General features: G+C 42.6%; 5 protein-coding genes across 5 annotated transcripts; 2 read left to right on the top strand and 3 right to left on the bottom strand.

Annotated features, from left to right (window-relative positions):
• The first annotated feature begins 15,324 nt into the window (after positions 1–15,324).
• On the top strand, positions 15,325–15,691 carry LOC113833534 (spindle and kinetochore-associated protein 2-like). Its single transcript, XM_035439214.1, has one exon. It carries the CDS (start codon positions 15,326–15,328, stop codon positions 15,689–15,691), a length of 366 nt encoding a protein of 121 aa, XP_035295105.1. The 5' UTR covers position 15,325.
• Positions 15,692–19,732: 4,041 nt separating this feature from the next.
• On the top strand, positions 19,733–21,565 carry Lalba (lactalbumin alpha). Its single transcript, XM_027396019.2, has 4 exons — positions 19,733–19,865; positions 20,179–20,337; positions 20,793–20,868; positions 21,505–21,565. Exons 1-4 carry the CDS (start codon positions 19,733–19,735, stop codon positions 21,563–21,565), a joined length of 429 nt encoding a protein of 142 aa, XP_027251820.1.
• An 8,372-nt stretch (positions 21,566–29,937) lies between these two features.
• Positions 29,938–31,801, bottom strand: LOC100764437 (olfactory receptor 8S1). Its single transcript, XM_027397857.1, has 2 exons — positions 31,038–31,801; positions 29,938–30,100 (listed from the first exon to the last, which is right to left on the bottom strand). The coding sequence occupies exons 1-2, from the start codon at positions 31,799–31,801 to the stop codon at positions 29,938–29,940; spliced, it is 927 nt and encodes a 308-aa protein (XP_027253658.1).
• An 11,358-nt stretch (positions 31,802–43,159) lies between these two features.
• On the bottom strand, positions 43,160–44,095 carry LOC100763846 (olfactory receptor 8S1). The gene has a single exon (XM_027396018.1). It carries the CDS (start codon positions 44,093–44,095, stop codon positions 43,160–43,162), a length of 936 nt encoding a protein of 311 aa, XP_027251819.1.
• Positions 44,096–63,548: 19,453 nt separating this feature from the next.
• On the bottom strand, positions 63,549–64,475 carry LOC100763561 (olfactory receptor 8S1). The gene has a single exon (XM_027396017.1). It carries the CDS (start codon positions 64,473–64,475, stop codon positions 63,549–63,551), a length of 927 nt encoding a protein of 308 aa, XP_027251818.1.
• Between the last annotated feature and the right edge of the window lie 7,157 nt (positions 64,476–71,632).

Genomic DNA, 71,632 nt, shown 5'->3' with positions numbered 1-71,632 from the left:
TATTTTTCTTTACTGAGACAATGAGTAGTGAAGTAAGTAGATCAGGAGAAAGCTGTAGAAAAGGACATACTAATTTCTGTAAAACTTCATGTAAATGGAGGAGGTGTAGACTCTGTATCCTCCCCATATTTCATCAATGACTTCAGGAGATGTGATAACTGTGCACGATTCATAAATGTTCAGATAACATGCAACAAGGAGGGAACCAATATTATGGGCAACAGGATGATCACTCAAAGAACTCTTGCAATTTGAAACATAGAAGATTAAAATGAACAAGAGTGTATTTAAAAATATACATGTAGCCTTTAATTCCAGCCCTCGGGAGGCAGATGCAGGCAGATCTCTGTGAGTTCGAGGCCAGCCTGGTCTACAAGAGCTAGTTCCAGGACAGCCTCCAAAGCCACAGAGGAAACCCTGTCTCGAAAAACCAAACCAAACCAAACAAAACAAAACAAAAAAAACCCAAAAAACTACATGTAAGCCTTAGCAATGAGTTTGAACAAGTATTAGAAAGATAAGAACTGATGTGGAAACACTTGTGTAAAGTAATTAGGATTTTGGGCTGGAGAGATGGCTCTGAGTTGAAAGCATAACTGCTCTTGCAGAGTTAGGGTCAGGGTGGCTCACCAGCTGCCTGTAACTCCAGCTCCAAGGGACCCAATGCCTCTGTTGTGCATGTACACACACACACACACACACACACACACATGCATACATATACACACATACAGATATACACATGCATACATATATACATGCACACATATACACTCTCAGACACATATACACACACAGACATACAATACACACACACACACACACACACACACACACACACACACACACACAGTTAAAAATTAAAAGAAATCTTTAAAAACAGTGGTTAGGATCTGTTTGCTAATTATCACGATTGAGGATGTGATAACTGTTGAATATGAAGACTACATGAAAGTTGTAGAAATGTTTAACTAATGGAAGAATACAAAAGCTGCCCTGATCAAGGGGCTCCTATGAAGACTAGGAATAGAGTTAAGTCTACACACACTCATAGTAGAACAAGACCCAGGGTACAGTGGTACCTGCCTATGCAGGAAACAACTATTGCTGTTTACAGAATTAGTTTTGATTATGGAAATAAGGTGACTCATAGGACACAGGATCAGAGTGGAGGGAACAAAGTTTCCATCTCTGACCTACAGAAGTTTGTTGGCAAAGACATGCCTCATCCACTGGACTCTCATAGGAAAATAAAGGAAGGTGAAGGTATCTGGCATGTTCCCTTCTCCATCTGTTCAGGTTGGGTCAGAGCTCGGCTGCTCTGAACAGAGAGCATTGTTGGCCCAGATGAACTCTAGATATTCAGTGGTGGGGTGGACTGACCTGTTCTTCAGGCTGGAGTCAACAGATGCTCTTCTGGTTGTCTTTACCCTGGCACTCAACTCTTCTGCCAGCAGAAAACTCTGTGAGCTTCCTGCTTCTCTCTCATGAAGCCTCCATGTCATAGCCTCCCCCAGCCCTGGAGCACTCACAGTAGCCCAAGATCCCTGTTCTGTATGCCCTGTTGCAGACACTACTGCCCTTTATAGAGTGGGGTGGCATCCTTCTCATGTGAAGGCCAGAGATGCTCCTGCTTGGAGCTTGGTGCCAGCTGGAGCAGCTGCTTCTGTGCCTTGGTTCTAGGGGATGGTTTAGCTCTCAAGAGACTGTACTTTGGCTTCACTTGAATGCAGTAACCAGCTGTGTCTGAGCTCGGGAAAGACTGGCAAAACAGGATGGTGAGGCCAGTGAGATGGCTCAGTGGGTAAAGGCACTTGCCTCCAAGCCTGGCAACCTGAATTTATTCCTCAGAATCCACATGGTGGAAGAAGAGAATAGACTCCCACAAGCTAGTCTCTAACCTCCATACTGGTGCTATAGCATGAGTATTTACACACATGCACACACATGGGCACATGATCACACACACACACACACATACACAGACACATACCCACAGAGGCATACACACAGACACATGCCCACAGAGGCATACACACACACACAGACACACAGACACACAGATACACACACACACACACACAGAGGCATACACACACAGAGACACATACCTACAGATGCACACACGCACACACACACACACACACTGTAAATAAATTCAAAAGCTATAATCAAAGCCAGCATTTATCAAATACTTTATGCCCAGAAGAGGAAACATTAGCTTGTCTGGTGATGAATCAATTCTCAGAATCAACCTTAAGAGGAAATGTGATGTGTGCTGTGATCTGTTCTTGCAATACTGGAATGGATTAATATGCCTGTGCCCAGGAGAGCTGGGTTAACAGTCTGACATGGGTTAGAAACCTGGTCCTGCTTTAGTCTTTTATCGGGGAAGGGGTAGATGAAATGGCTATATAATCCTGAAGATAACTTGTTCTGTTTAATTTGATGGATTAGTGTAAAGCCAAGTCAGACTCCTTCAGAGTCATAGAATCAATAGCACACAGGTGAGTGACAGCTGGGAATAGAGCTGTAGAGTGAGTCCCTGCCATATGACAGCAGGTCTGTACCAGGAGGAGGGGCCAGTAGGACTGGGAGCTGGCTTCTCCTAACAATAGAATAGTTTAAAATGCTGGCTTGGTACCATACACCTGTAATCCCACTACTTAGGAGGCAGAGGCAGGAGGATCATTGGAGAGGACTCCTAAACAGTGGGGGCTCCCTTTAAGACCCCAGATTAGGCACAAACCATACCCAAACACCTGTTTTCACAGAGATCCTTTATTTTTTACTTATTTTTTTATATTTATTTTTTACTAGTTCAAATTAGGAACAAGTTTGCCTCACATGTCAATCCCTTCTCCCTCTCCCTCTCCTCTCCCCAACCTCCCAGCCCCCACTCCATTCCCCAGCCGCTCCCCAGGGAAGGTAGGGCCCTCCATGGGGGCTCCCCAAGTTCACCACATCATCCTGGGCAGGGCCTGAGCCCTCCCCCATGTGTCTGGGCTGAGAGAGCATCCCTTCATCATGTGGGATGGGCTCTCAAAGATGGGCTCTCAAAGTCCCTTCTTACACCAGGAAAAAATACTGATCCACTACCAGGGGTCTCATAGAATGCCGAGGCCTCCTCATTGACATCCATGTTCAGGGGTCTGGATCAGTCCCATGATGGTTTCCCAGACAGCAGTCTGGAGTCCATATGGTCCCCCTTGTTCAGGTTAGCTGTTTCTGTGGGTTTCACCAGCCTGGTCCTGTCCCATTTGATCTTCATTCCTCCCTCTCTGCAACTGAGTTCCAGAGTTCAATTTAGTGTATAGCTGTGGGTGTCTGCCTCTGCTTCCATCAGCCACTGGATGAGGGCTCCTCATGCTCCCAGTTAGCTCAGGAAATCCTGGCCCTTCCCATTCTCCAGGGTCCATGCATTATTCTCTTAGACTCCTTCTTGATTCCTAGTTCCTTTGGTGATGAGGTTTGTAGGCTGGTAATCCTTTGCTCTATGTCTAATATTCATATATGAGTGAGTACATACCATGTTTGTCTTTTTGTGACTGGGTTACCTCATTCAGGATGTTTTTTTCTAGTTCCATCCATTTGCCTGCGAATTTCAAGATTCCATTGCTTTTTTTCCACTGAGTAGTACTCCATTGTGTAAATGTACCACATTTTCTCTACCCATTCTTCAGTTGAGGGGCATCTAGGTTACTTCCAGGTTCTGGCTATTACAAACAATGCTGCTATGAACATGGTTGAACATATGTCCTTGTTGCATGAATGTGCATTATTTGGGTATATGCCCAAGAGTGGAATTGCTGGATCTTGAGGTAGACTGATTCCCATTTTCCTGAGCAACTGCCATACTGACTTCCAAAGTGGTCTTACAAGTTTGCACTCCCACCAGCAATGGAGGAGTGTTCCTCTTTCTCCATATTCTCTCCAGTATAGAATGTCATTGGTGTTTTTGATTTTAGCCGTTCTGACTTGTGTAAGATGGTATCTCAGAGTTGTTTTGAGTTGCATTTCCCTGATGGCTAAGGATTTTGAGCACTTTCTTAAGTGTCATTTAGCCATTTTAGATTCCTCTGTTGAGAATTCTCTATTTAGTTATGCACCACACTTTTTAATTTCCTTGTTTGGTGTTTTGGTGGCTAGCTTCTTGAGTTCATTGTATATTTGGAAATCAGCCCTGTGTCAGATGTGGGGTTGGTGAAGATCTTTTCCCATTCCGTGGACTGTTGTTTTGTCTTACTGACTGTGTCCTTGGTCTTACAGAAGCTTCTTGGTTTCAGGACATCCCATTTACTAATTGCAGATCTCAATGTCTGTGCTACTGGTGTTATGGTCAGGAAGTGGTCTCTTGTATCAATTTGCTCAAGGGTATCTCCGACTTTCTCTACTAGAAGGTTCAGTGTGGTTGGATTTATGTTGAGATCTTTGATCCATTTGGACTTAAGTTTTGTGCGTGGTGATAGATATGGATCTATCTGCAATCTTCTGCATGTCCAAATCCAGTTGTGCCAGCACCATTTTTTGAAGGTGCTACCTTTTTTCCATTGTATAAATTTAGCATCTTCGTCAAAAATAAGGTGTTCGTAGGTATGTGGGATAATATCAGGGTTTTCAATTTGATTCCATTGGTCTGTCTATTTTTGTGCCAATACCAAGCTGTTTTCAGGACTATGGCTCTATAATAGAGCTTGAAGTCAGGGATGGTGATGCCTCCAGAAGTTCCTTTATTGTACAGGGGTGTTTTGGCTATCCTGGGTTTTTCGTTTTTCCATATAAAGTTGAGTATTGTTCTTTAAAGGTCTGTGAAGAACTGTGTTGGGATTTTGATGGGGATTGCATTGAATCTGTAGATTGCTTTTGGCAAGGTTGCCATTTTTACTATGTTGATCCTACCTATCCAAGAGCATGGGAGGTCTTTCCATTTTCTGGTATCTTCTTTTATTTCTTTCTTTAAAGACTCAAAGTTCTTACTGTACAGGTCTTTCATTTTTTTTTGGTTAGGGTTACCCCAATATATTTTATGGTGTTTGTGGATATTGAGAAGGGTGATGTTTCTCTGATTTCTTTCTCATTGCATTTGTCATCTATATATAGTAGGGCTACTGATTTTTTTGAGTTAATATTGTATCCTGTCACTTTGCTGAAGGTGTTTATCAGCTGTAGGAGTTCCCTGGTAGAGTTTTACCTGGGTCACTTATGTAAACTATCATATCATCTGCAAATAGTGAAAGTTTGACGTCTTCCTTTCCAATTTGTATCCCCTTGATCTCCTTTTATTGTCTTATTGCTCTAGCGAGGACTTCAAGTACAATATTGAAGAGATATGGAGAGAGTGGACAGCCTTGTCTTGTTCCTGCTTTTAGAGAAATTGCATTGAGTTTCTCACCATTTAATTTGATGTTAACTCTTGGTTTGGAGTATATTGCTTCTATCATGTTTAGATATGTTCCTGTTATTCCTGTTCTCTCCAAGATCTTTATCATGAAGGGATGTTGGATTTTGTCAAAGGCTTTTTCAGCATCTAGTGAGATGATCATGTGGTTTTACTTTCTCAGTCTGTTTATATGGTGGATTACATTGATGGGTTTTTGTATGTTGAACCATCCTTGCATCCCTGGGATGAAGCCTACTTGATTATGGTGGATGATTTTTGTGATGTGTTCATGGATTCAATTCGCCAGTGTTTTGTTGAGTATTTTGCATTGATGTTCATGAGGGATGTTGGTCTGTAGTTCTCTTTTTTAGTTGTATCTTTGTGTGGCTTGGGTATCAAATTAATTGTAGCCTCATAAAAAGAGTTTGGCAATGTCCCTTCTGCTTCTATTGTGTGGAACAATTTGAAGAGTACTGGTATTAGCTCTCGTTTGAATTTCTGGTAGAATTCTGCAGTGAAGCCATTCTTACCCTGGGCTTTTTTTGGTTGGGAGGCTTTTGATGACTGCTTCTATGTCATTAGGGGTTATAGGTCTGTTTAAACCGCTTATCTGTTCTTGATTTAATTTTGGTAAGTGATATGTATCCAGAAAATTGTTCATTTCCTTTAGATTTTTGAATTTTGTGGAGTACAGGTTTTCAAAGTATGACCTGATGATTCTCTGGATTTCCTCAGTGTCTGTTGTTATATCCCCCTTTCATTTCTGATTTTGTTAATTAGCATGCCCTCTCTCTGCCTTTTGGTTAGTTTGGATAGAGGTTGATTCTTTGTAATGTTTTCCTAGTTTATACTTTATTGATTTCAGTCCTCAGTTTGATTATTTCCTGTGTCTAGTCGTCCGTGGTGAGTTTGCTTCTTTTTGCTCTAAAGCTTTCAGTTGTTCTGTCAATTCTCTAGTGTGACTTTTCTCCAGTTTCTTCATGTGGGTAATGAGTGCTATGAACTTTCCTCTTAGCACTGCTCTTAGAGTGTCCCATAGGTTTGGGTATGTTGTGTCTCTATTCTCATTAAATTCTAGGAAGTCTTTAATTTCTTCCTCAACCCAGGAATGTTGCAATCGGGTGTTATTCAATTTATATGGGTTTGTAGGTTTTCTGCAATTTGTATTGCTGTTGAATTCTAACTTTAAAGCGTGGTGGTCTGATAAGATACAGGGGGTTATTTCAATTTTTGTTTTAAATCTGTGGAGTTTTGTTTTGTTGCCAACTATGTGGTCAATTTTAGAGAAGGTTCCATGTGGCGCTGAGAAGAAGGTATATTCTTTTGTGTTTAGATGGAATGTTCTATACATATCTGTTAAACCCAGTTGGATTAGTTGGGGGTTGTGGTGGTAGGGGAGGAAGGGTGCAAGAAGGGAACTGGAATTGTCATGTAAATCAATCCTGTCTCTAATTCAAATAAAAAAAAGTTGAAAAAAAAAAACCCAGTTGGGTCATAACTTCTGTTAGATCTTTTGTTTCTTTGTTAAATTCCTGTCTGGTGATCCTGTCTAGTGTTGTTGAAGTCTCCTATTATAAGTGTGTGAGGTTTTATGTGCAATTTGATCTTTAGTGATGTTTCTTTTACGAATGTGGGTGCCTTTGTATTTGGGGCATAGATGTTCAGGATTGAGACTTCATCTTGATGGACTTTTCCTGTGATGAGTATGAAATGCCCTTCTTCATCTCTTTTGAATTCTAATTTGTTAGATATTAGGATTGCTACACCAGCTTGTTTCTTGGGTCCATTTGATTGGAAAATCTTTTTCCAACCCTTTGGGTAATTCCTGTTTTTGAAGTTGATGTGTGTTTCTTGTATACAGCAGAAGGGTGGATTCTGTCTTCGTATACATTCTGTTAACCTGTATCTTTTTATAGACAGGTTAAGACCATTGACATTGAGGGGTATTAATGTCCATTGATTATTGGTTCTTGTTTGTTTTGTATTTATTGTTGGTGGTGTCATTGTGTGTGGATTTTGCCCTCCTGTTTCTTTTCGTGTTTGGTAAGGTTGGATTATCTATTGCCTATGTTTTTGTGAGTGTAGTTATCTTCGTTGGGTTGGAGTTTTCCTTCCAGAACTTTCTGTAGGGCTGGATTTGTGTATATGTATTGTTTAAATCTGTTTTTGCCATGGAATATCTTGTTTTCTCCATATATAGTGATTGAAAGCTATGTTGGGTACAGTAGTCTGGGTTGGCATCCATGTTCCCTTAGTGTTTGTAGGATATCTATTCTGGCTTTCAAAGTTTTCATTGAGAAGTCAGGTATAACTCTGATAGGTCTGCCTTTATATGTTACTTGGCCTTTTTCCTTTGCTGCTCTTAATATTTTCTCTTTATTCTGTATGTTTGGTGTTTTGATTATTATGTGGTGAGGAGACATCTTTTTATGGTCCAGTCTATTTGGTGTTATGTAGGCTTCTTGTACTTTCATATGCATATCCTTCTGTAGGTTGGGGAAGTTTTCATCCATGATTTTGTTGAATATGTTTTCTGTTCCTTTGAGCTGTATTTCTTCACCTTCTTCTATACCTATTATTCTTAGGTTTGGCCCTTTCACAGTGTCCCATATTTTCTGGATATTTTGTGTTAGGGTTTTGTTGAACTTAAGATTTTCTTTGGTCGATGACTGTATATCCTCTAGCGAATCTTCAACAACTGAGATTCTCTCTTCCATCTCTTGTATTCTATTGGTTATTCTGACATCCTTAGTTCCTGAACATTTATCCAGCCTTTCTATTTTTAGCATCCCCTCATTCTGTGCTTTCTTTATTGTTTCTATTTCAGCTTTCAAGCCTTGAACTTTTTTGAGTGCTTCCTATACTTGTTTGGTTGTTGTTGTGTTTTTTTTTTCATGGCTTTCTTTAGATTCTTTAAGAGAATTATTTATTTCTTGAATTTTTGTTTGTTTTTCTTCTATTTCTTTAAGAGATTTTCTTGTTTCCTCTTTAAGGATTTCAAACATCTTTATAAAGTATATTTTTAGGTCTGTCTCTTCTTCTTCCTCTGTGTTGTGCTTTTCAGATCATGCTGGTGTGGAGTCCCTAGATTCTGGTGGTGTCATATTGGTCTTTGTGTTGTTGAGTGTGTTCTTATTCTGTCTTCTTTCCATCTCTTCTTCCAGTGGGTGCAGGTGGGGTCTCTATCTCCTCTTGTCACTCTGTGGTGTGTGTGGGCCAAGACTTCAATGTCTTCAGCTCTGGATGGTCTTGCCTCTCCTGGTAGTCTCCTCACTAAGCAGCGGTTGGGATGATGGAGATGGAAGGAAGAGTGAGATGTTTCTGGACTCAGGGAGATCCTCCCTGTCTGGGTGGGTCCACTCTATGGCAGGCTCAGGCCCAGAGAGATCCGAGAGTGATGGGTGTGTTGGGCAGGCGTTGGGCAGGGGTAGAGGGTACATTCACCTCAGGAGAGGTCAGGCCGGCGGAGGGGGAAGGAAGGAGAGATGCTTTATTAAGTGGGAGGGAAAAGTTAAAGTGACTGCTTTCTGACTCAGGCAGAAAAACAGCAGCAAATGACCTTGAGGTGTCATTCTTTGTTTTTTTTTTAATAATTTATTTTTATTTCATTTGCATTTGTATTTTGCGTGCATGTGTATCTCTGTGAGGGTTTCACATCTTGGGGTTACAGACAGTTGTGAGCTGCCATGTGGGTGCTGGGAATTGAACCCAGGTCCTCAGGAAGAATAACTAGTGCTCTTAACTGCTGAGCCATCTCTCCAGCCCCACACGTATCATTCTTAAGAGAAAAAGGGGAGGTCTGTGTTAGAATGGCTAGGATGCAGTGGTAAAGGAGATAGAGAATGAGGAAGAAGGGGAAGGGAACGAGGGAAAATGGGCAGGGCCATTTGTCCTGTAGGGGACAAAGGACTGCCTCTAGATAGAAAAGATAGATAGTCGTGACACAGAGGCAAATGGCAGTTTATAAAGGAAGGGAAACCCCGAGTTAGGATTGGGCATGTTAATTAAGAGAGCCAAAGGGGATTTGATTGCTGGATTTCAATACTTTGATAGCTGGACCTTGGTAGTCAGCCTCAGGAGGAGGAAGTGGCCAAATAAAGGAATGGACCTTGGGTGCAAGCTTTAGGAATGTGAGCTAATGGTTTTTACCAAGGAAGATGGAATGGGGGAGAAGGGCAAGGCCTGCCAGAGCCATGTTCACCACGTTCAAGCTGGTCAGAGTTCCTTCAATCATGAGTTCAAGGATAGCCTGAGCTACATATAGAATTACAGGGTAACCTTGGCTATATGAGACCCTGTCTTCAAAACCAAACCAAACTAAGCTAAAATAAACAGTTAACAAAAGCCCTAGGGGTCAAGTCCAAGATTTTGTCTCATTCTTTACCTGGCATAATTTTCCTGAACTATGAAATGAAGTAAACAAAACGGGATTATTAACTGTAAGAAGCAATGATGATTTTACTCTGGTCTTCAGGTGTTCACTCCAAATGACAACCCTGGCCTCTCAATCCAGTACCATTTACTTTTAAACCACTGTGTCAGTTAGCAAAGTATGACTTCTGGTTTTAGAAACACCAACTTTTTCTGATAGAATGAGCAGGTATTTCTAGGTTATCTTTGAAGAAATCCAGAAAAGTGTGTGGTAAATTCACCATTTGATTCAGACCTCAGACTCTGGGCAGGATCATCACTCAACCCCAGAACCTGTGGCCATAGATTGTTTATGATCCAAGAAAGCTTACCTGGGGATCAGGATGCGAAGCCAGCCATACTACTTAGCCCTAGAAGCTGGGCAGAGGTGGTACACACCTTTAATCCTGGAACTCAGGAGACAGAGGCAGATGGATCTCTGGGAGTTCAAGACCACCCAGGGCTACAGGAGAGTGAATCAGTTTAAAAGAGTAACAGGGTCCTGCTTGGAGCCTCCTGAGGCCTGGGGACTGCTTACAGGGGAACCCATCCTGGTGGTCCAGGCCATCCAGAGTCTGCTGATGTCACAGTGCTAGTCCTACCTCCATCCATGGGAAGAGGAGAGTCATCAGAGTATTGGACCTGCTTATACAGACCAGAAGAGAACCTTGAACCTGTACCCATCAGGAGAGCCCACAGGCACCCACTGGAAGAAGGGATAGGAAGACGACAGTATAAGAACACATTCAACAACAGAAAGACCAATATGATGCCATCAGGGTCTAGGGACTCCACACCAGCAAGGCCTGAATACCCCAACACAGCTGAAGAAGAGGAGAATGACCCTGAAAACAACTTTATGAAGATGGTAGAGATCCTCAAAGAGGAAATGAGAAAATCCCTTAAAGAAATGGAAGAAAAAACAAACAAAAAATTCAAGAAATGGAGGAAAAGACAAACCAGAAATTGCAAGAAATAAACAAATAAACAAATCTCTTAAAGAAAACAAGGAAAGCCAAGAAAAAAAAAACAACCAAAAACAAGTGAAGGAAACAATTCAAACAGTGAAAGGCTTGAAAACTGAAATAGAGACAATAAAAAAACACAGTCTGAGGGAATGCTGGAAATAGAAAAGCTGGGTAAATGATCAGGAATTACGGATGCAAACATAAACAACAGAATACAAGAGATGGAAGAGAGAATCTCAGGCATTGAAGATACGCTAGGAGAAATTGATTGATTGACCAAAGAAAATCTTAAGTCCAACAAATCCCTAACACAAAATATCCAGGAAATATGGGACACCATGAAAAGGCCAAACCTAAGATTAATGGGTATAGAAGAAGGTGAAGAAATCCACCTCAAAGGTGCAGAAAACATATTCAACAAAATCATGGAAAAAAAATTTCCCAACCTAAAGAAAGACATGCCAATGAAAGTGTGAAAGTGTGAGAAGCTGGGGCTGGAGAGATAGCTCAGTGGTTAAGAGAACTGACTGTTCTTTCAGAGGTCCTGAGTTCAATTCCCACTTTGAATGAGATCTGGTGCCCTCTGCTGGCAGCAGGCAGAAGACTGTATACATAATAAATAAATAAAATCTTAAAAAAAGAAAGTACCAGAAGCTTACAGAATACCAAATAGAGTGAACCACAAAAGTCCCCTCACCACATAATAGTTAAAACACAAAACATACAGAATAAAGAACAAAAATATTAAGAGCAGCAAAGGAAAAAGGCCAAGTAACATATAAAGGCAAACCTACCAGAATTACACCTGACTTCTCCATAGAAACTCTGAAAGCCAGAAGGTCCTGGATAGATGTCCTAACAACATTAAGAGACCACAGATGCCAGCCCAGACTACTATCTGCAGCAAATCTTTCAATCACTATAGATGGAGAAAACAAGATATTCCACGACAAAAACAGATTTAAACAATACACATCCACTAATTCATCCCTTCGGAAAGTTCTGGAAGGAAAACTCCAACCCAACAAAGTTAACTACGCTCACAAAAACATAGGCAATAGATAATCCCACTATACCAACATCGAAAAGAAAAAAAAAGGAGAGGGCATCCATACACAATGCCACTACCACCACCAAATCCAAAGCAAACAAGAATTAAGAATCAATGGTCATTAATATCCCTCAATATTGATGGTCTTAACTCACCTATAAAAAGACATAGGCTAACAAAATGGATATGAAGACAAAATCTATCCTTCTGCTGCATACAAGAAACATACCTCAACTTCAAAGACAGATGTTACCTCAGAATTAAGGGTTGGGAAAAGATTTTCCAATCAAATAAACCCAAGAAACAAGCTGGTGTAGCAATAATAATATCTAACAAATTATACTTCAAACTAAAATCAATCAAAAGAGATGAAGAAGGTCATTTCATATTCATCACAGGAAAAGTCCATCAAGATGAAGTCTCAATTCTGAACATCTATGCTTCAAATACAAAGGCATCCACATTCATAAAAAATTACTAAAACTCAAATCACACATGAAACCTCATACACTTATAGTGGGAGACTTCAACACCCCGCTCTCACCACTAGACAAAACCACCAGACAGGAACTTAACAAAGAAACAAAGGTACTAACAGAAATTATGACCCAATCAGGTTTAACAGACATCTATAGAACATTCCATCCAAACACAAAAGAATACACCTTCTCAGCGCCAAATGGAACCTTCTCTAAAATTGACCACATACCTATCAGGCAACATAGCAAACTTCAACAGATACAAAAAATTGGAATAACCCCCTGTATCTTATCAGACCACCATGCTTTAAAGTTAGAATTCAACAACAACACAAATTGCAGGAACCCTACATACTCATGGAAATTGAATAATGCACAATTGCGCCATTCCTGGGTCAAGGAAGAAATAAAAAAAGAAATTAAAGACTTCCTAGAATCTAATGAGAATGAAGACACAACATACCCAAACCTATGGGACATTTTGAAAGCAGTGCTAAGAGAAAAGTTCATAGCACTAAGTGCCCACATGAAGAAACTGAAGAATAGTCACATTAGAGAATTAACAGTGCAACTGAACGCTCTAGAAGAAAAGGAAGCAAATTCTCCCCAGAGGAGTAGACGCCAGGAAATAATCAAACTGAGGGCTGAAATCAATAAAGTAGATACTAGGAAAACACTACAAAGACTCAATGAAACAAAGAGTTAGTTCTTGGAGAAAATTAACAAGATAGACAAACCTTTATCCAAACTAACCAAAAGGCAGAGAGAGAACAACGGACACTGAGGAAATCCAGAGAATCAACAGGTCATACTTTGAAAACCTGTACTCCACAAAATTTGAAAATTTAAAGGAAATGGACAATTTTCTGGACAGATATCACTTACCAAAATTAAATCAAGAACAGATAAGCAATTTAAATAGACCTATAACCCCTATTGAAATAGAAGCAGTCACCAAAAGTCTCCCAACCCTGCCCCCCCCAAAAAAGCCCAGGACCAGATGGTTTCATTACAGAATTCTACCAGAAATTAAAAAAAACAGCTAATATTAATTAAAGTGTTCCACAAAATAGAAGCAGAAGGGTCATTGCCAAACTCTTTTTTTTTTAAAGATTTTATTTATTATGTATACAACATTCTGCTTCCATGTATATCTGCACACCAGAAGAGGGGACCAGATCTCATAACGGATGGTTGTGAGCCACCATGTGGTTTCTGGGAATTGAACTCAGGACCTTCGGAAGAGCAGTCAGTGCTCTTTGATCCATCTCTCCAGCCCCTGCCAAACTCTTTTTAATAGGCTACAATTACCTTGGTACCCAAACCACACAAAGACAACTAAGAAAGAGAACTACCAACCAATGTCCCTCTTGAACATTGATGCAAAAATACTCAGTAAAATACTGGCAAATCGAATCCAAGAACACATCAGTAAAATCATCCACCACAATCAAGTAGGTTTCATCCTAGGAATGCAGGGATGTTTCAACATACAAAAATCTGAGGGATGGTTCACCATATGAAAATCCATCAATGTAATCCACCATATAAACAAACTGCAAAAGAAAAACTACATGAACACCTCACTAGAAGCTGAAAAAGCCTTTGACAAAGTCCAGCACCCCTTCATGATAAAGGTCTTAGAAAGATTGGGGATAACAGGAACATACCTAAACATAATAAAAACAATATACAGCAAACCAACAGCCAACATCAAACTAAATGGAGAGAAACTCAAGGTGATTCTTCTAAAATCAGGAACAAGACAAGGCTGTCCACTCTCTCCATACCTCTTCAATATTGTACTTGAAGTTCTAGCTAGAGCAATAAGATATCAAAAGGAGATCAAGGGGATATAATTTGGAAAGAAAGAAGTCAAACTTTCACTATTTGCAGGTGATATGATAGTTTACATAAGTGACCTGAAGAATTCTACCAGGGAACTCCTACAGCTGATAAACACCTTCAGCAAAGTGGCAGGATACAAGATTAACTAAAAAAAAAATAAACAAGCCAGTAGTCCTACTATATACAGACAATAAATGGGCTGAGAAAGAAATCATAAAAACATCACCCTTTACAATAGCCACAAACTACATAAAATATCTTGGTGTACTGTTAACCAAACAAGTGAAAGACCTGTATAACAAGGACTTTGAGTCTTTAAAGAAAGAAATAAAAGAAGATACCAGAAAATGAAAAGATCTCCCATGCTCTTGGATAGGTAGGATCAACATAGTAAAAATGGCAATCTTGTCAAAAGCAGTGTACAGATTCAATGCAATCCCCATCAAAATCCCAGCACAATTCTTCACAGACCATGAAAGAACAATATTCAACTTTATATGGAGAAACAAAAGACCTAGGATAGCCAAAACAACCCTGTAAAATAAAGGAACTTCCGGAGGCATCACCATCCCTGATTTCAAGCTCTCTTATAGAGCTATAGTCCTGAAAACAGCTTGGTATTGGCACAAAAATAGACAGGTAGACCAATGGAATCGAACTGAAGATCCAGATATTAACTCACACACCTATGAACACCTGATTTTTGACAAAGAAGCTAAAATTATACAATGGAAAAAAGAAAACATCTTCAACAAATGGTGCGGGCATAACTGGATGCTGATATGTAGAAGACTGCAGATAGATCCTTATCTATCAGCACACACAAAACTTAAGTTCAAATGGATCAAAGACCTCAACATAAATCCAGCCACACTGATCCTCTTAGAAGAGAAAGTGGGAGGTACCCTGGAATGAATTGGTACAGGAGACCGCTTCCTGAACAAAACACCATTAGCACAGACACTGAGATTGACAATTAATAAATGGGACCTCCTGAAACTGAGAAGCTTCTGTAAGGCAAAGGACACAGCCAAGAAGACCAAACAGTAGCCCACAGAATGGGAAAAGATCTTCACCAACTCCACATATGACAGAAGGCTGGTTTCCAAAATATATAAAGAACTCAAAAAACTAGTCACCCAAACACCAAACAATCCAACTAAGAAATGGGGTTCAGGTACAATTCAACATGGAGGTGGAGGTCGATAAGCTGAAGCTGATGTTCCAGAAAGCTGATTCTGATTTGGATTACATTCAATATAGGCTGGAATATGAAATCAAGACTAATCACCCAGATTCATCAGGAGAGAAAAACGCAGTTGCAATTTTAAAGGAATTATCAGCAATAAAGTCTCCCTATCAAGCTTTGTGTGCACGCTTTACGCCACTTTCTATTGAGCAAAAAGAGAACAAGAGCCACGTTTGGGCTACTCTGAGCAAGACAATGACCACGATGCAAGAACTACAAAAACGGACAGAACTGGAGCTAACTCTACTGACTGAAGAAGAGAACGTTGTGACAGAGCAGTTAAAATCTCACATGACAGACTTATAAAGATATGGAATTTTAAAAAGGAACTCTAATGGAGGAAAGATCAATTCCAAAGAGATTCAGCATGATGTATTGATGTCATTTATCCATCAAGAGCTTGGAGGCTGATAAGAAGATTGAGATTTTCCTTGATCATGATGCTTTTAATATGAGAGGAAATTGTAAGAAGGGTAGATGTCATGTGACTAAAAGCCAAGAAGGGTGAAATGGGAATAAAGAAATTTAAATACAAAAAATGGGGTTCAGAACTAAATAGAGAATTCTCAATAGAGGAATCTAAAATGGCTGAAAGACACTTGAGAAAGTGCTCAACATCCTTAGCCATCAGGAAATGCAAATCAAAACAACTCTGAGATACAGTCTTTCACTGGCCAGAATGGCTAAAATAAAAAAACACCAATGACAGTTTATGCTGGAGAGGATGTGGAGAAAGAGGAACACTCCTCCACTGCTGGTGGGAGTGCAAACTTGTAAGACCACTTTGGAAATCAGTATGTCAGTTTCTTAGGAAAATGGGAATCAGTCTACCTCAAAATCCAGCAATTCCACTCTTGGGCATATACCCAAAGAATGCACATTCATACAACAAGGACATCTGTTCAACCATGTTCTAGCAGCATTGTTTGTAATAGCCAGAACCTGGAAGCAACCTAGATGCTCCTCAACTGAAGGATGGATGGAGAAAATGTGTTACATTTACACATTTTGGAGTACTACTCAGTGGAAAAAAAACAACAAAATCTTGAAATTCACGGGCAAATGGATGGAACTGGAAGAAACGATCCTGAGTGAGGTAACCCAGCCACAGAAAGATAAGCATGGTGTGTACTCACTCATATATGGATATTAGAATAGAGCAAAGGATTACAAGCCTACAATCCACACTACCAGAGAAAATAGTAAACAAGGAGGACCCCAAGAGAGAAATACATGGTCCTCAGAAGAAGAGGAAAGAACTCCTGAGAAAATTGGGAGCACGGGGTGGGGGGGGGAGGGAAGGGAGGTAGGAAAAAGAGAAGGGAAGAAGAGGAGGGGGAGGAGAACAAGAAGAATCAGGAAGACTGAGTCAGGGAAGGAATAGAGGAGAGCAAGAAAAGAGATACCTTAACAGAAGGAGCCAGAATAGGTTTAAAGAGAAATCTGGCACTAGGGAAATGTTCAGAGATCCACAAAGATGACCACAACTAAGAATCTAGACAGTAGTGGAGAGGTCGCCTTTAATGCCCTTCCCCTATAATGAGACTGATGACTATCTTAATTGCCATCCTAGAGCCTTCATCCAGTAGCGGATGGAAGCAGAAACAGGCACCCACAGCTAAACACTGAGCCATACCCCTGGAAACCAGTTGTAGAGAGGGAGAAGGGATGAGTAAAGGAGTCAAGACCATGCTGGAGAAACCTGCAGAAACAATTCATCTGACCTACTGAGAGCACAGGTACCTCAGTCATAAAGCTGGGGAACCAGCATTGGACCGAACCAAACCCTCTGAGTGTGTGTGCCAGTTAGGAGGCCAGGGCGGTCTATGGGACCTCCAGCAGTGAAACCGGTGTTTATCCCTAGTGCACAAATGGACTTTGGGAGCTCATTCCCTATGGAGGATACTATTTCAGCCTAGGCCCTCCTCCATGTATCTGACAGACTTTGATGATCCCCCCCCCATAGAAGGCCTCACTATCCTTGGGGAGTGGGTAGGGGGTGGGTTGGTGGGGGGCATGAGAGAATGCAGGACTGATATGTAAAATAAGATTGTTTCTAAATTAAAAAATGTTTAAAAAAAGAGTAACAGAGCTCACACCTTTAATCCCAGCACTAGAGAGGTATATAAGGAAGAAGCAAAAGGTTCTCATGTGAGATTTAGTTAGTTTCCAGTCACAGGGAGGACAGGATCTCCATTTCGGCCTTGATAGAGGTAAGAGCTAGTGGCTGGCCGCTTTGCTTCTCTGATCTGCAGCTTAAACCCCAATATCTGTCTCTGGGTTTTTGTTATTTGAGCTATACCCACCCCCACTGAAAGATTTGGGCCAGAGCCTTCCTGTTGGTAGTGCTTATGTCTTTCCATCTCTTCCTCTTTCAGTGCTGTGATCATTGTCTGTTTTCCACTTCCAGGAACTGACATCTTCCTCTAAATGCTTGCAATTGTTCCCGTGAGCTATCTATCCTCAGGTAGCCCCACTTTAACAAACATTTCTAGGGAAATGATGCTTCCTCTTGCCCGGGGCATGCTTGATTTTTCTCTTCTGGGCTTAGCTGTGATTCCTGGACCTTACATTGCTTTTGATTGCTTACCAGGAAGGGCAGAGAGATGCAATCATGTAACAGGCAGGTGGAAGTGCCTGGAAGTGTAGAAAGTCCCTAAGACTCTGGGCTACCACTTTCCTCCGTCATAGATACTTAGTCCATGGCCCAGGGCTAGAGGTGTTGTATACAATGTACTATTTGGAAGACTTCACCAGGTAGGTGTTCTAGTCCTGTGTGGTTCCAGGTTATGCCCTCATGCCTATTCTCATTCTCCATGAGAGTTGTTCAGTGTGACAGAGTTCCCATTCTTGTCATGTACTTCCAGTACTTCTGGCAGCATGTTTGCTGTGTTTCTGCTGTGTGTCCCTCTCCATCCAGGAGTTTCTGCTCATCTTGGTTCCCCACATCCTCCATACAAGTTTCATTCTTACCATGTTTCCTTTTTTCTTTTTCTCCCCCTTATTTTTTTCTTGAGACAGGGTTTCTCTGTGTAGCCCTGGCTGTCCTGGAACATACTCTGTATTCCAGGCTGGCCTTGAACTGAGAGATCCACCTGCCTCTGCCTCCTGAATGTTGGGATCAAAAGTGTGCGCCACTACCTCCCAGCTCCATTCATGCTATGTTATACACTGGTTGCTCAGAGTAGATGAGATGGGATTAAACTGAGCGAGTTTCTTTGACCCTGAAGACTTACAGATAATAACAAATTGGAAGACTTTGAGTTTTTAAGTCTTAGGTGGCTTGGTTAGGATGGAATCCTCAGGAAATGAAGAAATCAGGTTTATAGATTTCCCAATCTGTAAACCCAGTGTAAGGATTAACACAGGCTGGAAGGAGGACACTGATTACTGATACTGTCAATATAGCACTCAATGCCAGCAAGTTACACAAATCACTCAGAACTCATACCCGGCCTCACTTGCTCAGGGCAGATGACTTAATAGCTGACCGAGGACTCAGAAATGTCCTGTATGACTTGGACCACCCTTTTCTAACTGTTTGTGACCCACTCTGGGGCTATGAATAAGTTACTTTCACAAGAGCAATGTTATGAAATTGGCCTTATATTGACACAATGTCTTAATGCCAATGTAGCATCTAGTTACTTATGGGAGTGGTGATTGGGGCTGGGGAGCTTGGTGATGGCTCATAGGATAGCTAGATATTTTCATAAAAACTTCAAATTATCTATCTTCCTCCACAGGAAGTCTTGGGATCCAAGTTGTATTTGATCTTCATGTTCTCTGTCTCCATGTTCTATCCCTTTTTTTTGAGGCCCTCAGTATGAGCCACCATATCAAGGAGTTCTTTCTGGACTTTGCTCCATGACTAGGTTGGCCAGACAAATGCCAGCTTTGATCCTAGGACATGCTACCCCACCTTTACACATTCTGTATGTGTTTGGGAGTAAGAACAGAGTTGGCTGTGAACTCTGTTTCCCAGTTGCCTCACTTGTATCGTCTCTGAAGCCCCCTTTTGTTCCTAAAGTAGGTTAGAGACATCCTGCTTCCTAGAACCAGCCCAAAAAGAAATGAAGGGTTCCAAAGCTGAGTGAGAAGCAGAATTGCATGTGGGGCAGAGAACAATACTCGGTATTGATTACATGTGGGAAGAGGGGAGGAAAGTTAGGGAGAAATGATGGCAGGAAGCTGGCAGGCTCAGAGCTTCTATTTTGGCATAAGCACTCCCTCTTCATCATCTTCCTGGATAGCAGGCGTGGTGCCAGGGATCTAGTAGCTTTCTTCAGATATAAAAGCGGGTGAAGCTGAATAGTCTCTGCATTTCAAGATCCAGGAGCTGCCAAAATGATGCCTTTTATTCCTTTGATCCTGGTGTGCATTTTGTTTCCTGCCATTCAGGCCACACAACTCACAAAATGTGAGGTGTACCAGGCCATGAGAGACATGGATGGACATGAAGGCATCTCTTCGCTTGAATGTGAGTTTATCACTCTACCTTTTGCTTCATCCCGTTCCTCTCCTCTCTCTCCTCATTGCCATTCTCTCTCGTCTCCTCTACTTCCACCCAATCACCCCCTTGTAGTCTTCTAGCTCTTCTTTTGTTCTGTTCTCTTTTATTCAGTTTTCTTTTCTGTCCTTCCTTCCATTGTCTGATCCTTGTCACTTCATGGAGAGACTTTGTAATTCACTACTTTTGGAGATTACCTGGGAGGCCTTTGTTTTCTGCAGGGAAACCAGTTCCTCAATTATGCTACTCCTACACATCTTTGTCTTTCCTCTGTCTCCCTCAGGGACCTGCATTATATTCCACAGCAGTGGTTGTGACACACAAGCTACAGTAAAGAACAATGGCAGCACAGAGTACGGGCTCTTCCAGATCAGTAACAAACACTGGTGTGAGAGTAGTGAGATCCCCGAGTCAGAGAACATCTGTGGCATTTCCTGCGACAGTGAGTAGCGTCTTTCACCCTGCTCTTCTGCTTCCCTATAACCATCCTCAGAGGCAGTCTCCTTCTTGGTACCCAGTACATCTCAGGAGTCTCTCTCTAAGAACATTGTGACTTGAAGTGATGATGCTTAGTAAGAAACTGATCCCTGTGCATGATCTACACATGCCCAGAAAGTCCCCCTATCTCACAAAGTTCAGGGAGAGTGAATTTGTTTGTGAGACTGGAAGTCTGCATTTTCAGGTGTGATGAAGCTGGTGACTTCTCAGAGGTGTCTGGGGAATGGTAGGAAGTCCCTACCTGGGGCGGGGGGTGCTACTAGTTTGGCCTTTTCATATAGAAAGTCACTAGGTCAAGCTTTCAGCTCAGAGCCATGCCCCCTGGACCCAGGGACTAATGAGCCCATCACTTCTCTGAGCTGCACTTCTTAGCTGCCATTTCTTCCTGCACTCTGCTAGAGTTCCTGGATGATGACCTTACCGATGACAAAATGTGTGCCAAGAAGATCCTGGCTATCAAAGGGATCGACTACTGGTAAATCGTGTCTTCTGTCTCCTCCCGAGAGCAATGTGCTTTCCTCCCTTGTACCCCCTGGCCATTTAATCTTGGGTAGAGTCTCCAGAGCAAAACTCATCTGGCAGACACAAAGGTCTATTTTAAAAATGTTCTTCTGTGTCATTTCTGTGTGACAACTTCCCTGGTAAGAAGTTCCCTATTGGAAGGCTGATGTCCCCTGGCCAGTTCTTAGTCTTAAAGCAAGCCCTTGGTATCATTACATATCTTTTCCAGATCTGCCCTTTCCTTGATTTTGTCAATTATTATTTTAACGAGCCTATTCCATTTAGAAGCCCTTGCCATGTATCTCAGAATGTCTATTTCTTGTCTACAATCTTTCACCTCACCCTGAGGAAGAAGCTTTATTGCTAAGACACTGTTAAATACCAGCAAGGGGAGAGAGAGAGAGAGAGAGAGAGAGAGAGAGAGAGAGAGAGAGAGAGAGAGAGAGAGAGAGAACATGCGAGTGTTGGTAACTGAGCAAAGTACAATGATATACATGTATGAAAATGCCATAATGGAATCGATATCATAATGGAACCCATTATTTGGCATAGTAAATTACAAAGAAAGGTCCAGTCAGCCTACTCATTTTGTCTGTTTCTCCATGAATAGGTTGGCACACAAACCTCTGTGCTCTGAGAAGCTAGAACAGTGGCGCTGCAAGAAACTGTGAGCTCCTGATGTCCTTGTCACTCCTGCCCCATGTTCTGGAATGCCTCTTCCCTAAGGCTACCTCAGTTTGGCTCTTTTTATCACCATGAAGTTGATCTGTCTCTGAGCCCTGTACCCTGTAGTGACACCACTGGACTCTTGAGGACTTTTGCCAAAGGGTGTGTGATGGGAGCAATGGACTGCAGACCCTTGCTTGCTTAGTGATGGTGAGGGTCTCGGTGACCTTTCACCAAAGCAAGAGAGTCCTCTCCTGTTCTAAATAAAGGACCTGACTTGATGTAACTGTCACCACTGTAATGATTAAAAAAAAGAAAGTCGAAGTGGGTACTTTTCAGGCCCTGACAAGGTATGCCACTAAGCAAGCACACTGCATACTATGGAGCTAGTGCAAGAGGTCTATGGGTGGGGTGGGGAGTGAAAGAGCCAAAGCTATGTCAAAGTCGGGACATGAGAGAGACGAGCAGACAGACAGGCAGAAAAACAGAGAACAGAGAACAGAGAAGAGACAAGAGAGGAGCAAGGGGCAAGAGACAAGAGAGCGAATAGTGCCTGGAGGACACTATTAAGTGGTGCACACATTGCATAGCGGAAAGGCACTGGCGACAGGTGATGATATAACTGCTTCAGTGGCAGAGGCAGTCTGCTGCACAAAGCTAACATTTCTCCCTTTTGTTTATTATAAAAAGATGAGGAAAGCCGGGTGTTGGTGGTGCACACCTTTAGTTTCAGCACCTGTGAGGCAGAGGCAGGTGGATCTCTGTGAGTTCGAGGCCAGTCTGGTCTACAGAGCGAGTTCCAGGACAGCCTCCAAAGCAATACAGAGAAACCCTGTCTTGAAAAACAAAACAAAAACAAACAAACAAGTGAGGGAATAGGAAGGCATATCTGGTGAGGGGATGGGGGCGCTATGTTCTCTAGGCTGCTTCCTGCTGTTCCAGGGCCCTGCATCTATGTGGGACCTGAGAAAGCTGAGATGCTGGCGGAGTCTTGGGATAGCTGGCAGTTTCACTCACTGTCCAGGCTGTGGTCTGGTGCTAGGAAAGTGCAAGTCTAGTTGAAGAAACCTGTGAGGCTGAACCACTTCAGGCTAGCCATTTGGAAGCTGTCCCAGATGGAGATTTTGAGGGGACCTGGCAGGATGCTGGCAGAAAACAAAGTTAAGTTTTAGGAAGAAAGCTTTTTCTTAGTCCCCTCTCAATTACCAGGACCTAAGAAAAAAAATATCCTCCTAAAAATGAGGGAGGTGGGGTCCCAAGACCAGAGAAAGGGAAGAGGAGATCCTCTCAGGATCCCCTCAGGCAGTAGGTGGGGAAATCTAGGCTGTTGACTGACAGTACTTACCTGGAGTCCAGTACTTATATGGAGCTTCCCAGATTTTTTTTTTTTTGAGTTTACTAAAAGAGACAAGTTTTTTTTTAAAATTTATTTATTAGTTCTAGTTAGGGAACAAGCTTGTTTCACATGTAAGTCCCTTCTCCCTCTCCCTCCCCTCACCCCATCCCTCCTCCCCCACCCCCAGCCTACCCCCACCCCATCCACCCACCACTCCCCAGGCAGGGTAGGGCCCTCAACGGGGGCTCTGCAAAGTCCACCAAATCTTCCTGTGCTGGTCCTGGGCCCTTCCCCATGTGTCCAGGGCCAGAGTGTAACCCTTCACATGGGATGGGCTCTCAAAGTCCCTTCTTGCACCAGGGAAAAATACTAATCCACCACCAGAGGCTCCCTGGAGTGCAGAGGCCTCCTTATTGACATCCATGTTCAGGGGTCTGGATCAGTCTTGTACTGGCCTCCCTGACAGCATCTGGGGTCGATGTGCTAAAGAGACAAGTTTTAGACACATTAGCAATCCCACTGTTTGTAATCTGTATTGAAATCCACATTGTCAAAAAGGAGGTAAATGTTCTTTTGTTTAAGTTAAAGACTCGAGGTATGGAGATGGAACACGAACCAAGAGATATATTCACCATTGAGTTTATTAAAAGGTGGGGAGGGGAGAGAGTAAGAGGGGGAGAAGAGAGAGAGAGAGAAAGGGGCGAAGGGTGAGAAAGCAAAAGAGGAGCGCAAGAGAAGAGAGAGGCAAGACAGAAAGAACAGAGAGAGAGAGAGAGAGAGAGAGAGAGAGAGAGAGAGAGAGAGAGAGAGCATATGTGGGCATGGGTCTGTCTTTTAAGGGGTCCTTTGCACCTGCCTGAGTGCATTCTTCCAGGTAACAGGGGCAGGCCAGCGTAATGCCTGAATCCTTACAGTAGACTTATGCCTTTGAGTCACTGGGGACCCACAAATAATTCTGGTTAAAAGCATGGACACTCTTTCCTCTGTCCAGAAAACTGGGTGTATATAGATGAAACACGTTTTTAGCATGATGAGAAACACTTTTAAGTCTATACTCAGAAAACAACCAAAGGGGATTTGAATTCTTCAACCTGTGACTATAATAATAATAGCAGTGCCTAACAGAGCTAGATTAATAGCTTATCAGAATTCCATTAATTAATGTTAAGACTTGACCTTTTAGAGTCTTAATACAACAGTAGTACAGTGAGGGAAAGAAATCTTAAACATGTTTCCTTCTTTTTAACCTTAAATCACTTTCTTAGCACATCCTTAGACTTTTTGTTTTGTTTTGTTTTTTGTTTTTCGAGACAGGGTTTCTCTGTGGCGTTGGAGACTGTCCTGGAACTAGCTCTTGTAGACCAGGCTGGTCTCGAACTCACTCACAGAGATCCACCTGCCTCTGCCTCCCGAGTGCTGGGATTAAAGGCGTGCGCCACCAACGCCCGGCAAGACTTTTGTAACTTGCATTTAAACACCTTAATCACGTGGATTTACACACCTATGAGGACTAGCAGGAGAGACAACACAAATAGTTGTAATACAAGGGATAGTGTCAGAAGAATGGAGAGAGAGGTTAGAAATATGCACTGCATACTCTTTTAACTCTTTAAATGGTTCATTTATTTTTTATTTTATGTGTATTGGTGCTTGCTTGCATGTATATCTGTGTGAAGATGTCAGATCCCCTGGAACTGGAGTCATAGACAGGTGTGAGCTGCCATGTGGGTGGTGGGAACTGAACCTGGGTCCTCTGGAAGAGCAGCCAGTGCTCGTAACTTCCAGGCCATTTCTCCAGTCCATCCTTGCATATTTTTTAAGAGGAAAGATGACTTGTATTGGAGGGAAATGGAAAAAATGAGATCAAGAAAGCATCCATGGGCAGGGAATTAGCTCAGTGGATAAAGGGTTACCCAAGCAAGTGAGAAGTCCTGAGTTCATCCCTTAGCATCTGCATAGAAGCTGAGCATGGCGGTGTGTGCCTGTGGTTCCAGTTCTGGGGAGGTGAACACAGGAGGAGCCTTGGGGGCTGATGGTTTGTCAGTCTAACCTCATCTGTGATCCCAGAGGCTCTGTTTCAAAAAATGATGCAGTTGACTACTGAGAAATGAAACTCCAGGTCAACTCCTGGCTTACACACACACACACACACACACACACACACACACACACACACACACACACACACACACACACACACACACACACACTCATATCTATACCTCAACTCCCATAGAGTATGAAAGTGGTAGATTTTCTTTCTTACATAACATCTCATTTTATAGCTCAGGCCTGAACTTCCATTCACTATCCTCCAGCTGATTGCTGGGTTACAGGGGTGTGAAGACACATTTAGACTGGAAGGCGTGGAATTTAACTGGATTTGGAAGTATAGGTGGGATTTTGACAGCATGTGGGGTGGTGAAAGGACAGAGTAGTTATGAGTTAATAGATGATTGAGAGGGCTGAGGAGTTTCTTCATTTTCCAAGATGAGCTATGACAAGACTCTTCTCTGGAAATCACATATATGCAGGGATTTCTATAAAGTTACCAATGCTTAAGAATTATTCACATGGGGCCTTTTGACTTGGACTTTCTGTGCTTTTGTGTCCCGAGTTTTGCTTGTTTTTAAGCAGGCTGCTTGCAGATCTTTCCATATATGGGATTGTGGAAGAGGAGCCAGATCCAGGTCTTGCCACTTGTTCTGTCTGCTCATTGCTGGTCTGAGTATGTGTCACTCACCTCCGTCCTGTGTGCTGCTCATCTTCGTCCTGTGTGCTCCAAACTGCTTCACCTTCAGAAGGAAGGCTTTGGCTTAGCTGTTTTTCTGATATCTCTTCCTGCTTCAAAACCTCAAAAATTTGATTTCTTACAGTTTGAATTATCTGGGGATGAACTCTTGTTTTCTTTCTATCTTCCCAAGACCTTGTATTAGTTACTTTTCCAGTAGGTGTGGATATTCTAGATAACACTTAAGGAAGGATGAGACCCATGGTTTGAAGGTACAGTACACCAGGGTGGCAGGACTGTGAAAGCTGATCCCCCTGTGTCTGCGGTTTGGAAGCTGACAGAGATGGATCCTGGACTTCCATTCATTCTCTTTTATTCAGTCTGCAATTCAGCTGATGAGATGGTGGTGCTGCCTGCATTCAAGGCAGGTCTTTTCTCTTCACCTAAACATTCTGGGAACACCCTCATAGACATCCAGAGATGTGTTTCCATGGGGTTTCAGATAGTCAAGTTATGCTTCTCTTGTCTTAGCAGTCATCAACTCCCAAATGAAGCTCCTATGTTTAGGGAATCTATAGGCACAAGTTAGGTGTATGTGTGTGGGGAGCAGAGATCTGTGCTGTGCCTAGTGAAAACTCTCTCAGGAAATATCTGGTGTCAGTCATGACACTTCAGTGTGAATTTAAACAGTATGATATCTCTCTTGTGACATTGCATGCTCTTTTCCCCTTACTAGTTATGATACAAAAGCTTCTCCAAGTCCCCAGGGTTTCATCCATGCTCTGAGCATGGGTGCATGTGAAAGGGTAGCATTGGATGCTCATTCTGTCAGCTGAACTTGTGCATTTCCTTCTTACTCATCAACTTGCCATAGCTGTAGCCTCAGGTGGCCTCATGGTTGAAACATATAAAGAACCAGCTCCATCAAGCGGCAAGAGAAGAAAATCCACCAAAGCGGGCTGTGGCATCGAAGCTGGGCTATGCCTGCGGATCAGCACCACAGTGTCAGCTGTGTCAGCCACCTTTGAAGTGTTAGGTATAGGATATTTTCCAAGAGATGAGTTTATTAGGTTCACAGTCTTGGAGATTCAGAGTCCAAGATTTGAGACACCATTAGTGTGGCTTCTGGTGAGGATGTTGAATGGTACTGCATCACTGCAGGACTGCACATGGGATCACATGGTTACAGGTGGTGGATGGCAGTGCATCACTGCAGGGACTGCACACGGGATCACATGGTTACAGGTGGTGGATGACACTGCATCCCTGCAGGACTGCACTTGGGATTAAATGGTGATTCTTCAACTGAGGAATGGGGCAGGGCAGACAGGAGACATGGGATCCTACAATCTTGCTGTAGGACAGCCTCGGTGACCTATGGAATTCCCAGTAAACTCTACCTTTCATTTATTTTAATATCTTTATTGGTACTTTGAGAATTTAATACAATATATTTTTATCATGTTCTTTCTCATTTCCCAATCCTCCAAGACTCCCCCCCACCTCCCTACCCACCTACCTTCATGTTCTTTCTCTCTGTCAAAACAAACAAACAAAACTCAAAACACACATGGAGTCTGATTTTAATTGGCCAAGTGATTCTGAGCATGAGGCCAGCCCTGAAGTGTGGTTGATATGCCCTGTGGCACTCAACTGAAGAAAACTGATTTTCCCTCTTGAAGCAGGTATCAGTAGCTTCTTGGTTACAGGTGGGACTATGTGCCCACGTCTCTACTCTGTGATGGGACTTCACCTATAAGCCTCCCGGGCCCACAGCACCTTCCAATACTGTTACTCTGGAGGTGGGGGAAGGTAAATATTTATGTGTGGCTCTTTGGAGGAAATCTTAGTTATTTTTCTATTTATGTGATAAGACACCATGATTTATAGAAGAAAGCATTTAATTTGGGGCTCATGGTTCTAGAGGGTTAGGGGCCATGACCATCATGGTGGAGAGCATGGCAATAGGCAGGCAAACATGATGCTGGAGTGCTAGCTGAGAGCTCACATCTTGAGGTACAAGCAGGAAGCAGAGGATGAGACAGACAGACAGACAGAAACAGAGTCAGAGAGATATCTGGAGAGAGACAGAGACACACACACACACACACACAGAGAATAACTGGGAAACTTTTTAAACCTCAAAGCCCACCTCTAGTGACATACTTCCTCCAAGAAGTCCACACCTCTTAATCCTAATTGGAAACCAAGTATTCAAACATAGGAGCCTGAGGGGCCCATATCTCATTCAATCCACTGCAGGGGACATTCAACATTCAAACCACAGCACTGGCCTTCACCCTATGCATATCAGGACACCACATATGAGGTCATGGTCATCAATAGTTTGAAGGAACCTAACAATAAATTTCAAATAGAGAAGTTTTTAGCAGGATGGTTGGAGGAGCAAGAACAAGGAGCTAGCATGGAAGTAGTTAAAAAACAAAACAAAACAAAACAGTCATTTATTTCTACAGAAGGTAAGCATACAAACACATGTATATCCCTATTAGGCATCAGTACTTCAGAGCAGTTTTTATTTTTATTTTTATTTTTTTGAGACAGGGTTTCTCTATGTAGCCATGGCTGTCCTGGAACTCAATCTATAGATGAGGCTGGCCTTGAACTCACAGGGATCTGCCTGTCTCTGCCTCCTGAGTGCTGGGATTAAAGGTATGTACCAGTACCGCCTGGCATTAGATCAGTTTTAAAATGTACTTTCCTTTAGTTCTGTGTTCGTGTGGTAAGTGGAAAAAGAATCCATTAAGTAAAGCAAACAGTAAAGTAACAGTTGAGGCCTTTGAGGTCAGCATTTGTAGCTCTCACGCAAGTTCTCGTTCCTAGTCTGTTCTCATCTCCACTGGCTTATGCATTTCCTTTACTCAACAATTCATACAGTATTCACAGGATTGGGAATTGTCTTGTGAAAATAAATGTTACCTTTGTGATTCAGTCAAGCCCTATTGTCCCTTCTGATGGACAGAGGCAGGGCCGGCACCTCCTTTCCTCTCCTTTCTTCCAAATGAAATAATACAGGTTAAAGATGGACCTCGGTATATGCATATATTGTGGAATGATATCCACAATGAACTTACATGCTGTCACCTCACATGGTGACATGTTTATATCCATGGAACAATGAGGGTGCTGTTTGCTTTCCCATGCATGTGTTCTACCACCAGGCTACACTCTATCCCTGATTGGACTATGGAAGCAGTCTTGACAAACGCAGACATCTCGGCATCTGAGAAGAAGCAGCGTAGGAAATGATGGCTCTGCCTGGGAGGGTTTCTTGTGGAAAGAGTATCCCTGAGGATGGCAGCAGGGCATTGGTTCTGCTTTCTCCAACTTCTCTCTCCTCTGGGTCTGAAACAAGGACCTGAACCCGAAGCAGCACAGGCTCAGGTGGAGGCGGGAAGGCTTGGAGGAAGGACCTGCTGTACTGAACTCATGGTGAAGACTCAGGTCAGTGCTCAACAACACGGAGTCTCGTTGTCTCCTCTTCCCGTTTCTCCTCTAGGGTATTCCTCGGACACATATCTTGTGAAGGCAATTCTCCTTTTCACATGTTCTCTCCTTTCCTTTCCTCCATCATTCACTCATTTCTGTCATTTATTGAATGTAACTGTTAAGTAACAGCATGTACAAGACCATGGGGATACAGAAGCTATTGATAGAAGTTCTGCACCCAGGACACTTACAATAAGGTAGTGATCATCACCCTCCTTGTTTCCCAGGACCTTGCAAGAGAAGAGCATCTTCAGATGGAGTCATTGCTTCTTCATCCACAGGTCACTACTGTGGATTTGGTGAGCCCTGTCCTGGGCACTGCTTTTATGAATCAAGACAGGACTCCAGAGACACACTTAATTCATTTCAGTTTTACTTATTGTGGAGATTTAGATCTTGCATAGGATCCTTTGGGATGGAAACAAATGGAGGGTTGAGACTTGTTCAGCCAAGATGCTACATTCCTGGAACGTGGCACTATCCTCATTGGTGGTCTGACAGGGTGCTTTGTACTCTGTGTACAGACAAAATAAAGGACCAGGGAAGGAAAAAAACCAAGAGCTGTGGAAATGGCTAGTGGAAGCCTGATGATTTTCTAATGCACTGAGTCTCTTGAATGGCTTAGGTATCACCTGCTCTATTCTGGAAGTTTCCTAATTTCTCTCTCAACTAGGGGCAGGGCAGTGGAGGAAGAGAAACTTCCTCTGTCATGGCAATATAGAGGTGGCTGAGTGGTAGGATCCCTTCTTCTAGTATCTTCCTTCTACAACTCCCACCCCAATGGAGCAGGAGAGCCTGTGCTACAAGGTCAGCCTGGACCTCCTGGTCAGCATCCTCCTCAGAGCTGCCTTTACATCTTTGTTCTTCAGGCTGTAGATGAGTGGGTTTAGCAGCGGGGTCACCACACTGTACTGCAAAGAGAGCACTTGCTCTAGGGCTGAGCCGGATGCTGGGGTCATGTACCTTGGGAAGAATTACACAAAGGAACAAAGTGAACTCGGGATGAGGATCTCAATACTGTTGGCTCCTATGGTTCATCCCACTCCTGCTGACTGTCACCATGGCAACATTTAGAAATGACTGATCACTGGGAAGTCAGTCATTTCTGTCTTCAAATGTCTCCAAGTATGAGTGAACTCACAGGAAGGAACTCTCCCATGAAAACAAGTTCTGTGTATTAAGGGGTTCAGGTTAGGATAATAGGGCTAATGCATTTCCATAGCATTTCCCTGTCTTCAGAGCATCTTGGCTAATAGACATGATAATAACACTCTCCATTACCTCTATTCACAACAGTTCAGACACACTGTGTTCTCATTTAGTAAGGATTATTTCTTGCAAAACTATGTATCTAGTTCATAATACTGCCATTGTTTCCTACATATATGGCTCTGAAGATTACTCTCACAACCATAGCAAATTACTGATAATAATTATTCTTAATTATTATATGTGTATGGGTGTTTGCATGCATGTGTATATGGGTACCATATGAATTTATGGTACCCATGGAATTTATGGTACCCATGGAGGTCACACACACACACACACACACACACACACACACACACACACACACACCACACACGCGCGCACATGTGCATGCACATACACAATCTTTAAGGAAAAGGTATTCATCTAACTATAATTTCTAAGATATATTTTTCTAATATTGCTGTGAAATAAGCAGGGGAAATCTTATCGTCGCTTTATGGTCTATGAGGAAACTGGCTCGAGTGAGCCTTTTGAAAACCACAGCAGAGCAGGGCTGGAGCTCAAGCCTTAGGAATTCCAGGATGATTCTTTCCTGCTGTATTGATGCTCTCTCTGTTCTGTAGACCCAGGGCAGATAGGAGAGGAACACAGGGCGTTTATGAAGACGAACTACTGTGGGACACACCTGAATACTCCCGAACCATAAAAGATGGTGACTACAAGGAAGTGTGCAGAACATGTGGAGAAGATCTTGCTCCGACCTGTGGCTGTGTTGATGCTCAGGGCTGTCATGATGATACGGCTGTAGGATCCCAGTAGTAGGACCAGAGTACCAAAACCTAAGATCACCATGGTTGTCAGGATGGAGGTGACAGTAGTGTGGGGGTCAGAACAGACCAACAAGAGCACTGGAGGCATCTCACAGGCAAAGCTGTGGATTAGGTTCGGGCCACAGAAGTGCTCTTGAGCTAGCAGGAGGGTGTTAATCAGGCTAACACTGATTCCTACAGTCCAAGATAAAACTGCCAGCCCAGAACATACCTTTCCATTCATAGTGACCACATACAACAGTGGGTAACACACAGCCTGGAACCGGTCATAGGCCATGGCAGAGAGGAGGCAGGCTTCAGTGGCCCCGGAAAATATGACCAGGGCAATCTGAACGAAACACCCAAAGAAGGATATAGTCTTCCACTCAGAAATAAGGCTCCTCAGCAACTTAGGCGCAATGACTGAAGAATAGAAAACATCTATGAGGGAGAGGTGTCTCAGGAAGAAGTACATGGGGGTACGAAGGTGGGGGTCACAGCTAATCACTAGCAGCATCAGCAAGTTCCCCACGAGGGTCAACAGGTAAATCACCAAGAACAGTGCAAAGAGCAGCACCCGAGTCCGAGGGTTGCTGGTCAGTCCCAGGAGCACAAACTCAGTGACATTTCTAACTTCCATGGAGCATTCAAATGTCCAGTCTGAGGGATGAGAAATGAAAAGATTGTCCAGCGCTGCTACACAACCCCAAAAGGATGAATTAGTGAGGGATTACATGGCAGTGGCATTTCTGCTGTGTCAGATTGTCAGCATTTCCTAGCTCAGGGCAGTGACCTCCTGGCCAAAGTGGAGAAGGTGGGTGGGAAATATGTAGAGGACAAGAATTAGGAAAGGAGGGAAAGAGAAACAGGGTTAGAAAAGGAGAAAGAAGAGAACCTAGGTAACAAAGAGGACCCTCAGAGAGACATGCATACATCCTCCTGGGAAGGGAAAAAGACAAGATCTCCTGAGTAAATTGTGAGTGTGGGGGGCAGGGGGAGGGTGGGAGGGAAGAGGGGAGGAGGAAAGGGGAGTGGAGGAAAATGTTTAGCTCAATTAAAAAAAAAGAAAATAGGCCATTAGGCTGCCCTACTGAGCTCCCTTGCCATCAGGCAAGGAGAAAGCAGAAATGGCTCAGCATTCAACATAGACTAAAATCATGCAGAACCTGCTTTCCAAGGTAAATGCTGGAATCCTTACAGCTTCATGCTTAGGCTTCGTACAGATAAGCATATCTCTAACCTTATTTTAGAGTTAGCAACTAGAATCTAGAACTAAACGTGTGTTATCCATCAGTCATGTTGGGTTTTTCACTCTCTAAAACTGAACCCAACATCCCAGGATCTCTAACCAACGACTAGTGTCTGTCCTTTGTCTGTCCTCATACATTTGTAAATCACTTGAATTTTTCATTAAAAATATCAGTAGGGGACTGGGTGGTGACGGTGCACGCCTTTAATCCCAGCACTTGGGAAGAAGAGGCAGGCAGATCTTTGTGAGTTCAAGACCAGCCTGGTCTCTAGAGCGAGTGCCAGAACAGGCTCTAAAGCTACACAGAGAAACCCTGTCTCGAAAAACAAAACAAAACAATATCAGTGGGGTATGTCAGATGGCTTAGTGAGAAAAGGTGCTTGCCACAAGGCTAATGATGTCCCTGGGAGCCACAGAGCGAAGGACGGAGGGAGGGCGCTGACCCCTGCAAGTTGTCCTCTGAACTCCACTTACACGCAGTGCCACTCATGCAATACCTGCAATAGATGAAAAGAAAAAGTCTGGAAAACTAGGTGGTTCCCAAGGTCCATTCCATTTTAGACATTCTAAGAATGTGTGTTTGCTACTGAATAGGAACCCCTTGTCCCCGTGTATGCCAGATCAAACAGAAGTGCCTGCTTCACAGACAGAAGCCCTCCAAATGGAAGTGAGGACAACACCCTCTGCTTTCACTGCACCCTCTGGATTTAGCACAAGAGTCCACAGAGACCTGAGATCTTCTGAACTGGATATGGATAAAGCCACACCAAACCCACACTACTCAACTTCTGAATATTACAGATATCATCTCCCCAAAAGGAGGACAGATAAAGGCTGCTTGGTAGAATGGACAGTTACAGGGTTTAGTTTAGTGCAGAGAGAGGTAAAGAAGTCACCTTTCTTCTCAAAGGATAGCAGAAGGGTTCATAAATGAAGATCTGATTTCCACTTTCACGGGTTCCCAGAGTGGGCAGTTTTGGGAGAAGATGGCTTTGAATAAGATTTATCCTTACCTGGATCCCGAGGTGAAAACTTGCTCAGTGGAGGATGCCTGGAGAACATCCTTTCCAACACAGCACAAAAGCCATGGGTCTGACTTGGTTTCTGTGGGCTTTCCTTGACTTAGTCCTAGGGGATACAGGCAAGGGACTTCTGGGCACTGAGCTCTTAAAATTTTGGTTATTCGCCTTAGTTGGTTATCAGCCTTTAAGGGCTGAACTGTCTTTCTAGCCCACAAGAGACTTCTGGATAAAGATTCATCTCCGTAGTCCTTATGTCCAAAGGGGAAGAGTAGTTTTCCACAATTCTGCTCTACAAATAACAATGGCCAGAGGGACTTTGAGTCATCCTTACACCTTGGAGAGTGAAGGGGGTCCTTAGAGACCTTGAGCAGATCTGCCCTGAGTCTGAGTGGATCCTCCAGGCTTACTCTTTCTTTGTGTTTCTCTTGCTTTAGTGGGTTACATCATAGAAAAGGAACCTGAGGTGGCCAATAATATGTTTTAGTGTTTTACATAATATTATTATGTAAAATATCACTGATATATGAGTAGGTTATAGGCACGTTCCTGTATACATGCACAAAATTCTGAAAAACAGATACACAACCCTTTCATTTCCAACACTGGCTAGTTCTGCTTTTGTATCTACTCCGCCTCTTCCCTTAGCTCCCTTCCCAGAAATGCATCCTCATTAACTAGAATGTCACCATGTTGTTCAGACACTTCTACAAATCTAATAAAATGTTTGGCTGAAAAAAAAAGCTGTGAAAAATTCTGTACAGTATTTTCAACTTAAACATTCTTTTCACTGTACACATATGCAATTTAACACTCTTAAATATGAAGTTTAAAAAATCCATGACACCAACTAACAATCTAAGCAACAGAGGAGATGCTACCTTAAATGCCCTCTCCTGATAATGAGATTGATGGCTAATACATATGGCATCCTATAGCCTTCACCCAGCAGCTGGTGGAAGTAGAAGCAGACACCCACAGCTAAACCTTGAACTGAACTGAAATCCAGTTGCAGAGAAGGAGGACTGATGAGCAAAGGGGTCCACACCAGGAAACCCACAGAAACAGCTGACCTGAACAAGGGGGGAGCTCATGGACCCCAGACTGATAGCTGGGAAACCAGCATGGGACTGATCCAGATCCCCTGAATGTGGGTGTCAGTGAGGAGACCTTGGAAATCTATGGAGCCTCTTGTAGTGGATCAGTACTTATCCCTAGCATAGAAATGGACTTTGGGAGCCCATCCCACATGGAGGGATACTCCCTGAGCCTAGACACAAAGCCCTATCCCAAAGGATATGACAGACGTTGAAGACCCCCTATGGAAGGCCTCACCCTCCCTGGAGAGCAGAAAGGGTATGGGATAGGGAGGGTGTTAGTTGTGGGGGGCAGGGGATGAGGGGAGGGAGAGGGACCTGGGATTGACATGTAAAATAATTTTCTTTCTAATTAAAATAAAAAATTAAAAAATCCAATCATGACCTCTTATTCTTGAATTATTGTTGTTTTACACACACACACACACACACACACACACACACACACACACACACACACACTTATAAATATGACCTGCAGAGTTTATTTAATGCTGCTCCTATGTGTCTGTGTTTAGGGCTGATTGTTAGGGATTGGATCTCCTATCAGGGGCTCACACTTGGAGTAGACTAATTACCTGTCTCTTAGCAGTCACTCATTGCTTGGGGTTCTTCATGTGGGAGTGGGGACCCATGCACACTGTCATGCCAATTGTTGTCATTTGTCAGGTAACCACATTGTTGAGATTTCAGGGATACAACTTCCCTGTCGTGTATAGAAGATAGTATCTTGCAGCAGATGCCCTGGTCCTCTGGCTTTCACAATCTTTCCACCTCTTCTTCCTTGATGCTCCCTGAGCCTTCAGTGTAGGGGCTGCTTGTAGAAGTATCAGGGGGTGTCAGCCCCCCCACCTGTAACTCCAGCTCCAGGAAGCCTGATAGCCTCTTCTGGACTCCACCATCTGTGCTTTCATGGCAGGCACTCCCATGGACACATGCACGTAAGTAAATATATGTGTAATATGTGAACACAAGTAAATCATATTATTAAAAGAATTATATGCTAAGAATCAGAAACCTAAATAAATACTCAGAAATTTTCAGCATCAACCTGAACACAAAAAATACAGACACATTGGCAGATGAGGTGACAGAGGGAGGGGGAAAATGATGTAGATACAGTACTGATATGAAATTCTCAAAAATAAGCTGGGCTTGATGGCGCATGCCTTTAATCCTGGCAACTGGGAGACAGAGACAGATAGCTCTCTGTGAGTTTGAGGTCAGTCAGGTCTATACAGAAAGTCCTAGGACAGCCAAGAATACATAGATTTTATGTCATAAAGAGACCCTGTTTCATATGTGTGTGTGTGTGTGTGTGTGTGTGTGTGTGTGTGTGTGTGTGTGTATGAGAACACTTGAAACTGGAAGGGAATGTGTGATGAGAGGGTGGAGACTTTCATCCCTGAAGAAGTCTGGAGATGAGGCCTCACCACCTCTTTAGTATTGCTTGCCTACCAGAATTTTATGGGAAGACCATATTGCTTAAGATGCTATGCATTTTGGCCTCAGGACTTAGAGAAATGAAGTACTGACCTAGAAGCTTCCTTCCTGAAGACTGCTAACATTCATTAGTACCAAAAGATGCTATTCAGGACGTGGGGGGAGAAAAGACATCAAGATGGAATCTCAACATAGCTTTGATTTGACTTTTCTGATGGCTGGTGAAATTGAACATTTTTCATGGTTACTGGCTATTGGTATTTCATCCTTTGGAACTGTTCACTTCATTAGCCTATTTATTGATTGGGTTGTTTGATGTCTTGTTTAGTTTTTTTTTGAGTGCCTTGTATATTCTAGTTATTAATCCTCTGTCAAATATATAGCTACAAAAGATTTTTCTCACAACTGGAGGTTCTTTATTCAGTTGACTATTACTTATTTACCATTACTACGACCTGGGGCTTGCTATAGGTTAGACTAGCTGTCCAGTGAGCCCTGGGGATCCTCCTGTCTTTGCCTTCACAGTGCTGGGATTACAAGCTTATAATATCACATTAGGCCCTTTATGTGGGTGCTGGGGATAGAACTAAGGTCTCCATGCTTTACCAACCAAGCTCCCTTCCCAGTCCTGTCAGGCCTTACACCGAGATCTTTATCCATCTAGAGTTTATTCTTGTGGAGGGTGGAGTTTCATTCTTCTACGCAGGGGAATTTAATTCTCTCAGTGACATTTGATGAAGAGGCTCTCTTCTATCCAATTTGTATTTTTTGGTATTTTTGTAAGGGCTACATATGGGTCTATTTTTGTGCCAGCACAGTGCTGCTTCAGTACTGTGGCCCTTACTATAGGTTGAAATGAGAAATGATGCTACCCCAAGCCTAATTTTTTTCTGCTCAGGATTTCTTTTTTTATTTATTATGTACACAATGTTCTGTCTGCATGTATGCCTGCAGGCTGGAAGAGGGCACCAGATCTCATTATAGATGGTTGTGAGCCACCATGTGGTTGCTGGGAATTGAACTCAGGACCTCTGGAAGAACAGTCAGTGCTCTTAACCTCTGAGCCATCTCTCCAGCCCCATCTGCTCAGGATTTCTTTTGTGTTTCACATTAATATTAAAAGAATTTAAGGGAGAATGATATAAAGGGAGACTAAAAAAGGAGAGATAAATAATAGTGAGGACGTTTGAAAAAGCCATAGGAAAACACTGTTTTATAAGTTTATTAAGATACATATGAATATATATGTGCACACACAAACATTTACATGCACAGATTAAATGGAATTATGCCACATGGATGACTTTTTTTTTTTTTCTGAAAGAGCCATAGATTGTCTGACAAAACCCCCAGTGGCCAACATGGGAAACCTCCCTTCTTCAAGTTGTTAGTCATCGTGGGGAGGGTCAAGAGACCCTCAAAACAGTATAGGCTACCGCCATTGACCTTGTTTGCCTCCCAGAACTTGAAGGTAAGACCTTATTCCCGAGAACACGGCATGCTTTGGACAGAGGGCTTGGAGGAGCTGAGCTGGAACTGTGTGTGTATGTGGTACCCATGGCTAGAGAGATCATGGACCTTAGAGGGAAGCTCCACCTGCTGTTTCCCTAAACCAGTATCATTTCTAAATACTTCTCATTATGCCCAGATATATGTAGCTCTCACCCCTCATCAAAGAAACTTATTGTTTTCAGCAGATAGAGACAATTACAGAAATCCACTGTGAGAAGCAGATGAAGGGGCGCAGCCATGCCAAAACTTCAGTGCCCCAGACTCATAAAAATGGCACAGCTTTCCCCAGGTGAGGCTCAGAGAGAAGAGAAAGCCTCCCTCTGGTCCAAGTAACAAATGTAATAAATGATTGACTTCTAGCTCAAGCTAGAAGTGTGTGCAGAAACTATCAACCACAGCTCCCTTGCCCAGGCTGTTTGCAGCCTGAGACTACTCCCTAGAGAGATTGCCTATGGAGACTCACTAAACTCACTTCCTTGATTCAGCTGTATAAAACAAACTACATAAGTTTCCAGGCTGCTGCTGCTGCATCTCCATCAAAGTATACTGCTCACCTGATCCCATCTTTTCTGCATGTGTGTCCTAGTTAGGGTTACTATTACTGTGATACAATACTGTGACCAAAGCAACTTGGTGAGGAAAGGATCTATTTCAGCTTATACTTCCAGATAACAGTCCATCATTGAGGGAAGTCAGGGTAGGAACTCAAGTAGGGCAGGAATCTAGAGGCAGGGCTGGTGCAGAGACCATAGAGGGGTGCTGCTTACTGGCTTGCTTCTCATGGCTTGCTCAGCCTACCTTGAATCACCAGTCCAAGTATGGCATTGTCCACAGTGGGCTGGGCCCTCCCCATCAATCACTAATTAAGAAAATGCCCTACAGTCAGATCTAATGGAAGCACTTTCTCAATTGAGGTTCCCTTCTTTCAGATGGCTCTAGTTTGTGTCAAGTTGACATAAAAGTAGCCAGCGCAATTGACCCCTTGTCACCTTGACACACAAACACATTACTGTTAAGCTATAACCTTTTCTTTCTTATTATTCTCCAATACCACACATTTACATAAATATTACAATATAAACATTCCAAAATTTAAAAGTCACACAATCTTTAGAAATCCAAACACTTAAAAATTCAGTGAAACAACTCTGAGATACCTTCTTACACTGGCCAGAATGGCTAAAATCAAAAACACCAATGACAATCAATGCTGGAGACGATGTGGAGAAAAAAGAACACTCCTCCATTGCTGGTGGGAGTACAAACTTGTACATCCACTTTGGAAATCAGTATGGCGGTTGCTCAGAAAAACGGGAATCAGTCTATCTCAAGATCCAGCAATTCTTCTCTTGGTCATATACCCAAATAATGCATGTTCATACAACAAGGACATATGTTCAACCATGTTCATAGCAGCATTGTTTGTAATAGCCAGAACCTGGAAGCAACCTAGATGCCCCTCAACTGAAGAATAGATAAAGAAAATGTGGTGCATTTACACAACGGAATACTACTCAGCACAAATAAGCAATGGAATCTTGAAATTCGCAGGCAAATGGATGGAACTAGAAGAAACCATCCTGAGTGAGGCAAACCAGTCACAAAAAGACAAACATGGTATGTACTCACTCATATATGAATTTTAGACATAGAGCAAAGGAAGGATTACCAGCCTACAATCCTCATCACCAAAGAAACTAGGAAACAAGAAGGACTCTAAGAGAAAGATGCATGGACCCCTGAGAATGGGAAGGGGCAGGATCTCCTGAGCTAATTGGGAGCATGAGGGTAGGGGAGAGGGAGCTGGCAGAATGAGAGGAGAAGAGGAGGGGAGAGGAGGAAAAGGAGGAGCAGAAATGTTGAGTTGGGGGAAGAATAGAGGAGAGCAGGATGAAAGATATCATAACAGAGGGAGCCATTATAGGTCCAAGGAGAGATCCGGCACTAGGGAGATTTCCAGAGATCTACAAGGATGACACCAACTGACAATCTAGGCAATTGTGGAGAGGTTACCCTAAATGTCTTTCCCCTATAATGAGACTGATGACTACTTTATATGCCATCCTAGAACCCTCATCCAGTAGCTGATGAAAGCAGAGGCAGACACCCACAGCTATACACTGAACTGAACTCTGGAACCCAGTTGCAGAGAGGGAGGAATGAAGATCAAAGGGGCAGGGGCCAGCTGGTGAATCCCACAGAAACAGCTGGCCTGAACAGGGGGAGCACATTGACCCCAGACTGCTGTCTGGGAGGCCATCACGGGACTGATCCAGACCTCTGAACATGGATGTCAATGAGGAGGCCTCGACACTCTATGGGGACTCTGGTAGTGGTATTTTTCCCTGGTGTAAGAAGGGACTTTGAGAGCCCATCCCACATGAAGGGATGCACTCTTGGCCTGGACACATGGGGGAGGGCCTAGGCCTGGACCAGGATGATGTTGTGGAATTTGGGGAGTCCCTGTGGAGGGCCCTACCCTCCATGGGAAGTGGAGAGGGGAGAGGGGAGGGGGCTGGGTGGGGGTTGGGGGGAGAGGAGGGAGAAGGAGAGGGAGAGGGAGAGGGAGAAGGGACTGACATGTGAAGCAAGCTTGATCCTAATTTGAACTAATAAAAAATTATTTAACAAAAAATTCAGTCTCTTTAAAATCCAAAGGGACTGAGAGATGGCTCACGGGTTAAGAGCACTGATTGCTCTTCCAGAGTACCCAGGTTCAATTCCCAGCACCCACATGACAGCTCATGAGTTTCTGTAATTCCAGTTTCAGGGGACCTGACATCCATGGCAAAACACCAATGCACATAAATGAAGATAAAAACCAAAGTATTTTAAAATTCAAAGTCTCTCAACTGTGGGCTCCTGTAAAATAAAAAATAAATTCAATACTTTTGTAAGAGAGAAGAACCAGTGCCCAGTCATAATCTGAGCTAAGCAAACCAAACTCCAAGAGTATATATAACTCAATGTCTAATTATCTGGGATCCACTCATGATCTTCTGGACTCCTCCAAAGAGCTTGGGTCACTTCTTCAGCTCTGCCTCCTCAGCACACACAGCTTGTCTTCTAGGCTCCAGCTGGCTCCTCTCCTCACTAAAGCTGTTCTTGGCGGTTATCCCATGGTACTGGCATCTCTAAGACACTAGGGTCTTCTGCTGCAACTGGGCTATACTCTCACCAATATCCTCTCCTGGGATCTTTTCATGGTGCCAAGCCTCAAGTTCTCTTCATGACTCTCCAGTTATGGACTTCAGCTAATCTTGAGGATGAACCTTCACCAATGGCCTCTCCTGGCCTCTCACAGTGCCAAGTCTTAGCTTCTCTCCATGACCCCTTTGTACCTTCAAAACAAATACCACCTGGGTGATGTGTCAGCATGAGGTACAACCTTGGCTTCCCCTGGAACACAGCTTCTGAGTACTGATCCTGAGGAAACACTTTCCAGGAGACTTCCCCTCAGTGATGCTGGTCTCTTCTCAATCACAGCTGATTCTTCAGCCCCAGCTGACCAGACACCACAGATTCTTCACACAAAAGACTCTGGAGAGTCTTTGCTTCCCTCTGAAACTCCACGAGCCAGGCCTCCATTGTCTGCACTCACTGCTCTCAACACTCTTATTTCCAAGATCTCTAGAACATCCCACTGAGCTTTCAGCACTCAATGGCGTTTCTTGCTCAATGTTCCAAAGTCCTTCCATAATCTTCCCCCAAACAAGATTATCAGGTGAGTCACAGCAATGCCGCATGATCTTGGTATCAATTTCTGTCCTAGTTAGGGTGTGTGATGAAGCACCATAACCGAACAAACTCGAGAAAAGGGTTTATTGTAGTTTACACTTCCAGTCCATCACTGAAGGGACTCAAACACAGCAGGAACCTGGAGTCAGGAACTCATGCGGAGAACTTGGAGGAGAGCTGCTTACTGGCTTGCTCTTCCTGGCTTGCTCAGCCTGATTTTTTTTTTTTTTCAGAATCTAAGACCACCAGCTCAGGGATGGCTCCACTCACAATGGGATGAGCCCTCCTGCATGAGTCACTAATTAAGAAAATGCTCTACAGCCAGATCTAATGGGGGCATTTTCTCAGTTGAGGTTCCCTCCTTTCAGATGACTCTATCTTATGTCAAGTTGATATAAAACTAGCCAGCATGGTGTGTCTGTGTGCCTTTGGTTTCTACATTCCCTTGCCACCCTAGTTAGGTCAGTCCTTAAGCCACACAGATCACCACAATCTAAGCTACTCAGAATAGGTAATACTTTGGGGGATGTCCAGGCCCCAAATAATAGATCTACAGTGCAACCCTTGTACCCAAGTTCAGGCAACATCATGGAAGACGGAGAGAAAAAATAGTAAGAGTCAGAAGACCACACTTCACAGGGTCATAATAGAGACGGTGCACTCATGAAATCTCAACACAGGGGCATCTAAACAAGATCTGCATGGACCTGTTAGTGTACTACATGTATGGGGGATGGATTTCATAAGGTTCTACCTTTAGACAAAGAGCTATAGGCAATCAATGGCTCCTGAGGAAAGAGAATCAGTTTTCTCCAAAGATGAGCCCCCTAACAAGTGGTCAGCCCTAAACACATGTGCGCATGAGCAAAACTAAATGGATTCAGTAGGTTTTATGCAACACACCACACACCACACCACACGCATACACACACATACATACACACACCACACACACACCACACACATAAAAACACAAACACACACAAACCACATACACACAACACACACACACACATCACACACCACAACACACATATACACTCACACACATACACATATACACTCACACATATACCCCACACATACACCCTCCACAGCCTTACCACACCACACCACACACACACACACACACACACACACACACACACACACCACACAAACATACACAAACACATACACACACCACACACACATGCACACATACACATTCACACACACACCACACATATACCCCCCATAACCCCACCACACCACATCACACATACACACACACACACACACACACACCACACACCACATACCACACACACACTACACAACACACACACACAAACACAGATACACCACCCCACACACATACACATACAAACACACACACACACACCACACACAAACATATACACACACCACACACACACAAACACATACACCACCCACACACACCATGCACACACACACCACACACACCACATACATACACATACCACACACACACACACACACCCCCCACAACTAACAATGGTAATGTCTTAAAAATTTAAATAAGAAAGAATCCATGGGCTTGGGGATGGGATGGGAAGGGGGGTGTGGGTGTTGAAGAAGTTAGGAGGAAGAGTGGGTGACCATGCCCAGAAAACTTATTATGAACTTCTCCAAGAATTAATAGAAATATTTTAAAAATAAGATAACCAGTTCAGGGTTATAATTCTAACTATGAAACTTAGGAAGGAAGTTGTGGAAATGCTAGAGAGCAAAGCCAAGCCAGGAAGGGACATATGTTTTAGATATAAACTTTATCTAAATACGGTTTTATATACTTTTTCATTCTTATCATAGCCAGAGTACATAGGCCTCCCTTTAACTCAGTGGCCTAAAACTCTACTTTAAGTTGAAGCCCTTGGCAACACAGACTCTTTCCCTGCCATTCCGTGTCTTTGTCATCACTCTAAGTAAAGCAGGCATTTCCCGAGGGTCCTTTTCACAGCTGCCTTCACCTCCTTGTTTTTCAGGCTGTAGATGAGGGGATTCAGCATGGGTGTGACTGCACTGTACTGCAAGGAGGAGAGCAAATCCAGGGAAGAACCAGATGTGGGCATAAGATAACGAACCAAACCTGACCCAAAAAACAGGACTACGGCTATGAGGTGGGAAGAACAAGTATTAAATGCCTTGCTCCGCCCCGTGGTGGATTTCACGCTCAGGATAGTGGAGACAATGCGGGCATAAGAAAAGAAGATTGGGAGAAAGGTTCCGAGCCCATGGAGCAAGGTGGAGCAGATCAAGATGTCAACATTGATGGAGATGTCAGAGCAAGACAGAGGAAAGAGAGAGGGCAGCTCACACATATAGTGGTGTATGGTGGTGGCTTCACAGAAGTCCAGGTTGACAGCCAAGAGAACAATGACTAGTGAGCTGAGAGAGGCCAGACCCCAGGAGAGCAGGACCAGCTTCCGACAGAGTTCATTGCTCATTATCTGGCCATAGAGCAACGGGTGGCAGACAGCAGCATAGCGGTCATAGGCCATCATTGAGAGAAGAAAGGCTTCAGTGCCCGCAGTGATGAATATGAAGAAGACCTGAGCCAGGCAGCCCTCTATGGAGATGCTTTTCTTCTCAGACAGGAGGTCCTTCAGCAGCTTCGGTATCGTGACGGACGAGAAGCAGAGGTCCAGGAAGGACAGGTTGCTTAAGAAGAAGTACATGGGCGTGTGGAGGTGGGAGTCAGCCCTGATCACCAGCAGCATCATCAGGTTCCCGGTCATGGTGAGGAGGTAAATCCCCAGGAACAGCACGAAAAGTAGAGCCTGGATGAGGGGGTCGTCAGAGAGCCCAGTGAGAATGAATTCTGTGATGGCACTGTGGTTCCTCCAGGCCATTTGCGGAGGGCACTTCCTTGAAATAAAGTAGAGACAGGGTCTATCTCTAGTGAATGTGACTCTGTCCTTTGGGGTGTCATTCCATCTAGCCTACCCCTCCACTTTGCCTGGATTCTGCTCAGGAATCTCAGATCTGCCCTCTCTTGTATCTTGGTGAGAGTTTCAAAGTCTGTTTTGTCATCATTGATTTCAAGGCACAGTGTTCACATACTTCAAGAGAATTCTTTCCATTCCTCATCAGCATTTGAGGGAAAGTGTGTGACTCTGGACACTCCATTTACTCATAGTCTTAGCTTCTACTTCACTTAGTTCAGAAATTTAAACACAGCCTCTCGGTGGCAGGGTGAAAACATTTTTCTATAAGATTAGAGGAATCTGAGTGTGGTGGTGAAGACTTAAAATCTCAGCACCTTAGAAGCTAAGGCAGGAGGACTGTTATGAGTCCTAGGCCTTGGGTTACATATGTATTACTGGGCTAATCGCAGGTACAAAACCAAATGTTACCCAAAAAGGAAACAATGGATGTAAAGAGACTAATTTTAGCTATCTTTACAACAATATAATCATAAAATATAAATTAAATTTTTATAGGAATAGGGAGCCACAAAAGCAAAGCAGCTGGCATGCATAGAAGTCACAGGGACCCCACAGACAGCTCACTTCTGTAACTCCACACACTTAACACTTTTTCCATCCCTTTCTCTTTCAGCTGCTTTCATAGAAAATCTGTAAGAACAGGTAGGAAATTCTCATCCCTGGGATACAGAGTTTTGTCCCTACTTTTCCTGTGAGAATTTTGGTACCTAAGGATACTTTGTAATGTCAGTTTGGCAACATATAAAAAAAATTAATGGACACAGTTTCCTTTGGCTGTCAACTCTGTCTAGTTGGGATAACAGTGATAAGTTACAATTTCTTACTTTGAGATCCACCACCCACCTTTAATCTTTCAACCGTTTTACTTGTTTTTGGTATACAAAAGATTTGCTTCTTTCTGTGTCATTGTTTGCCTTTTCTAGCACTTTGAATATATCCCCCTTTTAATTTTACAGATCTAAACTTCCATGGGTTTTTCCAATACCACCTAAAGACTACATAAAAAATTGCCTATCTTGTAGACTTCCTTCTTCAACCCACATTTTCTCTTGCATTAGTCTGAATTGTGTTGCCTCCCATGTCAAACACGTATTTCAGTTTTCTTCTCCAGACTGTGACACAGACCATGATATAACATCTGTCTTAAAGCATCACTCCCTTTGGACACGATCAGAGCTCATTCCATACACATTCCAGACTGTACTTCTTCTACTGTCCTGCAAAGGCATGTTTTGGACAGAGCCTTTGACTACTGTAGCTGTAATTGCATCCTTTAATCCCTCAACAGCATTAGTGCCCAGAGGAGTTATTGCTGATCTTGTCTAAGGTGACTGCTGCTGAATTTCAAGGATGCTGCCATCAACAGAGTGCATCCTTCAAATCTCTGCAACATCTTCTGATGTCCTCAGTTTTGGAGAGGCTGCAAACAGTGCTGCATTAGGTTCAGAATACTGTTTGCATTGCTGTTGTTGCTCTATTATTATTTATCATCTGCTATCATCATAATATTTATTATTATTTTTAAAAATTTACTTGAACCCTATGTCCAAGAGGGACAATGCTCCTGGTAATGGCCATACTAAAAATATTGAAACCTGAATATGGGCTGTGTAAGTCATCATCCTGCGTAAATATCCTGTTTACTTGCCCCTTGTGATCTAATTTACCAGTTTTCTGCTTCTGTTTGGTTTCTATAATCAGCTTCTATGGTAGGCTTCTGCATTTTTTAAAAATTTATTTATTAGTTCTAGTTAGGGAACAAGCTTGTTTCACATGTAAGTCCCTTCTCCCTCTCCCTCCCCTCAACCCTATCCCTCCTCCCCCACCCCACCCTACCCCCCAACACATCCACCCACCACTCCCCAGGCAGGGTAGGGCCCTCAACGGGGGCTCTGTAAAGTCCACCAAATCTTCCTGTGCTGGTCCTGGGCCCTTCCCCATGTGTCCAGGGCCAGAGTGTAACCCTTCACATGGGATGGGCTCTCAAAGTCCCTTCTTGCACCAGGGAAAAATACTAATCCACCACCAGAGGCTCCCTGGAGTGCAGAGGCCTCCTTATTGACATCCATGTTCAGGGGTCTGGATCAGTCTTGTACTGGCCTCCCAGACAGCATCTGGGGTCGATGTGCTCTCCCTTGTTCAGGCCAAGTGTTCCTGTGGGTTTCTCCAACCTGGTATAGAACCCTTCGCTCTTCATTCCTCCCTCTCTTCAATTAAATTCCCCATTTCAGCTCAGTGTATATCTGTGGATGTCTGTCTTTGCTTCTGCATTTTTAAAAGGACATTTCATCTTGCTTATTTAGGTAGCTGTGATTCCAACCCTTCCATCCTCACCAGAAACCTTTAGACAGGTGATAAACCATTAAGAGAAATGTAAATTCTCATTATTAACAAATCTACTAATTTGAGCTCCAGCCCATCTTAGATCCAAGTCTAGGCCACCCATGTGCCTGGACAAACACCTACCTTTGTGTGCTGAGAGGTTAGAGCCAATGATGGGTAAACACAGGCAGCCGGAGAAGTTACTTTTGAGGATTCTGCACAGATGCAATAGTAAACACTGTTGAAAGCAAATGCTTTAAAATCCATATAAGCCAGTCAAGAGGGAGACATTTTCTGTAAATACTCAGATGCTTCAAGGTGTCTGTGCATAAAGCAAGCCTAAAATTCTTTCCATTCTGTTTCTTTTTAAAAGGGTACTCAGTGCTGAGTAGCAGCTGCAGACTTTGGTGATAAGAACACTGGATCCCAGAAAGACAAATACAGTTTGTCCTCACTTGTAAGTGGATACCAGACATAAAGCAAAAGATACCCAGCCTACAATCCACAACCCCAGAGAAGTTAGAACCCTCTTCCACAAACAGATGGAAGAAGATGCAGAGATCCTCAACTAACCAATGGGTCAAGCTCCTGGAGTCCAATGGAAGTGAGGGAGGGGCAATAATATGAACAAAGGAGTCAAGACCATGATGAGGAAACCCACAGAGTCAGTGGACCCGAGCTACTGAGAGATCACTGCCTGAGTTCTGACAAATGGGGAACCAGCATAAGACTGAACTAGACTCCCTTAATATAGGTGACAGTGTTATGGCTGGGAGAATATCTGAGGCCACTGGCAGTGGGTCCAAGACTTAATGCACAAACTGACTTAGTGGAGCCCATTCTATATGGAGAGATACCTTGCTCAGCCTAGACACAGGGGTGTTGGGGGTGGAGAGGTGCCTTGGTCCTGCCTCAATGAGATGATGGGATACTTAGTAGACTTCCTAGGGGAGGCCTTATCCTCTCTCAGGAGCAGATGGGAGGTGGAGGGGGAAGTGGAGGGAGCAGAAAGAGACAAGAGGGGGAGGGACAGGGGTTGGAATGTAAAAAAATAAATTAATAAAAAAGGTGCCGAAAAAGAACACTGGGTCCTCTGGAGGACCTTTTCCTTTGGGGTGTCATCCCTGCACTTTGCCTGGCCTCCACTCACATATCTCAGAGCTGCCCTCCCTTGTATCTCAGTGAAAGTTTCAAATCCTGTTTGCATTTTTTAATTCCTTCTCTCAAACCACATATTGTATGAGTAGACAGAGGCTGTGTCTCTCAATTGCTTTTCAAGTTATTATAAGGATCTGAGACCCAAAGTTGCTTTCTCACAGTAGTTGCTTGAAGCCATTATTGGAATAAAGGAGCGAGACATAGGTGTGGAAGGTGAGCCATGAAAAGGTGATGGGAGGGTCCTGGGGACCGAGGACTGCCACTCAGCCTGTAGGCACAGGGGGAATCAGTGTGTGGGTAGACAGCAGGGCTGGGAGAAGGAAGGGTTGCTTTCTGAACTGTCCTCTTCTGTACACACTCACACTGTGCCTGTGGTGAATGTATTTGAGAATGGTTTCAGTAACAGCAAAGCCGTAGTGCAATTCCCCTCACTGGAGATCAGGGCACGCTGGGAAACAGGTAACCTTACCAGCCCTGCATCTACTCTTATACATTTACTGCATTCTAGAGGTCTGCTTGCTTTAACCTCTGCACTCCCTCAGACTGAAAGGGTTTATGCTCGGTCTTTAAGTGGTTCTGTCATCAGTGGTAATCAGGGGCGAATAAAGACTTTTCTGATAAGATATCTAAGGCAGCAGGTACAAACAGACCTTTTGGAAACACAGGGGCATTTGGGTCCTGAGAGGAAGAGATGGTCTTCCATTTGTTAGGACATGCTAAGGGATGAAGGCTGGGAGGATCAGGGTGGAAAGAACCAATCAGAAAGTAGTAAGAGAGGTTTGCAGAAAAGGGGGGCAGTTAGCAGCAGAATTAAAACACAGAAACCCAGGGACAGAGCAAGATCAGAGAGTGTCACCTTACCATTCTCTTGGCTTTTCTTGGAGGAAGTAGCTGAAGTCCTGTCTTTCTCATCATGAGAGACATTTCACAGAAAAAAAAAATCTTCATATGAGGTAATCCCAATCTTAGCAGTCTGATTCTGCACAAAAGACATGTTTTCTCTTTGATCTCAAAGATCACAAGATGCTAGAATAATATAAACTCCAGAACTGTTGGCTACCTCACAGAACTACAGTTATTCTGTGGACCCCAGCTTGCAGTGCCATTGTGCAACGCAGGGCCCTGGAGGGAGAGAGAAGGGCATCTTCTGTCAAACTGTTATTTGGAAGAATAGACATGCATTGGTTTCAAACCTTCCCCAGCAGTTTCAGGTGCAGCCCCTGGCTTCATTTATTTCTTCTGTGACTTTGAATATTCTTGGAGAAGTACTATTTAAGGAAACAGATTCCCCTAACAGAACCAATGAGAAGACTCTTTGTGCTTATGCTGGGACCCAAGGGAAACTGAGCCAGTGCCAGGTTCCTTCTAATCCCAGCCTGAAACTGAGATTGGCTTCCAGTTTGCTGAGAAGTTGAGTTTGGAGGCACAGGGATGACCTGCAGGGCAATATTTGAAGATATAATCTATAAGAATTATTTAAAGCCTAGAAGTCATCTTTAATTAGAGTGGGAGTGGTGGAGAAGGGGAGAAAAAAAGGGAAAGGACTTAAAGTAAAAATAGAAAACATATCTTTTTATTTATGGCAGCGTGGGGCTGAGAGTGCCTGCGGGTGTCTCTCAAGGGCACAGAGCTGTGACACATTACAGATACCATGTCATTTTCTTTGTGTTTTGTTAATTTACTTTTTGTTTTTAAGTTAGAGTTTCAAATATCCCAGAATGGCCTTGAACTCACTATGTAGCTGAGGATGACCTTGAACTTTTGATCCAGTTGCCTCAAGCTGTAGAGTGCTGGGATTACAGGCGGGTGCCTATAATCCAACCACTCCTGATTTTCTGTGGTGCAGGAAATAGTGGCCAGGGCTTTGTAGAACGTTAGGCAAGCACTGTACCAAATGAACCATAGCCCTAAGTTTTCTTTATTTTTCTGCCCTAAAAAATTCATTGAGCCTTGAATTCCAAGTATATGATGTATTAAAAAACCAATCCTCACAGGATTCATATTTTTAAGTTTTAAATATACTTTTAATTTTTACTTAATGGGTATGGGTGTTTTCCCTGCATGTTTGCCTGTGCCTTACTTCCATGCTTGGTTCCCAAGGAGGCCAGAAGAGGGTGATGGGACTGAGGCTACAGATGATTTTGAGTGTGGGTGCTGGGAATTGAACCCAAGTTCTTGAGAGGAACAACCAATGCTCTTATGCACCGAGCTTTCTGTGCAGTCCCACATATAATGTATTTTTAACAGTTTGCCAAAGCAGAAATAATTCTGGCATAAAAGCCTATATGGGTTAAAAGATATCTAAAATAAGCTTATTATTTGATCAGGGAAGATTCAGCAGTATTTAAATCGAGTTAATATATAAATAACAAACACAGAGATTGCATTATTGTGAGTTGAACTCAAGTGATGCAGAAGTCCATAATACATTCTTTTACTCATCATTTCTTCAGAGAGAGCTGCCGACCAGGCACGATGAGAGACAGAGGATTCCAGAACCAACAAATTGTGATCTTAAAACCAAGCTAAGTTTTCTTATCTGAAAATAGTCTTTATTTGTTTGAATGTTTATTACTTCTTTTTTTGCATCATTGGCATCCAATTCACAGACCCACACATGCTAGGCAACTCCTTACCCCTGAACTACAACCCTGGCCCCAGCTTTTCATCAATGCCATTCTTTTAGAGAAGTTAAAGCTAGACTTGACTGATTTCTGAGCACCTGTTGGCTTGTTAGATATGAAATATCTAACAAGTGCCACCCCAGGGCTGGTGGTCCTGGGTTCTATCAGAAATCTGGCTGAGCAAGCCAGGGAAAGTAAGCAGCACTCCTCCATGGCCTCTGCATCAGCTCCTGCCTGCAGGATCCTGTCCTGTTTGAGTTTCTGTCCTGACTGCCCACAAGGATGAGCAGTGCTGTGGAAGTAGAAGCAAAGTAAACCCTTTCCTGTCCAAGTTGGTTTTTGGTCATGGTGTTTCATTGCAGCAATGGAAACCCTAACTAAGTCAACTGGCATGTTGACACAACCATGAGGGTAAACAGAGTCAGTGCCTTTGGCGCTTCTGGCAGGTTAGGACTCGATGTTTCTCTGTGAAGATCAGAGCCGCTGTGGACTTTGTTGGGGACAGCCAGGAAAAGGGTGTAAGTAGGGGTCATATCTTCTCAAAGTTGCCAGTTAATCCAGAGCAGGTCTATTTTAGCTATTTCCATCTTTCATGTTCTTATGGGAGATTTAAAAATATAATGTAATCTGGGCTAAAATACATTTGAAAACATTTGATCCAGTTTAACTCTTCATTGATTCTAAGTTAGGTAACCAAAGTGATTAAAAATGAGGCAGGTGGTGACATCATGATTTCCACACCATAAATTACTTTTGTTTTAGGTCCAGCAAACATGAAGAATCTAAGAGTTTAATTTGTTAATGAGAAAAGTTCATGGGGATGACATAACAATTGTGCATGTTTTTGGTGTTTGATTGTTAGTTTTTTACCAATGTTTGTTTTATAAATGTATGAAAAATATGCTCAATTTTACGTATGTTTCCTTTGAGATAACACAGTGAACCCAGTTTATAGATTATAGACTCAGTACTAAATGGGTGGTCATTGATCCCATGGAGGTAAATTGGATAATTCCAGGAAAGCATGTACAGAGGAAAGCAAAGATTCCCAAGGACAGAATTGTAGGTGAAATGGCATATTCATGGATGGTAGAAGTGGTAACCTCTTCTCAAAGAGACTTGGGTGGGCTTGTGTTTCTTCCTGGGAGTGACTCCCAGGAAGTACAAAGGCATAATGTGAGCAGGAAGGAAAACGCCAGAAGCCCCACAGTTCAGGCAGTCAAGGATCTGGATGCACCCCTCAAGAGTTCCCCTTTATGATTGTGTAGCTTGTTTGAGTAAGTCTTCTCTGACATTCACCACCTGGCCATGTTAGTATTCATCTTCTGAGCACAAGCAAGAAGTTAGGACAAGACAGTAAACATATTCAGAAGACGGTCTGAATATGGCCTGAGTTGAAATGACACTGTATGGTGCAGTTATCTGTTTATGACTGTTCCTTACCCTCAGCTGTTTTCTTAAAGTGGGGACCGAGGTGGCAGGCACAGCAGCTGGAACAGAAGGTTAGCGCTCACATCTTAAACTCCAGCACAAAGCAGACAGAGTGAGTAGAAATAGTGTGACTCTTTTAACTCTCAAAGCTCACCAGCAGTGACACTCTTCCTTCAACAAGGCCACACCCCCTAAGCATGCCCAAACAGTAGCACCAACTGGGGACCAAACATTAAAATGCTTGAGAATATGGGGGACACGTCCTCCAAACCACCATGAGTTCCAATGTTCAAATCATTGCAGAGACTTGCATTCTGGGTACTGAATGGAGAGAGTATGTCAGTTTTGGGAATGTAATAGAAGAATAAGTGGACAAAGACATTGGAGTCATAAACATGGGCTTCCACAATGATGCACCAGGGGCTCAGGACAGACAGAGAGAAAATGAATCTGTAGTGGAGTGGTGGTGATGAAATGGATGGAACGAGGAGCTTGGAATTTGAGAGTCACAGTGTAAGCAAAAAGCAAGATGGTCAAATGATAGAAGAATACAGAGGGCCTTAGAATGACCTTGCTGGCACCATTCATACACAATAAAGGATTAGATCTTGAGGGATGCCATACAATGCCTAAGTCAAATTGAATGAGAGTAGAGTCAGCGCTGGAGGACTTGACATGACTGCCAATCTGCGTGATCCAGCACCATTAATGCTGCAGCTGCCTGCTTTTCATGTCATTAGGAAGTGAGACAGACCGGGCCACTGTGAACCTAACACCAGAGTGCAGGGCAAGCAGGAGTATGCACAGTGGCAGATCAAATTAATGAATGCAAAAAGGACACATTTTAGGAGTATCATTTTGATCTTTGGGCTCATGTGTACTGGGATCTCAATAGCTCAGTTTCCATGCTCTTAGGGGCCTGTGACCCACAGCCATCACAAGTCTCAGTCCCCTGGTCACAGTGACTAGCTTGACATGGGCACTGGACTTCCTAGCCCAACTGTTGGTAGTTTTCCCTACTTGAACTTTATTAACTTGATTCTTTCTCCATTTAAGCCATTTTTCTTTATCCATTATCATGACCAACCACTTTCTTATTAAAAACGAACCCCTCAACCTTTGTACCACTAACCAATACTTTTTATATCTCTCTATTTATTGAACATCCTGAAATCTGGCTTCTACTTCACTGATACTGCCAGTTATCTTACTTTTACACGTGTCTGGAAAAGATTATTTCAGAGCTGGGTGAACCAGCTGTGGATGTGGACATGCCAGGATAAAATTGGCTCAAACATACTCTCTTGAAGATGGATCACTGGAGTCTTGCTCGTTGCTTAAAAATCTTTACAACCAAGTTTAGATTTCACAAATAGTGATGACATTGTCTCAATCCTTTTAGAGACTGCTGAATTGACTTTTCTGCCCCCATCCTCTCTCTTCCCTCTCCTCCATGCTCTGTGTGATTTGAACCTAGGATCTCATGCATGGTCGAATTAACAAAACATTTTATCAATGTGTGTCTGACATGCAAAATTCTGTACATGATCAGTTTGGAGAGTATAAACTCATAAAACTATTACTATAGTTGATGCTGTTAATGTTATGTAAATTTGTTCTTTGCCTTCAAAACACAGCATGCTTACACAATTCCATACAGGCATGCTGTATGTATATAAGACATGCTGTAAGGTAGACAGACAGAACTTACTCATAGCATATATAAAAAAGCTTTGTACCTTTTAACAGCAGCTCCACATTTTTCTTATCTCTGACCAAAGTTCTCTCACCTACCAGTCTCCTCTGTGCTTCTCTTCCTAATGCAGTAGATGTTTTCCTGAGCCCACCTTCCTTCACTTAGCATATTGTCCCTCAGGCTTATCTGTGATGTTGCAAATGTCAGAATTCTTTTTTTTATAAAGGCTGAATATATTTCATTATTGTGTGTGTGGGTATGTATGTATGTATGTATGTATGTATGTATGTATGTTTTAGTTTATATGTATGTATGTATGTATGTATGTATGTATGTTTTAGTTTATATGTATGTATGTATGTATGTATGTATGTATGTATGTATGTTTTAGTGTATATGTATGTATGTATACATGTTCAAGTGTGTACATGGCTGTGAATGTGTGTGGAGGCCAGAAGTTGAGACAGAGTCTAAACTTGTAGCATAATAGAAGAGCAGTTCTCTTCTAGACCTGCTCATGGCAAGTGCTGTAGATCTCTAAGCATTTTCCCAGTGCTGGGCTTACTGTCACGTGATGCAGCTCCTAGATTGTATGTGGGTCCTAGGGAGCCAGCTTTGTAGCTAGCACACATCCCTCCCCCACTCACTTACTCTTTATTCATTTGTCTATATATATTTAGGTTGTTCCTATGTTTTGGCTGTTGAGAACAATGCTGCGATGAACATATGGGTGTTTTTTGTTTTTTGTTTTTGTTTTTGTTTTTTTGAGACATCTTTAGGCTGTCCTGGAACTAGATCTGTAGACAAGGCTGGTCTCAAACTCTCACAGACCTGGCTGCCTCTGCCTCCCGAGAGCTGGGATTAAAGGCATGTATCACCACCCTGCCCATATGGGTTTATATTTTATGTTTTAAATTTTTATTAATTTTTTAATATTTTTAAAAAATTAGTAACAAGCTTGCTTCACATGTCAATTCCTCCCTTCCCTCCCCACTCTTCATCAACTCCCCCAAAATCCCACCCCATCTGCCCTCTGCTCCCCAGGAAGGTTGAGGCTCTCCATGGGGGATCTCAAAAGTCTGTCATATCATCCCAGTCAGGGCCTTGGTCATGCCCCATGTGTCCAGACTGAGAGAGCCCTCCATGTAGAATGGGCTCCTAAAGCTCATTTGTGTGCCAGGGCCTGTCTACTACCTGAGGGCCCATAGATTTCCAGGCTTCCTCACTGACACCACATTCAGAGGGTCTGGGTCAGTCCCATGCTGGCCCCTCAGCCATCAATCTGGGGTCCCTGAGCTCCCCACTTGTTCAGGTCAGCTGTTTCTGTGGGTTTCACCAAGCTGTTCCTGACCCCATTGCTCTTCACTCCTCCATCTCTGCAACTGGGTTCCAGGAGTTCAGTCCAGTGTTTAGCTGTGGGTGTCTGCCTCTGCTTCCATCGACCACTGGATGAAGGCTCTAGGATGGCATATAAGGTAGTCATCAATCTCATTATCGAGGAAGGGTATTTAAGGTAGCCTCTCCACTATCGCTTAGATTGCCAGTTGGTATCATCCTTGTAGATCTCTGCAAATCTCCCTAGTGCCAGATTTCTCTTTAAACCTATAATGGCTCCCCCTATTATGATATCTTTTATCTTGCTCTCCTCTATTCTTTCCCTGACTCAACCTTCTTTATTTGTAATAGCCATTATATGGAAGCAACCTAGATGCCCCTCAACTGAAGCATGGATAGGGAAAATGTGGTCCATTTACACAATGGAGTACTACTCAGTGGAAAAAAATAATGGAATCTTGAAATTTGCAGGCAAATGGATGGCACTAGAAGTAGCCATCCTGAGTGAGGTAACCCAGCCACAAAAAGACAAACATGGTATGTATTCACTCATATATGGATTTTAGACATGGAGCAGGGCATTGCCAGCCTACAATCCCACTGCCAGAGAGTCTGGGAAACAGGGAGGACCTTAAGAGAAACATGCATGGTACTCTGGAGAAGGGGAATGTTACAGGATCTCCTGAGCAAATGGGAGCATGTGGGTAGGGAAGAGGTAGCTGGGAGCTGGGAGAAAGAGAGGGGGAGAAGAGGAGGGCTACTGAGTTTTTTGAGTTCATTTTCTATCCTGCCACTTTGCTGAAGGTGTTTATCAGCTGTAGGAGTTCCCTGGTAGAATTCTTCAGGTCACTTATGTAGACTATCATCTGCAAATAGTGAAAGTTTGACTTCTTCCTTTCCAATTTGTATCCCCTCGATCTCCTTTTGTTGTCTTATTGCTCTAGCTAGAACTTCAAGGACAATATTGAAGCGGTATGGAGAGAGTCGACAGCCTTGGCTTGTTCCTGATTTTAGAGGAATTGAGTTGAGATTTTCTCCATTTAGTTTGATGTTGGCTGTCGGTTCGCTGTATATTGCTTTTATTATGTTTAGGTATGTTCCTGTTATCCCCGATCTCTCTATGACCTTTATCATCATGAAGGGGTCTTGGATTTTGTCAAAGGCTTTTTAGCATCTAGTGAGATGATCATGTGGTTTTTCTTTTTCAGTTTGTTTATATGGTGGATTACATTGATGGATTTTCATATGTTGAACCATCCCTGTATCCCAGGTATAAAGCCTACTTGATCATGGTGTATGATTTTTCTGATGTGTTCTTGATTCGATTTGCCAGTATATTATTGAGTATTTTTACATCAGTGTTCATGAGGGAGATTGGTCTTGTAGTTCTGTATCTTAGTTGTGTCTTTGTGTGGTTTGGGCACCATGGTAATTGTAGCCTCATAAAAAGAGTTTGGCAATGATCCTTCTGCTTCTATTGTGTGGAACAATTTGAAGAGTATAGGCATTAGCTCTTCTTGGAATTTCTGGTAGAATTCTGTGCTGAAACCATCTGACCCCGGGCTTTTTATTGGTTGGGAGACTTTTGATGACTGCTTCTATTTCCTTAGGGGTTATAGGTCTATTTAAATTGTTTATCTATTCTTGATTTAATTTTGGTAAGTGATATCTATCCATAAAATCATCCATTTCCTTTAATTTTCCAATTTTGTGGAGTACTGGTTTTCATAGTATAACCTGATGATTCTCTGGATTTCCCCAGTATCTGTTGTTATGTTCCCCTTTTCATTTCTGATTTTGTTAATTTGCATGTTCTCTCTTTGCCGTTTGGTTAGGTTGGATAAAGGTTTGTCTATCTTGTTGATTTTCTCAAAGAACCAACTCTTCGTTTCCTTGATTCTTTGTATTGTTTTCTTTGTTTCTACTTTATTGATTTCAGCTCTCAATTTGATTATTTCCTGGCATCTCCTCCTTCTGGGTGAATTTACTTCATTTTGCTCTAGAGCTTCAGGTGTTGTGTTAATTCTCTAGCGTGGCTATTCTCTAGTGTCTTTATGTGGGCACTTACTGCTATGAAGTTTTCTCTTAGAACTGGGTTTGGGTATGTTGTGCCTTCGTTTTCATTGAATTTTAGGAAGTCTTTGATTTCTGTCTTCACCCAGGAGTAATGCAGTTGAGCATAGTTCATTTTCCATGAGTTTGTGGTGTTTCTGCAATTTGTGTTGTTGTTGAATTCTAATTTTAAGCCTTGGTGGTCTGACAAGATACAGGGGATTATTCCATTTTTTGTATCTGTTGACATTTGCTTTATTGCCCAGTATATGGTGGATTTTAGAGAAGTTTCCATGTGGTGTTGAGAAGAAGGTATATTCTTTAGTGTTTGGATGGAATGTTCTATAGATGTCTGTTAAACTCAAATGTGTCATAACTTCTGTTAGTTCCTTGGTTTCTTTGTTAAGTTTCTGTCTGGTAGTCCTGTCCAGGGGTGACAGTGGTGTGTTGAAGTCTCCCAATGTAAGTGTGTAGGGTTTAATGTATGATTTGTGTTTTAGTAATGTTTCTTTTATGAATGTGGGTTCCCTTGTATTTGGGGCATAATCGATGTTCAGAATTGAGACTTCACCGTGATGGATTTTTCCTGTGATGAATATGAAATGACCTTCTTCATCTCTTTTGATTAAATTTAGTTTGAAGTATAATTTGTTAGATATTAGAATAGCTGCACCTGATTGCTCCCTAGGTCCATTTGATTGGAAAATCTTTTCCCAACCCTTAATTCTGAGGTAACATCTGTCTTTGAAGGTGAGGTGTGTTTCTTGTATGCAGCAGAAGGATAGATCCTGTCTTCATATCCATTCTGTTAGCCTGTGTCTTTTTATAGGTGAGTTAAAACCATTGATATTGATGGATGTTAGTGACCATTGATTGTTGATTCTTGTTTGTTTTGTATTCATTTTTGGTAATGGCATTGCATGTGAGTTTTTCTCCTAATTATGGCTTTTGTAAAGTGCAATTATCGATTGCCTACATTTTTGTGAGTGTAGTTAACTTCTTTGTGTTAGAGTTTTCCTTCCAGAAGTTTCTGTAGGGCTGGATTTGTGGACATGTATTGTGTAAATCTGGTTTTCTTCCAGAATATCTTGTTTTCTCCATCTACTGTGATTTGAGAGTTTTGCTGGGTATAGTAGTCTCGGCTGGAATCTGTGGTCTCTTAGTGTTTGTAGAACATTTTTCCAGGACCTTCTGGCTTTCAGAGTTTCCATGGAGAATTCAGGAGTAATTCAGATAGGTTGGCCTTTATATGTTACTTGGCCTTTTTCCTTCCCTGCTCTTAATATTCTTTCTTTGTCCTGTATGTTTGGTGTTTTGATTATTATGTGGCACGAGGGGACAATTTTTTTTTTTGGTCCAGTCTATTTGGTGTTCTGATGGGGAATGTACTTCTGTGTATGTTCATCTTTTTGATTGTTGAATAAAGTACTGTTTGGCCAATGAGGCAGCAAGTTAGGTGGGACTAGGAGTCAAGGAGGATTCTGGGAAATGTGGTAAAGAAGTAATGATCCAGGCAAGAAATGACATAGCAGAGAGACTCATACATGAACAAGGGAGTAGGTCATTGGGCCCCTTCTCTCTTCCTCCAGAGTCACTATGTGATCCACCAGCAAGAGAGGGTACCAGCAGAAGGCATCCTCTATAAGATAAGTCTTATAAAATATATAGGTTTATGATAATTAAGACTGAGCTAACAGATGAGAAATCCTAGTCTTTGTCTAAGCAGCATTTGTACCTAATATAAGTCTTTGTACATTATTTGGGGCCTTAACGCAGCAAGCAGAACTCAGGCAGCTGGCAGAAAGCACCCACATGGTGGTAGGGCTAGGGTGGCTTTTGGCAGAAAGATTTATTGTAACTGTGTTTGGTAAGCTTCTTGTACTTTCTTTCTTTCTTTCTTTCTTTTTTTTTTCTTTTGGTTTTTCGAGACAGGGTTTCTCCGTGTAGCTTTGGAGCCTATCCTGGCACTCACTCTGGAGACCAGACTGGCTTCGAACTCACAGAGATCCGCCTGCCTCTGCCTCCCAAGTGCTGGGATTAAAGGCATGTGCCACCAATGGCCGGCAGCTTCTTGTACTTTCATAGGCATGTCTTTCTTCAAACAGGAAAATTTTCTACTACGATTTTGCTGAATATGTTTTCTGCACCTTTGAGCTGGGCTTCTTCACCTTCTTCTATACCTATTATCCGTAGGTTTGGTTTTTTCATGGTGTGCGATATTTCCTGGATATTTTGTGTTAAGGATTTGTTGTACTTAAGATTTTCTTTGTTTGATAAGTCTATTTCCTCTTGTTTATCTTCAGCGCCTGAGATTCTGTCTTCCATCTCTTGCATTCTGTTGGTTATGCTTGCATCTGTGGTTCCTGATTGTTTACTAAGCTTTTCTATTTCCAGCATTCCCTCAGTTTGTGTTTACTTTATTGTCTCTGTTTTAGTTTTCAGATCTTGAACTGTCTGAATTGTTTCCTTCAGCTCTTTTGATTGTATTTTCTTGGCTTTCCTGAAGAGATTGGTTTATTTCTTGCATTTTTTGGTTTGTTTTTTTCTTCCATTTCTTTAAGGGATTTTCTCATATCCTCTTTGAGGGCCTCATTCATTTTCATAAAGTTGTTTTTAAGGTCATTCTCTTCTGCTTCATCTACATTGGGATGTTCAGTTCTTGATGGTGCAGAGTCTCTAGACTCTGGTGGTGTTATATATGTCTTTCTGTTGTTGGATATGTTCTTATGCTGTAGTCTTCCCATCTCTTCTTCCAATGTAGGTGGGGGTCTCTCCTTTTCCTCTCAACCAGAGGGTGTAGGCGCAAGACTGGAATGTCCCTCAACCATATGGTGTAGAGCAAGACTGGAATCCATATGGGTGTATTTTTTCCTCCATTTTTATTTGAATTAGAAACAAGATTGTTTTACATGTCAATCCCAGTTCCCTCTCTCTCCCGTACTACCTCCTCAACCAACACCCTACCTATTTCATACCCTTTCTGTTCCATATGGGTGTGTATTTTTAAGATACTTATTTTAATTCCTTTCAATAGGTAACCAGATGTGAGTTTGGTGTGTGTGTGTGTGTGTGTGTGTGTGTGTGTGTGTGTGTGTGTGTGTTCATTGGATTGCATAATACTTGTATTTTTATGTTTAAGTATTTTTAATTTTATGCATATGAATGTTTTGCCTGCATGTAGGTGTATGCATTACATGCATACAGTGCTTGCTGCATTGCATGCCTTTGCTTTCTTGGTGTCCTCCATCCCTTCTGGCTCCTACACTCTTTCCTCCTCTTCTTTGGGGTTCCTGGAGCTTTGAGAGGAAGGATTTGATGGAGAGATCCCCTTTATGGCTGAGTGTTGATGGTCTCCCACTCTCTGCATAATGTATGGCTGTGGCTCTCTTTTCCCATCTCTTGCAGGAGGAAGCTTTTCTGATGATGGCTGAGCAAGACACTGATCTATGTGTATAGCAGAACATCATTAGGGGTCATTTTATTGTAGGGGTGAAGGCTCTATGTAGGGTCTCAGAGGGCAGCTGAGATTGGACGCTCGGAGTGCTGACCCTAGGTTATCAGTTTATCATGTAATTGATTTCTCCCCAATAAAAGTAACCTATGTCATCCCTATCCTGTGTATGATAATTTTACTCCAACAAGTAGAATACCTGAATCTTGAGGTAGATAGATACCCATATTCCTGAGGAACTGCCACACTGGTTTCCATAGTACCTCTACAAGTTTGTTCTCCCACAAGCATTGGCTGAGTGTTCCCCTTACTACACATCCTCACTAGCCTGAGCTGTCACTAGTGTTATTAATCTTAGCCATTTTGATGGGTGTAAGATGTAGCTTAATCCCCCTCCCAAAAAGGGAAAAAATTTTGGGAAAGATAGTCCCCCCCAAAAAACATTTGGTTTGGTTAGAATGATGCCACTAAAGTAGTGATTCTTAGCCTTTTCCCTCTTCTGTTTTATTTTTCCTCTGAATGATGGAGTTTTCAAAAGAAGATCTGATTTTTTGTTTAGGCTACTTGTGTGGATCATTGATTAGTGTTGCCATGAACATGTAGCTATGATGGCAAGGCAAGGCTGGAGACTTCCTACCTATTCGGCAGCTTCATTTTTTGATAAGCACCCCAAGTCTGTCACAAGCTACTGCACAGCTCCCTAACTGTTTGGTGATCTTGCCATCACAGCCCCCTTTTATAAAGAAGGTTTTGATTCTGCATTGTTACCCAGCAGTTTGGGGAGGGATTGGAGAGATGGTTCAATGGTTAAAAGCACACAGTATTATTGTAGAGAACCTGAGTTTGTGTCTCAGAAACCATATTAGGTGGCTTACAATAATCTGTAAATCTTGACACAGGGAATCTGATGCCTCTGACCTCCATAGGTATTTGGTCAGAAAGAACCTTAGTGAAATGTTGGAAGATGCTTTTTCTGCAGATGGTTGGTAGATTATAATGTGGTGTGAGAGTGGCTGAGCTACAGAGATCAGTTTCCATTCAGCGATACCCTGTGCTAAATTTGGAGTCCTAAGAGGAAACTGGTGAACCTCCAGACTTGGGGTGAGAAATATTCAGACAGAAGCACTTGAAAACCTTAAACCCCTTGAACCATCTTTGCTTGGTACTGTGTTGGCTTTTTTTAAGGTATTGATTTGGGTAAAATATGGTTGTTCTGTTGAATGTCAATCTGCCTGAATTTGTTTTTATAAATGTGGTTGAGATTTAAGCCAATAGACTTTGATAAAACACATTGTTCTTCACAATGTGATTTGGCTTTAGTGTGATTGTTATATATAGAGCTTATGGCTTTATAAGTTTAGAGGTAAAAATTTTAAATAATATCTTTTATTTATTTTAAGATTTATTTATTTATTTATTTATTATGTATACAACATTCTGCTTCCATGTATATCTGCACACCAGAAGAGGGTAGCAGATCTCATAATGGATGGTTGTGAGCCACCATGTGGTTGCTGGGAATTGAACTCAGGACCTCTGGAAGAGCAGTCAGTGCTCTTAACCTCTGAGCCATCTCCTCAGCCCCTTCTCATATTTTTGATATTTTATTATTAACACATTGCTTCCCCTGTCCATTTCCTCTGTCCATACCCTCTCATATATCTTCTCCTTGTTCTCTTTCAAATTTATTTTTTCATTCCTTCTTACTACCTACATCTTCACATATATATAACTTCTTCAGTCTGTATAATGTTTCTTGTATGTAATTTTTCAGAACCAATCATTTTGTATTGGACAACCAGTTAATGTGCTCTTCCTTGGGGAAGACTATTTCTCTGTCTCTCAAAATTCTTTAGTTGCCTGATGCTCTTTGTATAAAGTTGAGATCTCATGGTCTTTCCCCTTTCCTCTTTGTTGTCTAAAGGTAAATACGTTTGTGAAAGAAAAAATGACTTGAATTTATACTGAGAGGTTAAGGTTGAAATAATTGTTGACTTTATGTCTACAAGAATCAGGGGGTTTGTAGACATGGCTCAGCAGGTGACAATACACACTCACACTGGTTTTTGCCAAGGACCTGATTTCTATTCCAGCGTTCATATCAGATGTCTCAACCTCCAACTCTAAGGGATCCTAATCTATATGGCCTAGTCTATTGAACTGAATTAATGTTCGTCTCCCTCACCCCAGACACACAGGCATATACATAATTATAAACAAAAATAAAAAATATTTAAAAATAATTTATCAGATAAATAAAAGGCTATTTCATTTAAGCTACAGCTCTGAAGAATCAAATCACTAATAAGTTTCACCTGGTCATGGACTGCAATGTAGATTAGTAATCATCCAGGACAATTTTAGATCAATGAATTAATATCTTATTTAGAATTACTGTTTAATATAGTTTTATTTGGGAATATTGATCTTTTCAGTTTTTGAATCATAATTACTTTAGCCCTGAAACTGTATAATTTTGTTATTCGATTCTAGAAAAATGTATATAACATTAATGTTTAGTAAGACTAACTTTGGAAATTATCAGTGCTTCTGCTCTTTTTAGTATTTTAGTTTACCTATGAAAGGTCCTTATTATGTGTGCCCCCATGACCTGTTTGTGAGGTGCTGGTGATCAAACCCAAGGCTTCATGAATGCTAGGCAGGTATTCTAACAACTGAGTTACTCCCTCCACTCAGGCTTTGTTATCTTCCAAGGTCTGGATTTGAACATGTAGACATTTTAACCTTTGTTTATTAACAGCCATTTAATGATAGATTTTGTCTTCCCTGAAGACTCATTGTAGTGCTTCATAGCTTTAGCATGCAACAGTCTCCTGTCTACAATAGTCTTCATGCAGTTTTGAGTTATTGTTGAACTGAGATTTTCTTTTCTTTGTAGTAAAGTTGTCATTAGAAAATTCACCAAGTCTTCAGGATTAGATTCAGAATCCTCTAAATTGGTCTTTGCATCTCCCTCCTCTTGTTTTTTGGTGAGAGCAAGGGAACTCTGAATCTAGAGCTGTGCACTTACTAGTCAAGTATTCTCAAGTATTCTCTCACTGTGCTGTGTTCCCAACATGTATCTGTCCACTTTGGTTATTTTATTGTCATATTATTATCCTCTGTGGAATACTATCTTCGTATTCTGTCCCAACCAACAGAATGTAGACTTTCCTAGTAAAAGTCCAAAACCAAGAGCCTATACCCCCAGAATATCTGACACCGTGTGTTTGAAGGATGCGGGATAAAAGAATAAATGTAATGATGCCATTTTACATAGTTCATTACCTAAAGCAGGTACTTTCTCAGGGTCCTATTCACAGCTGCCTTTACCTCCTTGTTTTTCAGGCTGTAGATGAGGGGATTCAACATGGGTGTGACTGCACTGTATTGCAAAGACAATAGCAAACCCAGGGAAGAGCCAGAAGGAGGCGTGAGATAGCAAAGAAAGCCGGACCCAAAGAACAAGGTCACTGCGGCAAGATGGGAGGAGCAGGTGGAGAAGGCTTTGCTTCTCCCTGTGGTGGAGCTGATGCTCAAGATGGTGGAGACAATGCGGGCATAGGAGAAGAAGATTGGGATAATGGTTCCCAGCCCATGTAATAAGCTGGTGCAAAGCAGGATGTCAACGGTCATGGAGATATCGGAACAGGACAGGGGGAAAAGGGCAGGCAGCTCACAGGTGTAGTGGTGAATGGTTTGAGCCTCACAGAAGTCCAGGTTGACAGCCAAGAACACAATGATGGTTGCATTGAGAGAGGCCAAGCCCCATGAGACCAAAACAAGCCTCACGCACAACTCAGTTCTCATCACCTGGCCATAGAGCAGCGGGTGGCAGACAGCAGCATAGCGGTCATAGGCCATCATTGAGAGAAGAAAGGCTTCAGTGCCCGCAGTGATGAATATGAAGAAGCCTTGAGTCAGGCAGCCCTCTATGGAGATGCTTTTCTTCTCAGACAGGAGGTCCTTCAGCAGCTTCGGTATCGTGACGGACGAGAAGCAGAGGTCCAGGAAGGACAGGTTGCTTAAGAAGAAGTACATGGGCGTGTGGAGGTGGGAGTCAGCCCTGATCACCAGCAGCATCATCAGGTTCCCGGTCATGGTGAGGAGGTAAATCCCCAGGAACAGCACGAAAAGTAGAGCCTGGATGAGGGGGTCGTCAGAGAGCCCAGTGAGAATGAATTCTGTGATGGCACTGTGGTTCCTCCAGGCCATTTGCGGAGGGCACTTCCTTGAAATAAAGTAGAAACAGGGTCTATCTCTAGTGAATGTGACTCTGTCCTTTGGGGTGTCATTCCATCTAGCCTACCCCTCCACTTTGCCTGGATTCTGCTCAGGAATCTCAGATCTGCCCTCTCTTGTATCTTGGTGAGAGTTTCAAAGTCTGTTTTGTCATCATTGATTTCAAGGCACAGTGTTCACATACCTCAAGAGAATCTTTCCATTCCTCATCAGCATTTGAGGGGAAGTGTGTGTCTCTGGACCCTCCATTTACCCATAGTCTTAGCTTCTACTTCACTTAGTTCAGAAATTTAAACACAACCTCTCGGTGGCAGGGTGAAAACATTTTTCTATAAGATTAGAGGAATCTGGGTGTGGTGGTGAAGACTTAAAATCTCAGCACCTTAGAAGCTAAGGCAGGAGGACTGTTATGAGTCCTCGGCCTTGGGTTACATATGTATTACTGGGCTAATCACAGGTACAAATCCAAATGTTACCCAAAAAGGAAACAATGGATGTAAAGAGACGAATTTTAGCAATCTTTCAAACAATGTAATCACAAATTATAAATTAAATTTTTATGGGAAGAGGGAGCCACAAAAGCAAAGCAGCTGGCATGCATAGAAGTCACAGGGACCCCACAGACAGCTCACTTCTGTAACTCCACACACTTAACACTTTTTCCATCCCTTTCTCTTTCATAGAAAATCTATAAGAACAGGTAGGAAATTCTCATCCCTAGGATACAGAGTTTTGTCCCTACTTTTCCTGTGAGAATTTTGGTACCTAAGGATACTTTGTAATGTCAGTTTGGCAACATGTAAAACAAAATAATGGACACAGTTTCCTTTGGCTGTCAACTCTGTCTAGCGGGAATCACAGTGATAAGTTACAATTTCTTACTTTGAGATCCACCACCCACCTTTAATCTTTCAACCATTTTACTTGTTTTTGGTATACAAAAGATTTGCTTCTTTCTGTGTCATTGTTTGCCTTTTCTAGGACTTTTAATTTTACGAATCTAAACTTCCATGGGTTTTTCCAATACCACCTAAAGACTTCGTAAAAAATAGCCTATCTTGTAGACTTCCTTCTTCTACCCACATTTTCTCTTCCATTAGTCTGAATTGTGTTGCCTCCCATGTCAAACATGTATTTCAGTTTTCTTCTCCAGACTGTGACACGGATCATGATATAAAGCATCACTGTCTTAAAGCATCACTCCCTTTGGACACCATCAGAGCTCATTCCATACACATTCCAGACTGTACTTCTTCTACTGTCCTGCAAGCCTCCACTCTACGGCATGTTTTGGACAAGTGCCTTGACTACTGTAGCTGTAATTTCATCCTTAAATCCTCAACAGCATTAGTGCCCAGAGGAGGTATTGCTGATCTTGTCTAAGGTGACTGCTGCTGAATTTCAAGGATGCTGCCATCAACAGAGTGCATCCTTCGAATCTCTGCAACATCCTCTGATGTCCTTAGTTTTGGAGAGGCTGCATACAGTGCTGCAATAGGTTCAGAATACTGTTTGCATTGCTGTTTTTGTTCTATTATTCCTTATCATCTGCTATCATCATAATATTCATTATTAATTTTAAAAATTTACTTGAACCCTATGTCCAAGAGTGTCAAGAGTACAATGCTCCTGGTAATGGCCATACTAAAAATATTGAAACCTGATTATGGGCTGTGTAAATCATCATCCTGCACAAAGATCCTGTTCGCTTGCCCCTTGTGATCTAATTTACCAGTTTTCTGCTTCTGTTTGGTTTCTATAATCAGCTTCTATGGTAGGCTTCTGCATTTTTAAACGGACATTTCATCTTGCTTATTTAGGTAGCTGTGATTCCAACCCTTCCATCCTCACCAGAAACCTTTAGACAGGTGATAAACCATTAAGAGAAATGTAAATTCTTATTATTAACAAATCTACCAATTTGAGCTCCAGCCCATCTTAGATCCAAGTCTAGGCCACCCATGTGCCTGGACAAACACCTACCTTTGTGTGTTGGGAGGTTAGAGCCAATGATGGGGAAACACAGGCAACCGGAGAAGTTACTTTTGAGGATTCTGCAACAGATGCAATAGTAAACACTGTTGAAATCAAATGCTTTAAAATCCATATAAGCCAGTCAAGTGGGAGACATTTTCTGTAAATACTCAGATGCTTCAAGGTGTGTGTACATAAAGCTAGCCTAAAATTCTCTTCCATTCTGTTTCTTTTTAAAAGGGTACTCAGTGCTGAATAGCAGCTGCAGACTTTGGGGATAAGAACACTGGATCCCAGAAAGACAAATACAGTTTGTCCTCACTTGTAAGTGGATACCAGACAAAGCAAAAGATACCCAGCCTACAATCCACAACCCCAGAGAAGTCAGAACCCTCTTCCACAAACAGATGGAAGCAGATGCAGAGATCCTCAACTAACCAATGGGTCAAGCTCCTGGAGTCCAATGGAAGTGAGGGAGGGGCAATAATATGAACAAAGGAGTCAAGACCATGATGAGGAAACCCACAGAGTCAGGGGACCTGAGCTACTGAGAGATCACTGCCTGAGTTCTGACAAATGGGGAACCAGCATAAGACTGAACTAGACTCCCTTAATATAGGTGACAGTGTTATGGCTGGGACAATATATGAGTCCACTGCCAGTGGGTCCAAGACCTAATGCAAAAACTGACTTAGTGGAGCCCATTCTATATGGAGAGATACCTTGCTCAGCCTAGACACAGGGGTGTTGGGGGTGAAGAGGTGCCTTGGTCCTGCCTCAATATGATGAGGGGATACTTAGTAGACTTCCTAGGGGAGGCCTTATCCTCTCCCAGGAGCAGATGGGAGGTGGAGGGGGAAGAGAAGGGAACAGGAAGAGAGAAGGAGGCGAAAGGGGTTGGAATGTAAAAAAATAAATTAATAAAAACGGTGCCGAAAAAAGAACACTGGGTCCTCTGGAGGACCTTTTCCTTTGGGGTGTCATCCCCGCACTTTGCCTGGCCTCCACTCACATATCTCAGAGCTGCCCTCCCTTGTATCTCAGTGAAAGTTTCAAATCCTGTTTGCATTTTTTAATTCCTTCTCTCAAACCACATTTTGTATGAGTAGACAGAGGCTATGTCTCTCAATTGCTTTTCAAGTTATTACAAGGATCTGAGACCCAAAGTTGCTTTCTCACACTAGTTGCTTCAAGCCATTATTGGAATAAAGGAGTAAGGCATAGGTGTGGAAGGTGAGCCATGAAAAGGTGATGCGAGGGTCCTGGGGACCGAGGACTGTCACTCAGGCTGTAGACACAGGGGGAATCAGTGTGTGGGTAGATAGCAGGGCTGGGAGCAGGAAGGGTTGCTTTCTGAACTGTCCTCTTCTGTACACACTCACACTGTGCCTGTGGTGAATGGATTTGAGAATGGTTTCAGTAACAGCAAAGCCGTAGTGCAATTCCCCTGACTGGAGATCTGGGCACGCTGGGAAACAGGTAACCTCAACAGTCCTGCATCTACTCTTATACATTTACTGCATTCTAGAGGTCTGCTTGCTTTAACCTCTGCACTCCCTCGGACTGAAAGGGTTTATGCTCGGTCTTTAAGTGGTTCTGTCGTCAGTGGTAATCAGAGGCGAATAAAGATTTTTCTGATAAGGTATCTAAGGCAGCAGGTACAAACAGACCTTTTGGAAACACAGGGGCATTTGGGTCCTGAGAGGAAGAGATGGTCTTCCATTTGTTAGGACATGCTAAGGGATGAAGGCTGGGAGGATCAGGGTGGAAAGAACCAATCAAAAAGTAGTAAGAGAGGTTTGCAGAAAAGGGGGGCAGTTAGCAGCAGAATTAAAACACATAAACCCAGGGACAGAGCAAGATCAGAGAGTGTCACCTTACCATTCTCTTGGCTTTTCTTGGAGGAAGTAGCTGTATGTGTCCTGTCTTTCTCATCATGAGAGACATTTCACAGAAAAAAAAATCTTCATATGAGGTAATCCCAATCTTAGCAGTCTGATTCTGCACAAAAGACATGTTTTCTCTTTGATCTCAAAGAGCACAAGATGCTAGAATAATATAAACTCCAGAACTGTTGGCTACCTCATAGAACTACAGTTATTCTTAGGACCTCAGCCTGCAGTGCCATTGTGCAACGAAGGGCCCTGGAGGGAGAGAGAAGGGCATCTTCTGTCAAACTGTTATTTGGAAGAATAGACATGCATTGATTTCAAACCTTCCCCAGCAGTTTCAGGTGCAGCCCCTGGGTTCATTTATTTCTTCTGTGACTTTGAATATTCTTGGAGAAGTACTATTTAAGGAAACAGATTCCCCTAACAGAACCAATGAGAAGACTCTTTGTGCTTAGGCTGGGACCCAAGGGAAACTGAGCCGGTGCCAGGTTCCTTCAAATCCCAGCCTGAAACTGAGATTGGCTTCCAGTTTGCTGAGAAGTTGAGTTTGGAGGCACAGGGATGACCTGCAGGGCAATATTTGAAGATATAATCTATAAGAATTATTTAAAGCCTAGAAGTCATCTTTAATTAGAGTGGGAGTGGTGGAGAAGGAGAGAAAAAAATGGGAAAGGACTTAAAGTAAAAATAGAAAACATGTCTTTTGATTTATGGAAGTGTGGGGCTGAGAGTGCCTGCGGGTGTCTCTCAAGGGCACAGAGCTGTGACACATTACAGATACCATGTCATTTTCTTTGTGTTTTGTTAATTTACTTTTTGTTTTTAAGTTAGAGTTTCAAATATCCCAGAATGGCCTTGAACTCACTATGTAGCTGAGGATGACCTTGAACTTTTGATATAGTTGCCTCAAGCTGTAGAGTGCTGGGATTACAGGCGGGTGCCTATAATCCAACCACTCCAGATTTTCTGTGGTGCAGGAATTAGTGCCCAGGGCTTTGTAGAACGTTAGGTAAGCACTGTACCAAATGAACCTTAGCCCTAAGTTTTCTTTATTTTTCTGCCCTAAAAAATTCATTGAGCCTTGAATTTCAAGTATATGATGTATTAAAAAAACAATCCTCACAGGATTCATATTTTTAAGTTTTAAATTTACTTTTAATTTTTACTTAATGGGTATGGGTGTTTTCCCTGCATGTTTGCCTGTGCCTTACTTCCATGCTTGGTTCCCAAGGAGGCCAGAAGAGGGTGATGGGACTGAGGCTACAGATGATTTTGAGTGTGGGTGCTGGGAATTGAACCCAAGTTCTTGAGAGGAACAACCAATGCTCTTATGCACCGAGCTTTCTGTGCAGCTCCACATATAATGTATTTTTAACAGTTTGCCAAAGCAGAAATAATTCTGGCATAAAAGCCTACTTGGGTTTAAAGATATCTAAAATAAGCTTATTATTTGATCAAGGAAGATTCAGCAGTATTTAAATGGAGTTAATATATAAATAACAAACACAGAGACTGCATTATTGTGAGTTGAACTCAAGTGATGCAGAAGTCCATAATACATTCTTTTACTCATCATTTCTTCAGTGAGAGCTGACGCCCGACACGATGAGAGACAGAGGATTCCAGAACGAACAAATTGAGATCTTAAAACCAAGCTAAGTTTTCTTATGTGAAAATAGTCTTCATTTGTTTGATTGTTTATTACTTATTTTTTTTTTGCATCATTGGCATCCAATTCACAGACCCACACATGCTAGGCAAACTCCTTACCCCTGAACTACAACCCTGGCCCCAGTATCATCGTCAAATGCCATTCTTTGCGTGAGGTTAAAGCTAGACTTGACTGATTTCTGAGCACCTGTTGGCTAGATATGAAGTATCTCTAGGTGTCACCCCAGGGCTGGTGGTCCTGGGTTCTATCAGAAGTCTGGCTGAGCAAGCCAGGGGAAGTAAGCAGCACTCCTCCATGGCCTCTGCATCAGCTCCTGCCTGCAGGATCCTGTCCTGTTTGAGTTTCTGTCCTGACTTCCCACAAGGATGAGCAGTGCTGTGGAAGTGGAAGCAAAGTAAACCCTTTCCTGTCCAAGTTGGTTTTTGGTTATGGTGTTTCATTGCAGCAATGGAAACCATAACTAAGTCAACTGGCATGTTGACACAACCATGAGGGTAAACAGAGTCAGTGCCTTTGGCGCTTCTGGCAGATTAGGACTCGATGTTTCTCTGTGAAGATCAGAGCCGCTGTGGACTTTGTTGGGGACAGCCAGGAAAAGGGTGTAAGTAGGGGTCATATCTTCTCAAAGTTGCCAGTTAATCCAGAGCAGGTCTATTTTAGCTATTTCCATCTTTCATGTTCTTATGGGAGATTTAAAAATAATGTAATCTGGGCTAAAGTACATTGAAAACATTTGATCCAGTTTAACTCTTCATTGATTCTAAGTTAGGAAATAAAAGTGATTAAAAATGAGGCAGGTGGTGACATCATGATTTCCACACCTTTAGTTCCTTCTGTTTTAGGTCCAGCAAACATGAAGACTCTAAGAGTTTAATTTGTTAATGAGAAAAGTTTATGGGGATGACATAACAGATGTGCATGTTTTCGGTGCTTGATTGTTAGGTTTTTACCAATGTTTGTTTTATAAATGTATGAAAAATATGCTCAATTTTACGTATGCTTCCTTTGAGATAACACAGTGCACCCAGTTTATAGATTATAGACTCAGTACTAAATGGGTGGTCCTTGATCCCATGGAGGTAAATTGGATAATTCCAGGAAAGCATGTACAGAGGAAAGCAAAGATTCCCATGGAGAGAATTGCAGGTGAAATGGCATATTCATGGATATTAGAAACGGTAACCTCAGAGAGACTTGGGTGGGCTTGTGTTTCTACCTGAGAGTGACTCCCAGGAAGTACAAAGGCATAATGTGAGCAGGAAGGAAATCGCAAGGAGCCCCACAGTTCAGGCAGTCAAGGATCTGGACGCACCCCTCAAGAGTTGCCCTTTATGAATGTGTCGCTTGTTTGAATAAGTCTTCTCTGACATTCACCACCTGACCATGTTAGTATTCATCTTCTGAGCACAAGCAAGAAGTTAGGACAAGACAGTAAACATATTCAGAAGACGGTCTGAATATGGCCTGAGTTGAAATGACACTGTATGGTGCAGTTATCTGTTTATGACTGTTCCTTACCCTCAGCTGTTTTCTTAAAGTGGGGACCGAGGTGGCAGGCACAGCAGCTGGAACAGAAGGTTAGCGCTCACATC

The sequence above is a fragment of the Cricetulus griseus genome, chromosome 2 (genome assembly GCF_003668045.3).
Source record: "Cricetulus griseus strain 17A/GY chromosome 2, alternate assembly CriGri-PICRH-1.0, whole genome shotgun sequence".
In the NCBI taxonomy this organism is placed as follows: Eukaryota; Metazoa; Chordata; class Mammalia; order Rodentia; family Cricetidae; genus Cricetulus; species Cricetulus griseus.
The sequence above is the reverse complement of the archived record's forward strand: the minus strand, read 5'-3'. Positions and strand labels throughout refer to the sequence as shown.

Bases quoted from the DNA above. Each gene is read 5' to 3' on its own strand.
- LOC100764437 (XM_027397857.1), bottom strand. From the start codon at position 31,801: ATGGAAGTTAGAAATGTCACTGAGTTTGTGCTCCTGGGACTGACCAGC. The intron at 30,101-31,037 runs GTGTGTCCCACA...ATTCTTCCCAAG, and splicing joins TATGGTTCGGGAGTATTCAG to GTACATGACCCCAGCATCCG.
- LOC113833534 (XM_035439214.1), top strand. From the start codon at position 15,326: ATGGAGGTGGAGGTCGATAAGCTGAAGCTGATGTTCCAGAAAGCTGAT.
- LOC100763561 (XM_027396017.1), bottom strand. From the start codon at position 64,475: ATGGCCTGGAGGAACCACAGTGCCATCACAGAATTCATTCTCACTGGG.
- Lalba (XM_027396019.2), top strand. From the start codon at position 19,733: ATGATGCCTTTTATTCCTTTGATCCTGGTGTGCATTTTGTTTCCTGCC. The intron at 19,866-20,178 runs GTGAGTTTATCA...TGTCTCCCTCAG, and splicing joins AGGCATCTCTTCGCTTGAAT to GGACCTGCATTATATTCCAC. The intron at 20,869-21,504 runs GTAAATCGTGTC...CTCCATGAATAG, and splicing joins ATCAAAGGGATCGACTACTG to GTTGGCACACAAACCTCTGT.
- LOC100763846 (XM_027396018.1), bottom strand. From the start codon at position 44,095: ATGGCCTGGAGGAACCACAGTGCCATCACAGAATTCATTCTCACTGGG.